Genomic DNA, 72,089 nt, shown 5'->3' with positions numbered 1-72,089 from the left:
GAGGGTCAAGAGTGAGACAGGCTAATTAACAGAGACAGAGACGGTGTAGCGCTCCCACTAGCCATATGACTGAGAGAGGAGTGATGTAAAACATGCCAGATCAAGATCAGTGTCTGGTCTCTGGCTCCCATCAGTCACCACCCGGAACCGCCCTTCATCATTTGGGGCTCCGAGGACCAACACTATACTGGATCTTGGTTTTACAGCAGAAAGGGATGGACCTTCCTGCTAGACACTTACTAACTAGCAGGAAGGTCCATCCCTTTCTGCTGTAAAACCAAGATCTTGACCCTCTGATACCCTTTAATAATTCAGCCCTTCACGATTTGCAGTGCTCCAAGCTAAGTCTACTCTGCATAGTCTAAACTCAAAAATTGCCAGGAGTAGCTTATTAAAATTGTATTTTTCTAACAGGTTTTCTATGTGCGAATAATGTTTTCTGTGGTCAGTGTGGAGGTAAGTATCAGCATTTTGGTTAAATGATTTCCAAGTATTGAAGAGACCTCATCCTCTTCTGCGAAGGATCATATCTGAAGCAGTCTAAAGGCTTTCATCCGCTGCCCTGCCTGAGTGCCATGCATCAAATTTAGAGATGATCGCTGTCCAGCAGTCATCTCTGTAAAGTCAAAGAAACCACTCCCACTGCAGTTCCTTAAATGTGTTGGAGAGGAAATTACATCTAAACTTTAATGACATGAGAAACCCGATTATGACGCATTCTGAGTGAAAAATTAACAAACTGGCACTAACTACATGGTTTAGAAATATGACAAAAACAAAAGAATCTTAGTTACTGCATCATAAAAGCATGCAGAAAATGTGTGCCTAGATGATATTATTTGTGTAAATAATACAGACTGTGATTTAATAATTGAGAAGGAATTATTTTTTCATTAACAGGTACTTGATGTAATTACATAGTGCCTAGGTGTATATAGTTTACAGCAGATTGCACTTTATTTATTTCCTTTTACTTAGTATTATGTAATTGTATTGCTGTTAAGAGTTAATGCACTTTTAGAATCCCTATTACCATATGTAAATATAATAGCTGCTATTTGACACCGTTTTTATCTGCACACCACAGTTTACTTTTTGCCAACTCTGTTATTAATTCCATAGTTGTTAAAAGTAATATGTACCACTGAACTGTACTGTTTTGTATTATGTGTGCGCTTTTATGGTTGTCTGTCTCGACCGAATAAAGCTATCTTTGAATTGAATTGATATTATTTGTGTAAATAATACAGACTGTGATTTAATAATTGAGAAGGAATTATTTATTCATTAACAGGTGCTAGAAATGTGGAAAAAATTAGTTCTCATGTTATGGAATTTACCACTAATCATTCTTTATTATCATTTATGTGTGGAAAACGAATGAGAAATCATCAAATATTATGATTAAATTTGATTATGATGCTAAATATTATTAGAATGTATCTCTTTCATGTGTAAACATGTACACCAAAATTACAAAAGAAAAGTAAGTGTTGCACATTCATAATTTATAATGCTTTCAATGAAACTTTCATTGAATGTATTTCACACATGTAATGATGAAACTCACCTAAACCAAAATCCTAAAAATGTAAATTGCAATATATTTACACATTAGTACATTCGTCAAGGTGAAATACATCATAATGACATGCATAACTTGTTAGCACACTAAATGATTTCAAGTGCATCAGAGTTATACTAGAATCATGACATCTTTATATTTCCTATGGATGTATACTTGATAATTCTATATATTTCACATTATATTAGCACAATTTAATATAGGCCTAACGGCATCTGTGAAGTTTCCTGACTTGCTGAAACCACTGCTTATGAGAGAATTCCTCAGTGTAACTAATAACGTGAAACAGTGTTTTCTTTCCTGAGTTCTCATGTAATGTACAAGATTGCTACATTTCCTGATACAATTCTGAACAGCTGCCAGGGAAACTGTCCTCTTGAACTTTCTTGCATGTTCTTAGTAAAGTAGCATTGTTACAACGTTTCACATGGTGGATTACTTGAGGACTGCGTAATTGTACCACCTATTTCTCCACAATTTGTGCCTTCTTTATGCCACCAGACACTCATCCCATACGAATTGACCAAAGGACTGAGTGGTCTGACCAGGTGAGGTAATTCAAGGAGGTGTCAGCCAGGGAAATTTAAGAATATAATATTGTCGTATCGAATGGGTAGGGGTTCTCTTGTTTGGAGGGCTTTTGGCTGCAGGCAAAAGGCTGACTAGTTATTTAGTGCTCTTGGTGGTTACGGATGAACTACTGGTGAATTCCTTACTCATGGAATTCTTTGCAGAACTTTCTTTGGCAGTCCTGACTTGTCTCGTGCTGACTCACCTGGCTTCCTTTACGAACAGACACACGATGTGTGCCCTGAGTGGTCTCTTCTTGAGAGACTGCTTGAACTGATCCATTTCATGTCCCTATCTCAACCCTTGAGCTTTGGTGTCTTACTTCAATGATTTTTAGAATTTAACCAAATTGTCTTATGACCTGATGCTCATTTAATGATGCACTTGTTGTACCTTAAGATTTGATAAACTATACTACAAATCTGTATTGACTCAGCTATCATGATTTATTTCGATCCAAGTGAATGTGCATTTTTAATTTGGAGTTACTAATGACTAGAGGAGATAATATTAAAATTATCTCAGAGCATCAAATACTACATTTGGAACTAATGCATTCTAATGAATGATCTTTTATTCTATTCTCATTTCTCAACCTTCTTCATGGACCAAATCAGTCTCCCTTTTTTGCAATGCATAGATGCATACTACACCTCACTGTGAAATAGCCTGGGACTGCACGAGCTACACAAAGAAAGTCACAGAGAACACTAACTCACTGACATCACTGATTCAGTATTGTGACGGAAGGACAGACGAGTCTGCAATTGGCTTTTTAATTAATAGGCCAAAGCGAGCACCAATGAGTACGATCAGGTAGTGCCGAGCACCTGCCTAGCTGAAACTGGATCACATAATAATAATATGTGAGTATGTGCAGCATGCTATTCGGAAAATAAATGTTAGCATTGTAGATCACAAACACAACAAATAATAAATACTCACCGAGCTCCAGAATCTCAACGCTGAGCATGTTGAGCAGGTTTTCCTCCCGGTTGAAAATATCCACCCAGCAGTGCATTTGACGTGGAAACACAATGCAAACGGATGCGCCGGGCAACTCCATCTGCTCACAGAACTCCTCATAGCGCTGCAGAGTTCTGTGACCACTTTGCATTTGTTGAAACTCTTCAAAACTCAGCCTTGTTAGAGGCCATAATCCCACTCCTTATGAGCACTTTCAAAGAGCACAAAAGTGTTGAAAGGGATATGTTTTTCTTTTGCTGCAAAAATCTTCATAATATAATTCACTATATCAGAAGATGTGGTGTGCAGTCCGGAAGAGACCTTACTTTGGCCATCATCATGAATTCCTTTATTTAGATGTGGGTATGCGGGAGGGCCTGACTCCACTCAAAGCCAGGGCTTTCAAGTCCCCCGCACACAGGGATATGAAAATAGTATGTCTACCCATGATTACCAGACCCATGTGTGTGTGTTTTATCCCCTTTCAGGGGAAATAATGTGCTGAAACAGGCACTTATGGGGTAGATTAGGTGAGGCGGGAGCATTTGTTAAGACCTCTATACATCTGTCTGCAGTTCTTTCCTAAAGCCTGGTGTCTCCAAGCCCAGAATTAATGGGTCTGTAGTTTGTGTGTGGACCAGGTAATTCTAGGCTCAGATAAACCAGGAATCTTAGAATGACCTGAAGCAGTATTTCCGTCTCCAGGGAAGTGTCTCCACTTGAAATGATAGACTTTGATGGGAATCAACACCTCACTATGTTCCTCAGTGGAGGCAATAATGTGAGCCTAATACGGTTAGACACAATGAAATGTGAACAGCAGTGTAGTTCTTGACGTAGGATATAAAAAGAGCTCATTTCTTTACCGGCATGCGTTATATTGTTGTTTTGGTGTTTAAACATGCTTAAACATGTCCCTATAGTTGAAGACAATATTGTTGCAATCGCAGCACTTTTTATTCCCTCGGGCTAAACATATGTAACATATACAACAGATAGCAGACATAATAGTAGACATCACGTTCATCCCCATTGATGTCTCTTGGGTGCTATTAATAGAAAACGGATGTTAACTTCATTTTCTCTAGGCAGAGACCTTCTATTGTAGAAATGTTCAGGATGATTTGGTAAATTTAGATTGTGCTACCAAATATTAGCCAAACAGATAATCTCCATATAAGAATATCGATGACAGAATATCGAGAGACAGAATATGGAAAGGAAAGTTCATATGGAAGTATAGATTTACTATTCCTAACTTCACATCTGCATGCCGAAAAAGATATGTGTACTTCATAGACTTAATTACTTGTCGATATTTCTTTTCTCAATATTTTGTACTCAATATTCTGTTCCATCGATAACCAGAGGTTGATATTCCGGGGAGAACATTGTGAATTTACATTCTCATAAGCCAATAATGCAAATAAATTAAACAATTTAACGTACCTATGCAATAAAATACCAGCTTTGAAAAGAATCATATATAAATGCTAGGTAACATTTCAATTTCCTGCCTATCCGAGCACTACTAGGGTTCAAACTAGGAGCCAATGGAAGGCCTCCCACATCGATCTCCATGGAAAAATGGTTGCCACCCAGAGGTGTAATGTTAAATGATGGAGCCCTCCTGCAGAATGTGATGAGTGGCTCCTAAGGCTTACGTATCTCACAAATGTTCATATGTCTTGGGCTGAATACAACCACCGCCCTGAAGATCTGCCGTACCCTCCAAAGGGTTGGGGTCCTCCTGCAGAGCATAGGCCATGCGGGCCATGAGTTACGCTTCCCGTTCCAACAAACAGGAACCTTAGTCACGCCCTTTCACCTTTTCCTAATTTACACAACAAAACACCAAAAAATCGCACAAAGGGAATGTGGCAATCTATGGAATTGAACATTTAGTATCTGTTTCTCGGGTCCTTGGAATTATCCATGTACAAACTTGAGAATGTTTTACACAGAAAGTCAGCTGATGATCCTGCACCTTTGATATGGTACATTCCAACCTGCAGTGGGCCCGGGCCTAGGAGTCCAACAAGAGACAGGTTAATATTCAATTGACCCCTGCCCTTGATTTTCCACTGAGTCTTGCACTGACATTAGGCAAAATGGTGAAAACACTTTTGAATCCTGTGAATCAAAAACCACAGGATATTTATAGTCAGGCCGGGACCGTCTGAGGACAAAGAACAACTTGTGCAATTTTCAATGTACAGCTCACAGTTCATAATCCCATCACCATCTAACAACGACTATGATGATGCAAACTGGCCAGATAGCCCAGCAGTGAATTATAGACATGAACATGTGCGTAGATGGGGCGTGAAAAAGAATGCTACGCCCTGCCAAGCTGAAATGATTGGATGTTTGCTTTGCTGTTACTGACACAAGCAGATAGACTTACTGTAAATTATAGACATGCACTGCTTGTGCATTGGATGAGGTGTAAAAAGTAAGTTTGTGCATCTCCACCTGAAGTGACTGGATGTTTGCATTGCTGTTGCAGACACAAGCTTTGCAGCTAGGCCTGCAGTAAACTTTAGACATGCACTGCATGTTTGTTGGATGAGGCACAAAAAAGAATTTCTGCTAAGCTGAGGGGGTTGGAAGTTTGCATTGTTATTGCAGATACAAGATTAGAACAGTCTGAACAGATACAACTGTAGCATAGACCCTGCATACTTCAAAGCACCATGCATCCATCCAACACAGCATAAAAAATAACATTTAGTTGTCTATCACCACACTTACAACAACTCTTACTCCATGGTCTGCAACACACTGACCCCCTTAAAACACACTAGGCATATTTCCAAATGGATACCCAACAAACGCTGTGTATGCCATATAGTTGGCTGTTGGTAGGCAACCGTATTCTCCATCCATGCTACACACACATACACAAACATGCATGCACGCACACACACACCTCTCTACCAGGCAATGAGGTTGCCTGTTTTCCAAGAAGATGAGCAGGCACAGCCCTCTGAGCTTAACCCTTAAACACCAAAATCATACACCCACAGGTAACTGAATAACGCACAGCCACCCAACAGAAATCGATTCCAGTACCCAACACACATAAACACAAACCAAATCAGACTATGGCTTGGGATGGTAACCCCAGAAATAATTGGAAAGTCACTGGACTATGAACCTCTACTAAGGGCAGAATAAGCACTAACCCATTGCCAATAACACAACATATTTACACAACATACCATAACAATGCACCAGTTTCCTTAATGGGCGGCTGAGAAGGCTCATTTGTAATCTGCGAAATGCAGCACATACAGTCAAGAACAGCAACAAATCGTGGAAGAGCAGGTGTGTGGATTCACCAAGGGCTTTGTGGCTCTCAGTTCTATCTGCTTTTACTCATTCGGTACATTGCACCCTGAAAAGCAACAATGTGCAGTACGCATTCCCTCTAATAACACAGCTGACTTCTCAGGTGATAGTTTCTGTTTTGGCTGGACTACTGTTCAGCAAGAAATGTCTTACTGTTCCCTGTGCAGCGTTGCATGCTTGCACTAATATATGCGGGTGGGTTGCTCGTCTTTCAGTAGTCTCTTTTTACTTTTTGCAGATGAAGCTCCAAACATTTCTTTCTAGTGCTAACAGAGTACAGAGAAACCTTTGTTCATTAATTCAATAATTTTGCAGCTGCGATAGCTAAAAAGACTGCATAAAGTCAGCACTGCAGCCTTGGTTCAATGTACCCAGATTTGATTAAACAGCCCTTTTTACACGAGCGCGAAATCACTTAATTTAATTAGTTTTTTCATCATTTGTCAGACTTACTCTGGTGACAAATGCCAGTGAGTCAAGGGCTGGTGGCTGGGATTTTTGTCTAACCTAGGGTTCCCAGCTTGAATCGTTTCTTGGCGGACTCATTCTTTTATCCATCTGAGCTTCATGAAATAAGAACCATCTGGCTTTTACGTCATTACAAAAGGGCAAATCACTCAAAGTAATCTCTACAAAATTAGCTGTAAACAAGGTATGAACAGAAGGTCCATTTGTCCTGTCCAAGAAAATCAAAATATCAGAACATTGTGACACATCCTTTGATAACAAAAGCAGTCAAGTTCTGCAGATGTCAGATTAGCATAAAAATGCCAGTTTTCTGGCTCTGTGAAAGAAAGCTACATGTTATTAATGTCTATAATTTGTTTTTGTAATAGCCAAAAGTATTCAGAATCAAATTGAAGGCAGAATATTTGTTCAATTGTTAATTCTTATAGTAAAAACGCATGTAAGAAAAATGCAAGCTGGTTTCCCTGATCTGCTTTTGTCCTGAAAACACAATTGTCTTTTCTTAAGAAAAGAACTGCAATCACTTTCAATCCACCATCCTCATGGGAGCATGTTGAGCACTCAGTCTTATTGTCACAGAGGATTGTAGGGCCCAGAAACACAACAACAGATCCTGAAAAGTGGACGTCACTTGCTGTATCCACAAATATGGACCGGAAGTTAGACTAGATCATGGATACTCAAACATTTGCCCAGGGGCCACAAAGTATGGTCTGTGGAGTGAGTGACGGCTGCAGAGATGCCAGCAGGGAGGGGGTAGGGGCTCTGGGTGGATCGGAATTGTGAAAGGAGGTCAAATTTGTTTTAAAGAAATGGGTAAGCATTTATTTGCCATTGAAAGTTATTTGGTGCAGGACACCACCGTAGTTACTTCTTAACTTAATCTAACCTGCAAATAGATGCTTGCCCATTAAATTTTTTTTTTTAAATATTAGTGCTCAGCAAGTAAACTGCAGCTCGTGCTGCTGTTCACCAGGGGGGCAGCATGATAAGGTCAAGAGAGTTGTAAGCGGACCCCGGGCCCTACTTTGAGTGTCTCTGGACTAGGTGAAGGGACAGTCTAGGCTAATATGGCACTTTATCGTGGGAGCCAAACTACACCAGAAGTACTAAAGAGCATCTAACTAAATATATGTAAAGAAACTGATAACAAAAGTCAGTATCCTTCATTTACATAACAAGCATGTTATTTTTAAGTCTAATGAAAGAAATAGTGCAAAAGAGAGAGGATACATAAGGGGTAACTCTGTAATATGGGTGTAACAAGGTCGGGGTGGCCAGGACAGAAAACGAGGATATCAAAGACTGGTGGACTTCGACCCCTCTAGCTCCCCCTCTTGTCTTTCCCCAAAAGGATGAGTGGGACTCACCAAAATCACCATTCCAGGACGACTTCTTTAACTGGGGAATCCCTTATGACGGGACTCCGCCTCCTGATGATGTCTTCAACTTCGGACCAATAAGGAGTGAGTGCCAGATGACGCCAGTGTGTGTCAACACCAAGAAGAAGACGGAAGCAGAGAAAGAGGAAGCGGCGTTGCCCGAAGAGAGAAGACCGCTGGAGAAGAGAAGGAGCCTGGGAGGAGAACCTCCGGAAGATCAACAATACCCCGCTTCATCCGCCATGCTCCAGGAGGAGCGTGGCTATCGCAGGTATAGGAATGGTTCGCGGGTTGGAGAGGGAGGAGGGAGAGTCCTGCGAAATAGAAAAGTCTCCTGCCTTACTTTTCCTGCTTGCACCCCATTCCTGGGCACTCGCACTTACTTTCTTAGATGTGCGTCACGTATTGCGGTGCCTCTTCACACTTGTGCCCTAAAGTTCTTAAAAATTCAGCCCCTTTACATAGCATTATTTTCTTTATTCCTCACCGTGTCTCCTGCATCACCTGCTACCGCCTAACACCTGGAGAGGAGGAGGAGCCTACTGAAGTCCATTGGAAGACGAATAACCAGCCGCAAACCGGACTCAACTCCATATGCCCCTGAAATATTGTCCTTGAGGAGTAGACGTGTGTTGGGGAATAAAAAGCCTCTTTATCAAGGCCAGGTCAAAATATTACCCTCAAGAAGTTCTGGTGACATCATAAACCTCAAGGCCTCATGTCGGGTGGTTTGTGCAGGTCACCAGAAATCTGCACCGGCAATATACGACTATGGGCCATATGTAGGTAAATTGCGAATACCGAATCCTTAATACCGAATTTTAACGAATCGGTATTAAGAATTCGGTAAACGTTATGTAGATAAAAAATCGTTAAACTTTACCGATTCGTTACAATTCGGTATTAAATACCGAATCTGAACTAATCGGTAAAAAATCAAAAATACCGAAAGCCTAATACCGAATCGGTGTTACAGAATCCATTACCGAATTCTGAAATACTGAATCGGTAATTCAAAAAATCGTAATTTGGTGAATCTGCCAATCCTGATACACCCAATTACCTCCCAAACAGGAAGTGGCCACACCCAGTCAGTTGCACAGGACCAGGAGCTCACTGTGAGGCAGGCAGGCAGGCAGGCAAGAGAGCTGAGGAGCCAGCAGCAACACAGCCACACAGCCACAAGCAAGGCGGAAAAAAAACAGAACAAGCATTGAAATGGCAAGCCAGGACAGGGAGAAGGAGGGAGGTGACAGAAAGCGAAAACTCAAGTTCAGTGACAAGGAGCTTGAGGTCCTGATCCAGGATGTCAGCCAAGAGCACCACAAGCTTTTTGGAGCCCAGTCCCACCAAGTGCCAGAGTCTCAGAAGAGGCAAATCTGGAGTGGCATTCGGGACAAGATCAATACCACAGGTGTGACCCTGCGCACCATAGAGGACATCAGAAAGAGGTGGTACGACCTCAGGAAGACAGCAAAACTGAGGATGGCAGAGAGACAGAGGCAGGCTGGCAAAATAGGAGGAGGTAAAAACCGAGCCCCAGCACCAACACCACTGGAACAGATGGTGGAGTCCACCATCCAGCCAGAGAGTGTGAGTGGCGTGGGAAACGCAGATAGCTCTGCCAGAGCAGGAAGAAAACAAGGTAAGAAGCATGCCCAGCATGCTGCGCTACCTCCTCCCCAATCCCAATCCCCATAGTGGTAAAAGGGCTCCCACTCCACAACATGTCTTACTGGTTACCTGCAATGCATTATGGGTGATGTAGTCAGTGTGAACTCATGATCAGGACAGTCAGGCCAGCATACACAATAGCATGGTAAATAAATTGGATAGGTCAGGACAACCACTGTGCACTGTAGGCATGTAGTTTAATGTAATGCCATTGCAGACAGAGCATTGAGTATATTTACATTTGTGTCATTACAGGCGAGTCATCTCGCAGTGCAGCAGAGGGCAGCAAAGGCAGGTCAACCAGGCCAGAGGGTAGGCAACAGGATGATGACAGCATCTCTGCAGGGACCACCAGCTCTGTGCCATCACAGGCAGCCAATCCTCCACCACAGTCATCACCACAGCGCCAGGGAGGGCCGCAATCCCCTCTCACTCAGTCACCACTGCGACGTTCACCAACACCACCACCACCACCACAGTCAGGCAGGCAGCCAGCACCTCAGTTGGGCTGGTTGGGCTATGTAGGCTATTTTTGGGCTGGGTGGGCTATCTTTGGGCTGGTTTTGGGCTTGGGTGCTATACAGTCTGCCATTTTAGGGCATTACCCACCATTTTGGTGGTAGTGACCCAGCAGCCGGTTGTGGTGACCCAGGGGTTTTTGGGACGCATTCGTTCTGAATAGGGGCGGTGAGGGATGCAGCAAGACAGAGTTGGGAAGGGAGGAGCTCATGCCTCTGGGGCATTGAGAGTTGGACTGCTACAAGACGTACATCAGGTTGAGGGGGTTAGGAATGGAGGACTAAGCTTGATTGCGTTTTCCGCTGTCTTACATGTGTTTCTTTGCAGGTGCGGTGGCGGGCCGGACGCAGCTGTCCTGTCTATCCTCATTATAGGACACTCATTTGTAAAGCGAGCGGAACGGGCGGAGTAGGACAAGAAGCAAAGTTTAAATCTGGAATCGGATCCGAGGTTGTTTACATGTCATTGGCAAGGAAAAGGGGGTATGAGGCGGCATGAACTGTTGCCAGCTCTGAATAAGGTGGTCAGGAAGGGATTGTGCCCGGACGGAGTATTCATCCACCTGGGGGAGAACGATTTATTCCAGTGCAAGGGCCTAGCTTTGGTGAAGCAGATGAAGAAGGATTTGTTGGAGGTACAGCGCCAGTGGTCAGGCTGCCATATCATATGGTCGGAATTTATACCCAGACGAATTTGGAGGGGAGCGGAGCGGCCATAGATAGGGCACGTAAGAAGATCAACAGGGAGATGAGGAGTTTCTGCAAGAAGGAAGGTCTAGGTAGGATGGAACATCCAGAGCTACGCTATGGGGCAGTATACTTTTTTAGGGAGGGTGGAGTCCACCTCTCTCGGTATGGGATGGAGCTGTACATTGTGCAATTGAAGGAAGCTCTGGACAGGGTTATAGGGGTATGCAGAGATCCGAAGAGACAGGAGACCTACAGGGGGGGGAGGGTCGAAAGCCGTTAGGAAGACTTTCGAGTGGCGTTTTTCCTAAGTAATGGGGGATTTTAGGACCTCTGGTTTACTGTTGTCGTGGATACAAGAAGTTATGAAGTTAGGTAGGTAGGAAAGTTGGAAATTGCATGTTTGTGTTTATAATTGTTGCAGTGAGGAACGATGTTTAGGGGAGGGGGTGGGGGATGTGTTAGGAAGAATATGTTTAGCGAGGTTTAGTTTTGTACAGCACAGGCCGAGGGAATTTATTTGTAAAAGTGCACCTGTTTCCAATAAAGCGGCCGTTTTCACACCAACAAGCTGGTCTCTGGTCTGTGCTGCCCCCCCTCTTGTGGGCCCAATCAAGATATCCACCCCAAAAAACTAAAGTCAATTGGATGCCCATATGGATATTAGCCATTAACAAAAGAGGTTTTAAGAGGTTTCCAGTATCGAAATCATGCGGGAACTTAATCAGAAATATTGAATGATTCCCCAAACTAATTCTAGACACCCATCTCTTTCAAGCTCATGAATTATTCTTGCAGGCTGCCATCATAATATCATCAAGCATCTGTGGTTGAATCAAATGTTGATATACCATCATCAAACAATGAAAAGACTGGACAGTCACACTTTCATGAAACTCCAATGGCTGACTTTGCCAGCTTGCATCATCATCATCAAAATCAGCAGCATAATCTACAAATCCATCATTGGCCCCCAAAATCTAGGACACCTTCAGACAGGAGATGAGAAGTGCAAAAAAGAAAAAGCAAGGTAACAGGCCTTCTTCATCTATGCACCTGGAATCTGGAACAATAGTCTGATATCCATCAGGACTGCCTCATCCATGCTCCGATTTAGGAATGAGCTGAAGACACACCTCTTTAAAAACACAACATAATTAGGAAGTAACAGTCAAATTCCCCTTTGGAAACTAGCTATCCGTCCAATCTTTCCAGTCACAGCTTGTCTGTTTCTTTGCCCTGTTCTTGTAGCCTGCTAACCTGCCACAGATTTATTTAAAGGTCTTTTATAATGTCACTCACCTGATTCCATCCAAAGTTATATGAGCTTAGACAGGGTTAGTTACTTGGTTGATAAGTAATAATGACCTTGTTGCTGTCCCAGGAATACCCCATATGTAAATGAGAAAGCACTTCCCTTATGTAAGCCATATAATGGACTTCATCGGGGCCAACCACCTGCTGTTTCATATCCTGAAAGAAACTTTCAGCAACTGAAATAGAAGAGATTAACTTGAGAAGTCCTTTAATCCAGAACAGGTCAGGTCACAGCAGTTGCAAAGCTCAAAACAGGGTGCAAAGCTCGTTGTGCCCTATTTATTATTGCTTCTGAATGTGAGAACTGTTTAATACTTCAAACAAACATTTTAAAAAATAGGCACATACACGAGAGGATTTCATGAAATCTCATTACAATACTCTCAATTCGTTCAGGTTTTTAATTTTATTTTGTTATTTTTAGTCCTATTTATCCAATTATGTATTTAGGACTACAAGTTCCAGAATCGAAAGAAAAATCTTGACTGTTGTTATTTTTTGTCCTGTTTATCCAATTATAAATTGAGGACTACAAGTTCCAGAATCCAAAGAAAAATCTAGACTGTTGTTATTTTTAGTCTTGTTTATCCAATTATAAATGTAGGACTACAAATTCCAGATTCCCCACAAAAATGAGTTACTCCTGCATGGAATTGGACAGGTCAAAATCCATAATGTGAATTATATTATTATAGCTTCTAACACCAGGCTGCTATTTTGCCCTGGAAGGATCCGCACCATATTATTTCCTGGCTAGTGTCGGGGAGATTCTTATTGCCTAATTCCAATATAATACATGGGACTCTGCAATCCCTGTATTATACCTAGTCTCTAATTTCTTTATAATCGTGGCTTGTGATGCACCAGTTGCTGATTATAAAGAAAAGGCAGTAGAACTCAACTATAATAACTTCTGACAGTTGAGTTCTGACATCACAATCCCTTCTGCCCGAGCCAGCAGCCCTGGGGAAAGGCAGGTCAGGCCACAGAGTATAATTAAAGCAACAGTTTAAAGAAAGAAATGTGGCTTGTCTTTCTTCTGCTCTCTTTTTTTAGATGTACGGTGAAAGGATGATATTTTTGGCAACATGTTTATTCCTTGCACTCCTTAGGTATTGTAGAAAAGTTAGAATCCTTCTGCATGTTTCTGCAAATTCTGAAACATATATTTTTTTATCTGACATATTAAACTGATTCAAATCTATTTTGCAACATTTTTTTTAAACAACCTTTATTTTTCATTTTACAAAAACATGTGGGTGTACATTTACTGGCAGGCAGTCTGATGGGATCTGAGTGTGAGATACAAATAAAGTAAAACAATAGAGTTAGACAATTTCAGGAACCAGAAGCCATATATATAGGGGCCTAGGAATAGTCACATCAATGGCATCTACTCTCCTCATTATCAGTCCCACTGCCAAGCACATCTGATTCATGTTGATCATTTACAGTAACTTGTAGAGTTAAGAAATCCCTGCAGAGCTCCCTCCATGTCCCAAGATCATCTTCTAATTTCTCGTCCCTCCTACTAGACTTTATGTGGACCTACACCGCAAGTGATCATTCACACACATCCCTCAAACAATTATCCACTGAGGGGGAGTTCTTTCCCATCCATCCTATGGCAATCCTTCTTCTTGCTAGAACCAGGAGTAAATTTGTTTGCCATCTTGCATTTTCTAGGTTTCGTGATTTACCCCAGCAGACAGTGCAGTGGGGTTACCTCCACCCAAAGACCTGTTCCAACCACCTGTGTCCAGAATTGGTGCACCTCAGGACACACCCTTGCTAAATGCAGAAAGTCCGCACCTTCCATGCCACATCTAGGGCAAACATCAGATTGGTTCGGGTCAAACCGACACAGTCTTGTCTGGGTCATTTACACACTGCGCAGGTAGTTAAAGTGTATTAACTTAAAGCGTGCATCACAGGATACTGTGTGCGTTAGAGCACACGCTGCTCTCCATGTATTGTCGCCCATGGGTGTCAGCAAATCCCCTTCCAAGTGGCCCGTGCCTTAGGGGAAGGGCCCATTAAGTCAGCCCTCATGGCCCTGTACAAAAATGAAATTAATCGACGCCCGCTCCTACATGTAAGCAATATGTTAAATGTTTGAGTCGTTTGGGAGCGTTAGGATACATGAGCCATGTCGCCCTGGCCAGGACCATGAGGACAGCATGCTGAAGGTATTGCCCATACCAAAATCCTCATAGGCCTGTTCGTACAAGATGAAGGTTTCATTTTGGTACAAGTCTGCCAGCACCTACCAACCTCCCTTCCTCCATGCCTGAAATGAGATGTTTTTCATTATTTTTCGCACTGGGGCGAGAATCCATACATTTAGTTCCCTATGAAACAGAGCGTGCCTAAGTATGCACTCCACAAAGGCTTGTAATAAATTTGAGGTCTGTCTGACCACATATGGCAGGTCTCCAGAGGCACACACCCCACCATCAGCGCTGTTGGAAGTCTATCTGGCTGGACTGCCCCTCTAAGTAGTCCTTTTCCTAATTATCTCCCTCATCCAGCCATGAGTATGCCTGGTAATATTCAGCTGGGAAGCCATTTCCCAGGCACCTTGGTCATGGACAGCTCATGCAGCACCTCAAGTATCTTCTCGGTCGTTAGTTGTGCCTCCAACTCCTTCTTAGCCTCTAGAGGGAAGTGCATCAATGTCAATCCACCCAAGAACGGGACATAATGTTCTGCCCGAACAGACCGGTCCGCAGTGTAAACCTTCTGTAAATGCTGTTGGAATACTTCCAGTATGCTTACCCTGGAGTGCACCATATTGCCCGCTGAATAGCGCAAGCAGGTCGCTAGCAGGGGTTTAATTTTGTACTAGAAATTCTATTGTTATACTTCATGTTCCCAAACATGCGCTCTCTTTCATATGAAATAGCTATGCACCAAGTATTTTAATGGTTTGAGGCAAAGGTGCTTGTGTGACCATGTATTATAAGGAATAAAGCACCCCCGCTGAATGTGATAAGGATACTGAAAATCATTTCAGCCTTGTTCCTCTATATGGTCATGAAATTCCTCTGTGACTTTCTAATATTCTTAGAATGTCTAACAGGAGGTAATTTATCCCATATGTAATGTGTAAGGAGTGGAGGCTTAAATTAAGAACTTTCAACACAAGCCAACCTTTTCAAACATCAGCAGTTTTCAAACCATCTCAAGGCAGTAAGACTTAAATCAATGTTGAACCCAGAACAAACGGCCCTTAACTATCCCCAGACATTTTGGTTGCCAAATTCCAATGTGTTCTAAACAAGCACAGGAGGCTCTGGCTGAACATACAGACTCTACTAAAAGCCACTCACAGTAAATCATTTATCACCTACATTTAAGACCTATGCTTCAACTAGGCAGCTTTTGAAGGAGTATGTAATAGGCATTAAAGCAACATCTCCACTAGAGATGCCGGTCTTCTCCATTCATTCGTTTTGAAATCCCCAACTGCCTCCCATTAACAACATCACTTATCCACCAAACCCAAGATTAAACTTTTCTCCCTCAAGATGTCTCAGGTTTCAGATGATGCCATCACATATGACTCGGGCCAGATAATTCACCAACATAGTAGCTGCAACTGTGAACAACACCTTAATCTCTCCCTAACAACTTGGTCCATCCCAAAATCTGTCAAGAAGGCCTTTCTTTCCAGGATGTAAAAAGAAATATCCCTTTTGCAACAACTTTTAAAAATCACTGACCTATTGTTCATCTTCTCTGGAACTCCAAGGAAGGTTCCAATGCCACAATTACACTAACCTGTTGCCACTTTCACCACTCAAACCAGAACACTTTCCAAAACATATCACAGTGCCGCATTCAAGACAAACTGTGACAACATTCTATTCTCAACTGCCCTTAATTCACTACATTACTGACCATCATTGGCCTGTCTGCATCTTTCAACACAGTGCCTCATGACACACTCAGCGATAGACTGCAGAAGATAACAAATGAAGCTAACCCCACACTCAACTGAGATAAAACAAGGCCAGTCCTCCCCAAGCGCACTCTTTTGACATGAGCGATCTCTCACGACCATCAGTACTGAAGTAGAGAACAGCAGCCATCTTTGTTCAAGCCTCCTAAAGTACCATAACTAAAAGCATAACCAAACTGTTACATTGTACACTTAGACATGCCCCCACCACAAAGAAGAAATAGTATATTACACTGACCTTTTCTAAGCATCACATGGTTCACATGAGTTCCAAAATAGCATTTTCAGACCTCAGTCTCACAGTAAAATGTAAGTGGAGCATTGTGAACCACAGACAACCAACCACACCTACATCCAAGCAAACTGGAAGAGAATACAAACATTTTGTTCAGCAAATGCAGACATTTAACCTGATTGTCTTATATGTTCAGAGTTGCACTAACTATCATATTCCCAAAAAGCCGTCCCACCCTTCCAGAACCCCAGTTTGAGAAACTGTTACTTCACACCAACTCTAGCATGGTTCCCTCCTCAACCATCCACCCACAAGGGGCGCCCATAGCCTTGAAGACTAAACAAGGAGTTGGTATGTTAGATACTTGTAGGTTCTGTTTGTCTTCTCACACAGTTATGCTGCTTCATCAATATTTCTATAACTTGCAGTTCCCCTAGAGGAGCCAATTTGGCACTGTGTCTTACTAAATCCAAGATTTGTAAAGCACTGAAAATCACCCATGAGGGTCTCAAGGCCTAAGAAGGTCCTGAATTTCTCACTCTGCTGCCAGTATCGCCTATGAGTCTTTCATACATGATGGTGCTGGTGGTGCCTTGAAATGATTAATTCAGAAGTATGCTTTCTGAGAATCATAAAATTAAACAAATACGGTATATATCACCATAAATAACCTAAAAATAACTGTATAAATAGCACATAAATAACCTTAAATAACATATGTTATGATTTAGGAGCGTCCTGGTCATATTGGTGCACATAAAGAACATGAAGATCACATTACAAATGCTAGGTTGAGTTTAGTTGAAATATTTGATCGCTTCTCAACATACATTAATGTTCAATACATTAGAGTCTAGTTGGTAAATTCTCCTGAATGTAAACATTTTCCACTATTAATCAATTAGCACAGAGGCTATATTCATTAAGTGCAGGTATACTTTGTTGCACAATTGAGTCACAAAGTCTGGTGTAAAGATTAATGCTCAGAAGTGGCAACCCTGGAGAAGTGACACTAAAGAGCCCAGACACATATCTGAAAAGAGACAATAAGATAATAATTTCCAGTCGCACTTTACATTGTGAAACATTAAGGGAAACAGGGAAACAAATCTCTCTCCCAAAAATATTTTTCACTCTCCAGCGTTTTAAGTTAGAAACTTACCCCTCTCACCCACTACACATGAATTAAGTCATAGGCACTTAGGCCCTGAGTCTCAAAGGCATTTATGAATACAGGGAGTATTGCTCATCAATTACTACTTCATGTTCTCTTAAATGCCTTTGTGAATTGCCTCTAGAACCTCTAATTTGTGATAAAATGGGAATATCCAAAGAATGTTCATATACGATTTTTACAAATAGAAAGAACTGTGCCCTCTTTTCACTTTTAGTAACGGGTGGTTTGATATTTTGGGGCTGAGTTATAAAGGCATTTACGAGTCCGTGAAATAGTAACCCTATAGTGTTACTTTGCGTACTCATAAATGTCTTTGTGAATTGGTCACCAAGGGGCATATCATCAATGGCCAGCGAAAATTATCGCTGGCCGTGTTTAGCGTGCCCAAAATTAACGCCGCCTATCGCCGGATTCTATCGCCCGGTGAGCGCACTATTAGCAACGCGCATCGCTGAGGCGATAGAAATCCAAGCAATAGCGGCGATAAGGGGCAACATCGCAGGAATACCTGCGAGAACAAAACAGCAATAGTGAAAACATTGGCGAAAGGGAGATGTGGACTCAGCATGATGATCCACCTTCATTGTTAAACATGGCTAAGTCAAAGATTTAGCAGGCGTAAAGAACAGGCGGTATAGCCGGTTAGCACAAATTTTTAAGTCGCTAGGCCGGTCAACGTTTCCATTGTTGATAGGGAGATGCTTCAATAGCGTTTATTTTCGTTGTATTTCGCACAGGAACGCCTACCTTGCATCTCATTAGCGAGGCGAGGCGAGGCGAGGCGAAAATAAAATGGGAGCTAAAGCATGGATTCACGCGTAAGCGTGTCCATGCTGATAGGGCGATACAATTATCGCCGCTTTTCCTCCAAAATCGGACACAAAAGTGGCGATAATTGTAGATGGCCCTTGATGATATGGCCATTAATTTTTAATGGGAGCCACATTTGGTGTAATGTTGTCTGTGGCTATTTGGATCCTTCTCTATGTATTACGTTTCACTTGAAATCATAGGGCCAGACTGCAAAGAGTAGATAAATGCTTGAATGTGACTAAGCAGGTTTTGTAGAATGGCTGGTTTTTATTTTATAGTATTTCTAACAGGAGTTTGGGGATTTCTGCTTCCCCTGGAAGGAATCCCACTAAGTCAAAGGGTATGGGATGCCGTATGGTATGCTATGTTGTTAGCAATATTTGTTGTCAGGATACATTTTTTATTGTTATATTACTAGAATTATCACTGTGGCAGCAATTAATTATTATTATCATTAATATTATTATTATTATTATTATTATTATTATTATTATTATTATTATTATTATTATTATTATTATTATCATTATTATTATGTTCTTGTTGTTTTGTTCTTGGTGTCGTCATTGATGCTATTGGGGGGCGTGGCTTGGACGCCGATGTAGTCAGCAACGGGACTCCGGGGCCCCTCCGTAACCGTCCCTCTCAACCATACATCCTGACCCCAGTCGCTGGACCCCGGGCCCACACCTGGCTTCGGAGGGTCTGGGGAGCTTAGAGGACGAACACTGGAGGAGCCAGGTGGCCCCGGGACCCCCGAGATCGACCGTTTCTTCCCCCCCGGGAGGGTTGGCGCGCTGCTGGTGCAAAATGGCGGCTGCTGCCCCAGACCAAACTGCCTGACGCGGGCGGACAAATGAAGGAAGGAGGCTCGCGGGAGTGGCGAACCCGGCGGCATTTGGTGAGGAGCACCCTGCGCGCGATCCGAGGTGAGGAGAGCCGGCTGATGGAGAGGATCAACGGCCCCCTGAACTGAAAGATTTGCGGGCCGCCTGATCCCAAGATGGTGGCGCCCGCGTGAGTGCCCCGGGACCCGGACTTCTGACACACCCCATTAGAGGCCTGAGGTTTTCACTCCCCCCCCTGTGGAGGGGGCTCCCGATCATTGCAGCGGGAGCACCGGCGGTCCCTGGACCGTGTGGGACGCGACGGCGGAGAGCTGCCTGGGACGGAGGGCCTATAGCGAGGCGGCATCGGAGGGCCAGGGGGACACCTTCACGGGAGGTTGTCACGGGCCACCCCCCTGGGTTCTCTGGTGTCCCGGGCCGACATCGCCTACTCCGCTGAGTGCTCCTGCGCGGGAGAAGACCTGGGGGACCTCCTCTTGTTCCCCACTCTTGGCGGGGCCCACTCTGGACTGGTGGTGAGTGGCCTAGACCTCCGGGGGCTGCCCCTTGGGACGACATACACCTGCTGTTACCCATGAACCGGATTCCCCACTTTCTTGCCGTTCGCTGAGGCGGGTGACCCTGGAGCCCCCCCTAAAGAGCCTGGCTGGAAAGTTCTCCCTGCGCTAACTTTGCCCCTGTATTCGGAGGAGTGGAGGTGCTCTTGGCCGCGAGAGGCAAGGGGAGGCGGATCTGGTGCCAGGGGCTCCCCTGGGAAGGCGACCGAGATCTGACGAGCCCAGTGTGCTGAGTGGAGGGACTGGTGGCGCATTCCGGACACTCCCCGCAAAATGGTCCGGGGGCCCGAAAAAAGGGATTCGGGGTGCTGAGGCTCGATGACCCGGGTCACACGACGCCGGAGGATGAGGAGACATCTGGCGCTGGGGGCACGGCCCCACCACGGGACCCCTCACTGAGTGACATTATGCAGGCATTGTGGCGTCGCGGGAGGCCCTGGAGAAGCGAATGGACTCCATTGGCACTGACCTATCCCTTTTGAGGGACGACCACAGGAAACTGAAGGAGCGGGTTGCGTCCACGGAGGCGAATATAAAGGACATTCCAGGTGACGTGGCGACCCTGAAGGCCTCAGTAACGGAGATGGCGCAGAGGGTTTGTGTGCTGGAGCTCAGGGCTGAGGACAGCGAGGGGCGCTCCAGACGCAATAACCTCCGCCTTGTGGGAGTCCCGGAGAAGGAAGAAGGCCGAGACGCAGTGACCTTCTTGGAACGCTGGTTGCGGACGGAGGTGGCACCGGAGGGGCTCTCCCCCTTTTTTGCTCTGGAGCGCGCCCACAGAGTCCCGTCGCGCCCGCCTAGGACCGGGGGTCCCCCTCGCCCGATGGTGGCGCGCCTTCTACACTACCGGGATCGGGATCACATCCTCCAAGCGGCTAGGGCCCTACCAGATCTACGCATTGGTAACAGCAAGGTCATGATTTTCCCGGACTTCACCAGGGACGTTCAGCGACAGCGTTCGTCCTTCCTGGCGGTCAAGCGGAAGCTGAGAGCCCTGCAACTGCCCTATGCAATGCTGTTTCTGGCCCGCCTCAAGGTCATGGCTGACAGGAGCACTCATTTCTTCCTCACGCCGCAGGAGGCTTGGGACTGGATAGAGACCAGGGGGACGGCGGATGGAGACACCCCCGCTGCGAACACGCCTCGATGCGGAACTCCTGTATCGACACCATCGAGACGACCTGGCTCCCCCACTGACTGGCGACGGGAGAGAAACAAGGCGGTGCTGGCGGTGGCGACCATCAGCCAGGGGGAGGTCAGCCCCTCCGGTGATGACTCGGAGCACTCACAGAATGCTGGACTGAGCCCGGGCTCCAGCAGCGCACATGGCCTCTCCGAGACGGAGGACGGCATCTTTGGCTGAAGCGGCTGTGAGGACATGAGACGCGCTATCACACGGTATTGGGTCACGAGGGGAGTACTGCTTGTTATTGGGGGGGTGGTAGGGGCCAGCTGGCTTCTATTGCTCAACACTGTACTGTTGCGGAGGGGGGTAGACTGGGTGGGGTGTTTGAATATTTGAGGGGGGCGGGGGGGAGCTCCGGACCTGACTGTCATTGACGTTCCACATAGCCTAGCCTACACTTGTTGATTGACGCTTGTTTTGCAGGGTTTGGATGGGGTTCCGACGTTGGTTGTCTGTCCTGGGGAGAGGGAGTTGGGTAGAACTATTTGCAATTGGGTCTGAGGGGTGGGGGTGGGTTCTGGACGTGTCAGAGGCTCCCATAGGGGACTGTATGGACCACAATGTGTACTACCATGGGACCCGACTTAGGATACAGTTGTCTCACGTGGAATGTAAGGGGGATGCACACCATGCATAGACGCCACAAGATCCACTCATTCTTAATTCGGCGAGGCATACACATGGCCTTCCTCCAGGAAACGCATCTCTTAGCGAAGGAAGGGAAAGCATTGCAGCGTAGATGGCGGGGACAGGTATACCACACTGATTACTCGGCCTATGCCAGAGGAGTGGCCATATGGATAAGGGCGGGGGTACCCTTTCAATGCGCGCAACAGCTTATTGACCCGGAGGGAGGTATGTAATAGTGAGGGGCAGACTAGATGGGAGGGACATCACGCTGGGATGCATATATGCACCGAACGTGGACCAACCTGCCTTCTTCTCCTTGCTGTCCAGCACATTAACACCGTTCTTGATGGGCCCCCTGCTCCTTGGGGGGACTTTAATTGTGTATCTGATACTGCACTGGACCGGCCACATCCCCCTTTACTAAATGCACCAGCGAGCAGACTGGCGCTTGCGCGTTCAGACTCGCATCGGCGATGGGGGCTAATTGATACTTGGCGGGCCCACCACCCGGCAGACAGGGACTACTCCTTCTTTTCCTCCCTCCACGAACTTCACGTCTGCATAGACGCCTTCCTGTGCTCCCCGGTAGTGCACGGTGAAATGTCCCATAGCGAATACCTTACGCGCACGATTTCCGACCATAACCCGCTGCTGTTGCACCTGCGATGGTCGCGATGCCGCCCGCGTATTCCCACCTGGAAACTTCGCCCAGAGGCGCTAGACGATCAGGTCTTCCGGGCCACGATAGCCACGGATATAGAGTCGTATTTTCGAGAGAACGCGGGGACTGCGGGATCGGCGACAATTGAATGGGATGCCTTTAAATCGGTGGTGCGCGGACGTTGCATTGCGGCGGGGTCGGGGGTGCGGAAGGCCCTGCTCGGCCCAATTGACCAGGAGGACGCGAAGCTACGCCGGCTGGAGAGGGACAGACTTGAGCGCCCAGACGCTCAGGAGGTACTTCTTGAGGCGAGGGAGTCGGTGGTGGCGACGGTAGAGCGCCTCAGATGCTTCGATCACAAAGCCTACCTTAGACGTGCGCATTTGGAACGGGACAAATCCGGGGCGCTCTTGGCATGGCTAGCCAATCCGGCTCGCCGGAGTTCGATCATCCTCGAACTCAGAGATCAAGCGGGAGTGGCGCAATACGACCAACAGGGGATAAATAAGTTGTTCCATGACTATTACACGGAGCTCTATTGCAGTCGGGTGCATCCGCGGGGGGCTGAATTCCAGAGCTTCCTGGAGGGACTGGAGCTACCGAAATTGGAGGAGGAGGCTGCAAAACCTCTAGGGGCGAAGATTGATGAAAGGGAGGTGAAAGTTGCCATCAAGAGTATGGCGCGGAACAAAACACCGGGCGCTGATGGCCTGCCAATGGAGTTCTACCACACCTACGCCGACCTCCTGGCACCACGACTAACACAGCTGTACAATGAGGCCAAACGTTTGGGCAGCCTGCCGAAGACCACTGTCGAGGTGCTCATTGTCCCCCTATTGAAACCGGGCAAACCACCTTGGGACAGATCGGCGTACCGCCCGCTGTCCATGCTTAAACTGGACTACAAGATCTTGAGCAAGATCTTGGCGACGCGCCTACTCCCCCACATGACCACCCTGATCCACGTGGACTAGTCGGGCTTTATCCCGACCCGTAACACTGCACTTAATATACAACGGCTTCTCCACATTCTGGAGGCTGACACCTATGAGGTGGACGAGGCAGCGGTATTTGCAGTTGATATGGAAAAGGCTTTTGACAGCCTGGAATGGCCGTATCTTTTCCATGTTATGAGCGCCATGGGATTGGGGGCGGATTTTGTGGACTGGACAGCACTCTTATACAAGAACGCTACGGCGAGAGTCAGATCGGGAGGCGTAATATCCGAGGCTTGCATGGTGGGGAGAGGCACGCGGCAGGGTTGCCCACTCTCGCCCCTGTTGTTTGCCATAGTGATCCAACCGTTGGTGGCACATGCCCGCATGGGACGCGCATATCAGGAGTTGGACATATATGGGCAGGTGGATCATATCGCACTATATGCTGATGACCTCCTGCTGTTTCTGGCGGACACAGCGTCCTCCCTGCGGGGAGCTAAGGCTCTACTTCAAGCATTGAGCAGAGTGTCCGGCCTCAAAGTGAACTGGACGAAATCGTACCTGTTCCCGACTAGGGCGCGTGAACCCTGTCCACACTCTTCAGAAGGGGTGACTTAGGAGGAGAGGAGCCTTCGATACCTGGGCACTTCAATCTACCATACTACCATAGACATTTTAGAGAGCAATCTGGGATCGGCTATCCGACTCACCAAAACGAACTTTGACTTCTGGGGCACGCTTCCCCTTTCTCTGGCGGGAAGGGTGACACTCCTTAAGATGGTGACGCTGCCTCGGCTGCTCTATTTTCTTTGGACCCTTCCGGTCTGGATCCCGGCGAGCTACTTTCGCCGGCTGCGGTCCATGGTGACCGGCTTTCTGTGGGGTTCAGGTAGGCGCAGAGTGGCGCTGACCACGCTTATGCGGCCTCGAGCTGAGGGGGGTCTAGCGGTGCCGGACTACGAGCTGTACTACCTCGCGGCCCAGCTGCAGTGGTTGAAACAATGGGCGGCAAGAGCCACGAGGGAGGATAGCGGTTCTGCTGAGCCGGTGGGCCCAGTGCAGGTGATCTCCCGGATCGTGCTGGGTCTACCGTTGGGAGACCTCCATCTTACCCAAGAATTTGCGACGGTTCGGAGATGCTGGAATAGATATCTGCGGAGAGGCCACATTACGGTGCCGTATGCACCAGAAATCCCGCTCAAACTATGCAGGGCGCTCCCGCACGGGGGCTCATGGCACCGCCTGGAGGACTGGGAAGACCAGGGACTGCTAACCATTGGGGACCTCTATGACAACGGGGCGCTCATGCCCTTCGACCTCCTGCGGGAACGCTTCGGACTGCCGGGGGGAGACTTCCTCCTTCATGCGGCGTTGACTGCTGCGATCCGTAAACACTGGAAGGTGGGCCTGGCGGAGCCTCCGCTATCCACGGGCTGTCAATACGTCGTAATGGCCGCAGGGACGGTTAAGGCAATAAGGTGCCTCTATAAACGCATGTCTGCGGAAACTCAGACCCCGCTAGCGGTTCTGAAGGCGAAATGGGAGGCGGACTTAACGACGGAGATCCACGGCGTGGTCTGGCATAGTTGAACGGGCCTGGAAAGGGACGCGCAATGCAAGGTTTCAGCTGGTGCATTTTTACATCCTACACAGAGCGTACCTGACCCCTGACAAGCTCCACAGATACTTCCCAACACATTCAGCAACCTGCCCACGTTGCCCGGCGGAGGTAGCTGATTTCCAGCACATGTTCTGGACCTGCCCAGCACTGGACTCCTTTTGGCGAGGGGTGGTGGAAACTCTGCGGGAGGTCACTGAGAGGGATTTGCAACCCACAATGGCACACCGCGTCCTACACTGGTTCCCACACACATCGAAAAACAAAATAACCAGTAAATTCCTAGACCTCGGTCTGCTGTTAGCGAAGCGAACCATAACGTCCCAATGGAAGACAAATAGGGGGCCCACGGTGGAGAGGTGGCGAGCGGAGCTCATTAAATGGGCCACCTGTGAAGGGGAGGTACGTCTGCAACTGGCGCTTAGAGCAGGCACTGATACTGCTATGGAGCGGGCCCGGGCCTGGGAGCGACTGGTGCTGGAGCTCACGCTACCGTCTTCCGACAGCGAGGACTCCCCTGCAGGTAGCCCTGGGCCTTAGACACTGTGACTTGGTTAGGTACTCAGCCCAGACCCCTCCTGAGATCGCCCCGCGCCCCACGTGCTGACTGCACTTTCCTACGACTTAGTCCTAATTGTCGGACTCGTACCTGCTGTGCCCACGAAGTAATCGGGCTTGCTCCTGTGGTCCTCTGACACGCCAGGGAAGAGGGGTGGGGGAGGGGAGTGGGATTGGGGGTTAGGGGGGTAAGGGACAATAGGGCTTAGGGGGGAGTTCGGGCGAGGGGGGGGAAGTTGTTTGTTATTGTTTGACTGCTCTCTGGAACAGCGTCGAGGAGAATAGGCAGATTAGAAACGCAGCCATGTGCGCCATCTGAGAAATAGCTCTCTGTGAGTACCCTGGAAGGCTTTAGCGACTACTGACCTACTGTATACTGCCGCTCGACCTCCGGGGTGTGAGCTGAATGGCCGTGTTAGACTGAATTTTCCTTATCAGAACTGTTATACCATGACTGTACGATACATGCTGCATTGATGACTTGTATATATGCATATTCGTGCTGAAATAAAAATTCTTTAAAAAAAACTAAAAAAATTGATGCTATTGTTATATTTTGGTTATGGAGCATGTGATGAGACCAGTGCACTTTTTACTGAAGCAAAGATTTAATAGAGATTCCAATGAGTTGCTTGGTGGCCATTACAAAGAAAGAAGTCATGTACGTACACTCTTTGAAGGCAGCAATACAAGCGTACATATTGCCACTAAAAATACCCAGCTTCAATGACCCTTTAATGATCCCACTGATGTGTCTTCAATATTGAAACTGGAAGCACCAAGCAAGTATTACTTATAGAAAGCTGGACACAGTGGCACCTGATGAAATCTGAATTGTGAGGAGGCCTCTGAAACACCCCCTATGCCAAGGGAAGCTGGTGGCTTCGGCGACCCATTGGACCTGAATGGCATAATGTAGCAGCAGAGAGGCAGCAAGTGTTGGTTATCTTTTCTGTGGCAAACAGAATGCTTCCCTCAAACTTATCCCATGAGATCTGTCCCACCCAACATTTAGAGTGGGAGCATGTGCAGCAAATGACTGACTTCCAGTTTCGGACCAGGAGGTGTTTTGCTTTGGGTTGGAGAGGCAGGTAGACTTCAGCATGAAGCCTCCAGGGTGGCGAGTGGCACTGGAAGACAGACTTCCATTATGAAAGAAGAGAGGTAGCGGCTGTCTTAATTGAGCGATAGTGAAGAGGCACCCTACAGTGTTGTGGGTAATGTTTGTTTGCACACATAAGATGACCGTAAAACTTCATCCTCACTTGTAGGCACAGCCCCTTACACTATGCACCTGTTCAAAGTCAGGACTCCAACCAGGGACCCATTTGAGCTTTGAAAGCAGAATGTTACAGGAACCACAGCCGGTAAACTGACTACTGGTAAATAGGGACAATTGAAAGCAGACTACAGCCATCCTTTTATCAGCCTTTACGTCTTTTAAGGTTCGGACATCCTATTTAGAATCACCTATTGTAACATGGCTAGTGATAGTTTAGATAAAAGCTCCTAGGGGCTTATTTACAAGCCCCATGCACCTCTTTGCGCCGCCATTGTGTAACTTTTTTCGACACAACGGCTGCGCAAACAATGCACCCTTTTTACGTGACGCATCTAGGGAGATGGGTCACATTACACCTGCGTCAGGTATAATGTATGCAAGGGGGGGGGGGGGGGGGGCGTTCCCATGCAGGAAAGCCTTGTAAAAGTGGCTCAGTGAAATCTACAAGATTTCACTGTGTCACTTTAGGGATGCCACTGCGTCAAAACCTTAAGCCTGCTTGAAGCAGGCGTAAGGAGTGACGCAGTGTAGTGGGAATAGGCCACAAAATGGATTGCTGGAGTTGGGTCGTGCTTGCGACACGACTCCAGCAATGCATGACTTTTGCCCCAACAGATGCGTTAGAATTTCTGACGCATCTGTCAATCCTTCCGCCATGGTGCGCCGTATTTACAATACAGCGCATCCACGGTGGCGCAAACATTTTTAGGGTGGCGCAAGGAAAGTGAGGCATCTCTATAAGATGCCTCACTTTCTTGTAAATCTGCCCCTGGTACATAAGGGGGAAAATAAACCACCAGGGAAAATTGCTCCCACTTTCAGACCCATCTATTTATTCAATCAGATTAATGAAATGTCATTTTTTTCTTTTTTGTCCTCCTTCACCTCTTTAACCTCCAGCTTTCCACCTCCAGCCCCTTAATTCTACCCTGCTCACTGAAGATGGAGTCCACCTTTCCGATCTTAACCCAAACCATCTGGGTTACCAACCTCTAGGTCTAGTATAATCATATGACTATAGAATCAGCCTACCCTCCACTATTTTCCCGAGCCATGCAATTAATATCCCCAAATATTAGACTTTCTCATGGCCTTAAAAGGATTATCTATTTTTAGTGTGGGCATTACTAAGTCTAGCCACTCAGCTACAGTGGGAACCATATTTGATACCCACTTCCTGCAGATCTCTCTCCTTGCCAACAGGATCAAATAAAATAGCAACTTACTACTGTCTTTATTCAGCTTCAACACTTCTTCTGTTTACCCAAAGATTATTAAACCAAGGGTTACTTGATGTCCACTTGAAGAATCTCAGTCATATTCCTACCCACGACTTTCCAGTACTGTTGTATCTTGGGGCAGTCCATAATTAGATGGATATCATCACCTTTCTCTTCATACAGGACACAGAGTCTCTATTCTATTCCCCAATTTCGTATGCTTCTTTAGGGTTCAGAAAGCTCTGTGGTGGGAGAAGAGATGGTCTCTTCTTAAATATGCAGGTTTTCCTGTAGACATTATTATTTGCCATAGGTCCTGAGTCTGCAGCCTCGACAAGTCTCTTCCCCATCATTCCTCCAAAAGTACAAAATCTGTCCATGGTGTCCAGTATTAGCTAATTCCGCAGTGAGATTGCTCTCTTTTGTAACTGATCTTCCAGCTTATTTGAATGATCACCCTTGGCTTTCAGAGGTTGGGCCCAACTTTTTAACCGAAGGTATTTAAAAGTAGAGATTTTGACCTGGGCCACCCTTTGCAAATCATTACACGGGAGAAGCTCACCATCTTGTAATAGCTGACCCCAAGAATGTATCTCCGTCTCCCTGATTGGAGTTGCTAATTTATCTCCTAGGCAATCCGGTGTACCTGGTGACTCCCACACTGGTGCATTCTTGCTATAATACAATGCCTTTGTAACCCTTCTGGTCTATGACCAAAGATAAGCCATTGACTGTGGCACTTTTAATCTTACTTTCTTGTAAAACTTCACATCACCAAATGTATTCAAGAAGTGTGATACACCCCATCTAACATCCTTCAACATGGACTTGAAAAGATTCCCCCAAATGGGTGCTTCTTTATGTAGGCCCCTATAGTTTTTGAACTGCAAAGCCAATGCATAAGTCTGGAAGTCTGGCAGTGAGACCCCTCACTTATCTTGTCTTCTATGCAGCTTTATCCACGAGATTATCTCTCCCTTTGATGCCCAGATAAATATGTTAATATTACCTTGCAACTTCCCTATCCACTCATTTTTAGAATATAAGTTAATTGTATCAAAAAGAAAAGTGAATTTTATCAGGATATTCCTTTTTACCAAATTGGCCCTACCAAATATTGTTAAAGGTAAGTGGGACCAACTGGTCAACAGACTACTTGCATCTTTCACTACCTTTTTTAAACTGGCTTCTGCAAACCTGTCCAAAGCTTGCGTAATTTTTATACCGAGATCTCTCATTCACTTTGGACTGCTTGGCTGATCCCCTGCATATACCAGGCCATTATTTCAGATTTTGAAATGTTTACCGCTTACCCTGACACATTTCCAAAGTCTGATACCGATTTTTTAAGCCCTAAGAGAGCAGATTGTAAGTCCGCTGTGTAAATAATTAAATTGCATAAGTTAAACAGCAATAGGGAAACGCGACATCCCTGCCTCGCTACTTTTGTAATCTTGCACTCTGATGTTAATCTGCTATTTATTAGAATTCTAGTGGAGGGGTTCAACTAAATCAACTGAATTACTCTCTGGAAGTTCTCCCCAAGATTGATGAAAGGTCTTACATTACAACTGAAAGATATATTGTCTAAATTGTTATACATTGAGCAGATGTCTAAAAAAATCTTCTCAGGCGACAATATCCATATACTTTAGAGCTCCTTGCTAGTCTCATGATCAAAGACGGATAATATTATCACAATCTATGTGTGTAAGGCTTTTGATCAGACCTGAGGAGATTGTCTCTTTAATGCATTAAAGAGCAAATGATCTGGACAGTGTATTCTTAACATGGGTCAAGTGCGTTAACAGGTCAATAAATGTGTGATAGAAATGAATGGATATACTGCTTTCATTTATTTTCTGTATACATTGGGGGCATGGTTTTTCCCTTTACCCAGTTTTGGGGAAGTCTGTTGAGCCATTCCTGCTTAAATTCAGGCAGGAAAAGGCTATTCATGCTTTTCCCACAGAAGAAGTTGAAAATATTCTCTTAATAAAAGCAGAAAACATAATACGAGAACATCTGTGACTCAGTCACAGCAATTTGTGAAATGGTTGCAATGAAAATAAACAAGTAGGATACAAGGTAAATGTACCCACATCTGAAAACCTGTCAATTTAGTCCTCACTGCCTGAGTGTTGCAAGATTACCATTTATGTATACAATAATAATAAGGAAATCCACACGTCATAGCCCAGCCCGTATTCTTAAAAATAAAATTCGAATATCAACTTATACCGAAAAAGGGGTGGGGATCGAAAACAATTACACATAAGGAAAATGGGAAAGGAAAAAAAATGAAAGAGGAGGTGCTGACAAGAGCGAACTGCATGAGTGTTGCAAAGTGTGCAAATCACTAGATACATAGGGGCATATTAGCAACAAATAGCGATAATTATTTCTAAATGTGCTTAGCGCATTAATTTTTTATTGCCGGCTATCGCCGGATATTATCGCAGAGATAACGTGCTATTAGCAACGTTTATCTCCAAAGCGATAAAATATCCGGAGATAGCGGCTCAATGCGTGAATATCGCTGGAAATTCAGCGATATTCAGGCATCATCGCTAACGGGGACTTAACCTGAATTTCCAACTCCCATTGGACATACAGATTAAGAAGTGGTCTGAGCAGAAGTTATGTTTTGGCGCTAATCGCGCTTAGCACAAGTTTTTTTATCGCTTCGCCTGCCTTGCTAAAAGGCGATAGCTGTGTTAGCGACTGTTTTCAGTCGCTAACAGGTTGGGTACCCCCACTATGCATGTCATTAGCGATATGCAAAGCGGGCCCCAAACCTGTAGCTATTGCCTACAAGCTTTCGCTAACTGCTGTTAGCGACAGCTTGCTTATAGGGCGATAAAAATATTGCCAATTTCGCTGGAAAAAGTCCAGCTAAAGCGGCGATATCGCCCTTTCTAATATGCCCCATAGTTAATTAACTTGTTCTATTTCTTACTTTTCGATATTTCTAGCTTGGTCCGAATGGTCAGGTTATCCAATTCCGTGTAAAAACAGATGTGACATTCAGCTCTTTTAATTTACAACAAAAACCATACTTCTCAGCAGAAGGTATTTGGTTGATATCTGGGCTGCACAAGACTGGCCAACCAGGCAAGATGTCAATCGACTGGGCTGGGGGGGTGAAGGGGTGTTCAGGGCATCGGGCCAAGACATATGTGAAAAATACAGCATGGGATCAGAATATCATGAACTAAATAGCGTCTGAATGTAATATTGTGTTCTAATCATCATTTACAGACAAATCACCCCATTTCAGTTAGTCGTAGTAACACTGAACCCAATGGGGTGCAAACAATATTTAAGTCAGATGGTTCATTACAAACTCCGTAATGCAGCAAGGATGCCATGGGTCCTTGTGAAAGAAAGGAAAATGTACCCTTTGACTCTGTTAGGGTGGTAAAATACAGCAATTATAAGAATTCAATCTGCGTTCAATGAGCCCCTTAGGGTTCTGAGTTCCAGTACCACTGCACCTGATGCACTAATTGTAGCTATACTCCCCTATGGCAAGAACAGTCCCACAGGGGCCCAGAAGTGGATTGAGTGAGATAGTGGAACAGTCAGTTTACTCAACATTTTCACACAGGGCCAATAGAGTAGCCATTGGCCACTAGGGCCCTGGGTAAGTGGCCCCTGCAGCCCCAAGGCATCTCGATGGGCGTTCTAGTCGCCTTCAGTTATAGGGGTTATAGGGATAAGAAGGTGGACAGAGAGAAACAGGCTTGTCAGTTATGTAGACTGAGGCAATGCAAAGAGTTGGCTGACAACAGTGCACTGTATAGAATGCCATGACATTGGTTCTTAAATTGTAGGGGGGTGCTGAAGCTGGAATGACAGTGGTGCTTTATGTTTCGGCGATGTCTTGACAGTTGTTTTTAAGTTAGAGGTTTTATGGAAATGGACCTGCAGTGCTTAACATTCTTGTGTTGGTAAACTGCAGAAATATAGCACTTTAGAGGCTGGGTGGATGACACTGGCAAGACAGTGGTGATCTGTTTGCTGGAGAGATGGAAACTAGGATGGCAATGGTGCTTGAAATATATGTCAGGTGGAAACAATGATGCTGCACATTCTACAAGTGGGCCTCACAGTAGTGATGTACTTTCTAGTAGGAGAGGTCATGCCAACAGTGCTTTTTGTATTATACAGTTGGGGAAGTGGTATGCCAATGTTCCTTTACACACAGTAGAAACTGGCTCTGCAATATCATTTGGATATTGAGTTACAACAGTAATCTGTCCATTGCAACCCGGGAAGTGTGGAAAATGCCATGATTGTTTCTTGCGTGTCAGGGAAACATTCAAAACTAAAATGGCACCATGCACCGTGCACTATATGTTGTTGGGGGTGACATCTTCTTAGAGATTTTTGAAGTGCGGATCCACCATGGAATGGGATTATAATGTTAGATTCATAGCGCAATATGCAGGGCCGGACTGGCCATAGCGGGCACCGGGCGATTCCCCGCTGGGCCGCTATAGTGGGGGCCGATTTTGGACCCCTGGGGGGTCATTTTTTTGTTACCGGGGGTCGGCAATATCGGCCCCCATTAACAAATACGGCCGAAACCGGCCCTCGCACACTGCTTTGCTGCACTCCCGCTCACCCCTGTGGGGGCTGGCTGAGCAGTGTGCCAGGGCCGGTTTCTGTTCCCAGTCCGGCCCTGGCAATATGGACATTATCATTTTAGCAGTGTCTGTGACCCAATGAACAACTCCACTGTCTGAGGACGTACTTTAAAAATAATTACCCTGAGGGTAATCAGTTGCCTGCACCACCCTGTTAAACAGAATTTGTGCCTTGACTAGGTCCATGGGCGGATTTATTTATTTATGAAGTTTTATATAGCGCAAACATGACCCATACCGGGATCAGAGTACATCGCAAGTATTCTAGGTATAGGTAGAATAGAAAGCCACATCATCAAGGATGGCACAAGTGTAACAAAATCCTTAAAGAAATACCCCCAGGGAACACATTATATAAACCACAGCTCCAAACTTTATATGCAAGACAAAAACATGAGTTAGCAATATGGGATATATCGAGTCTGGGAGTAGAGTTCACTAAAGAGTGTGGTTCATGAGATCCAACACAGAAATGTGTTCAAAACAATGTGTCATTGTTGTCGAAACTGATAGTCTGAACAAAAAGTCAGCCTGCACATTACTTGCACCCAGAATACACTTAATTCTGAAACTGTACTCCAAACATTTGGTGGCCATAGTGGCTATTCTTGCAGTATTTTTATTTTTATTTTAGCACCCCTCAAATTGTCTACCATGGTCTATGGTCAGACTTGATCAAATTTCACCCCTAAACGGAAGGTGAAGAACATCTGGGCACAGTGAATATCCGTTTTTGACATAGTACGAAGCACAGGCATATTTGATCAACACAAAGTCCCCTAGGCTCAGTCCATCTCCTTGAGTGAAAGGTGACAAGAATCAGATTTAAAAAGTAGCCAGACTGCCAGATCAGTGAGAAATGCTAGGATTTTAAAAGCCCTTCCATGCACCCCTTTTTACTGGTAAATATGGCATCTTCAGTGTACACATACCTGCTAATGGAGTTTAATCTGTTGATGGGTGATGAAGTACCCTTCCAGTACAAAATCCATAGTTGGTAGTGTTGGAATGCCATCTAAGTTTTATGCTGGAAAGTAAATACATTATGCTGCTCTGTGTGACTTTGCACCAGTGTAAACTCTTGATAAATATGATGTAAAGTTTTAAGTCAAGTAAAGGACCGCTAGTCTCAATGTTTAGGGAAAGAGGAGGATTTCAAATCTTCCTGATACTTGGAAAACTCTCCTTGAGGTGCAGAGCCATAGTTAGAGACTTTCAGAAGGAAAAGTTTCAGAGTGAAATAATATTTGGCCAAAATGTCTGTACCACTTTGTGTAAAGGCATGGCCTGTGTTGGAGTGTCAACCTTGGTGCCACATCAATGCATGTCAGATCAATCAATCAATCAGGAAATTTATATAGCGCGCTACTCACCCGGAGGGTCTCAAGGCGCTTGGGGAGGGGGGTCTGCTACTGCTCGAACAGCCAGGTCTTGAGTTGCTTCCTGAAGGAGAGGTGGTCTTGGGTCTGACGGAGGTGGATGGGGAGGAAGTTCCATGTCTTGGCTGCCAGGTAGGAGAAGGATCTTCCTCCCATGGTGGCTCTTCGGATGCGTGGAACGGCGGTGAGGGCGTGGCTGGTGGATCGAAGCTGGCGGGTGGGAGTGTAGAAGGTCAGGCGGTTGTTGAGGTACCTGGGGCCCAGGTCGTGGAGAGCCTTGTGTGCGGGGATGAGGAGTCGGAACGTGATTCTCTTGTTGACTGGGAGCCAGTGCAGGTCTCTCAGGTGTCCGGAGATGTGGCTCTGACGGGGGATGTCCAGGATGAGTTGTGCGGAGGTGTTCTAGATGTGTTGGAGTCTCTTCTGAAGTTTGGCGGTGGTTCCGGTGTACAGGGTGTTTCCGTAGTCAAGTCGGCTGGTGACGAGTGCCTGGGTGACCGTCTTCCTGGTTTCGGTGGGGATCCATCGGAAGATCTTACTGAGCATGCGTAGGATGTTGAAGCATGAAGATGAGACGGCGTTGACTTGTCTGGTCATCGAGAGGGAGGATTCCAGGATGAAGCCCATGTTGCGTGCGTGGTACGTTGGTTTGGGTGCGCTGCCCAGGGCAGGGGGCCACCAGGAGTCATCCCAGGCAAAGGAAGATGGTCCCAGGATGAGGACTTCCGTCTTGTCTGAGTTGAGTTTCAGGCGGCTGTTCCTCATCCACTCGGCTACGTCCTTCATCCCTTCGTGTAGGTTGGTTCTGGCGGTGGCTGGGTCGTTGGTGAGGGAGAGGATCAGCTGGGTGTCGTCGGCGTAGGAGATGATGTTGAGGTTGTGTTGGCGTGCGATGGCCGCAAGGGGGCTCATGTAGATGTTAAAGAGGGTGGAGCTGAGTGATGATCCTTGTGGTACGCCGCAGATGACTTCGGTGGCCTCGGATCTGAACGGGGGGAGGCGGACTCTCTGGGTTCTCCCGGCGAGGAACGAGATGATCCATTCCAGAGCCTTCTATGGATTCCGATGTTGCTGAGGCGTTGTACTAGGGTGCGGTGGCAGACAGTGTTGAACGCTGCGGAGAGATCCAGGAGGATGAGGGCCGCTGTTTCCCCGTTGTCGAGCAGGGCTCGGATATCGTCAGTGGCTGCGATGAGGGCGGTCTCGGTGCTGTGGTTGGCTCGGAAGCCGGACTGCGAGGGGTCGAGGGATCCGTTCGTCTCAAGGAAGGCGGCAAGCTGTCGGTTGACGGTCTTCTCGATGACTTTGGCAGGAAAAGGGAGGAGCGAGATGGGGCTGTAGTTCTTGAGGTCGGTGGGGTCTGCTGATGGCTTCTTCAGGAGGGTGCTGAGTTCGGCATGCTTCCAGCTCTCCGGGAATGTGGCAGTGTTGAAGGAGCAGTTGATGACGTCTCGGAGTTGGGGTGCAATGACAGAGGAGGCCTTGTTGAAGATGTGGTGGGGGCATGGGTCGGTTGGTGATCCGGCGTGGATGGTGTTCATTGTGTGGATGGTGTCTTCGGTGCTGACCGGGGTCCAGGCGCGGAGGGTGGTGGTGGGGTGCGTCGGTTCGGTGGTTGGGTGCGTGGGCTGTGTGCCGAAGCTGGCGTGTATGTCGGCGATCTTGCTGTGGAAGAACGAGGCGAGAAAGTCGCAGAGTTCTTGCGAGGGGGTGATGTCGTAGGTTCCGCCGCTGGGGTTGGAGAGCTCTTTGACGATGCTGAAGAGTTCCTTGCTGTTGTGTGAGTTGTTGTCTAGTGGTTCCTTGAATGCTGTCTTCTTGGTGGTGTGGATCAGCTGGTGGTGTTTGCGGGTGGCGTGCTTGAGGGCAGTCATGTTGTCTGTAGTCGGGTCTTTGCGCCAGGCTTTCTCAAGGGTGCGGCAGTTCTTCTTGGAGTTCTTGAGATCGTCGTTGAACCAGGAAGCCTTCTTGCTGCCGGGCCTGCTGGGATGGTTATTCAAGGGTGCGAGGTCGTCAGCGCAGTTGGTGATCCACTGTGTGGGGTTGTTGGCTGCTTGGTTGGGGTCCGTTGCGCTGGCAGGAGTGTTCTGGTTCAGTGATGTGGTCAGCTGGTCGGTGGTGATCTTGTTCCAGCTCCTGCGGGGAGCCTGTCGCGGGTGGTGGTGGGTCGTGGCCTTTCTGAAGCTGAAGTGGACGCAGCTGTGGTCTGTCCAGTGGAGTCCGGTGGAGTGGCTGAAGGAGATGTACTTGCTGGAGGAGAAGACTGGGTCAAGCGTGTGTCCGGCGTAGTGGGTGGGGGTGTTCACCAATTGCTTGAGTCCTAGGTTGGCGAGGTTGTCCAGCAGGGTGGTGGTGTTGCTGTCCTTGTTGTTCTCCAGGTGGAAGTTTAGGTCCCCTAGGAGGATGTAGTTGTGGTATTCGTGCATGTATTGTGCTGTGTGTCTCGTGTGTGTGGCGCGTGAGTGTGTGTGGCGCGTGTATGGCATGCGAGGGTAGAGCGTGTATGGCGTGCGAGTGTGGAGTGCGTGGTAGGCTGTTTGTGGAATGCAGAGTGAGTCAGTTACTAGGAGGGAAGGCGGAGGAGGTCCGGTGTTCATGTTGCTGTATTACTTACAACTATGAAATAAAGAAGAAGACTTAAACAAGCAACTCTGACTACGCGTCCTTGCTTACAATACATGGCGACGAGCGGGATCTACAGCGACAGCAACATTGAGCACGATTTTTTTTCGGACTTTTTAAGTTTTACTTGATTCTTGGAATTCTGCTCAACTAACTTCACAACGTTAACTACCATCGAGTGGCGATTTTCTCGATAAATTGGTATGTTTTAAAAAAAAATTTTTACCTCTTAATACACTATTTTACATAGTGCATCTTTCAAGTTGCCTCCTGGCCAGCATCGGCACGCGCACAAGCTGTTGTTTTCAACGTGTAACTCCGGAGTGTCATCACTACGCTGAGCGTCATCACGCTCGCGCTTCGGCGGTGTTCTTCACGTACAGCGGCCATTGTTGTTGTTCCTTGTATCCTAGCAACGCGCTATCGGAGCAACGCTAACGGAGCAACGCGTCAAGTGCAAAACGTGTTAAGGAAATAACGCGTTTTCAAAAGAATTCAACAATACTAATTGCCGGATGCTGATTCTAACGCCAGTTGCCGTTTTATCTATAAATCGCCAGTTTTAATATTATTTAACCTCGGTGAACTGTTGAGCAACATAAACTTAAGAGGATAAGTATTCTCATCTATTTTGAACTCTGGTGAACTATTTGTGCAAGCATTAGCAACTATTTGAGCAACATAATTATAAGGAAGTTGGGCATTAACATTATTTTGAACTTTGGTGAACTTTTTGCGCAAGTATTTACAAAGGAATTCCTTGAAATATTTTCTTTTTCTTTTCTTTTGTATGGTGTACTTGTACTTTTATTGAAATGTCTTCAATTCATCCACCACCATTTTTTTTAGCAGAATCTGGTGAACCTCCTATTGCATGGGACTTATGGTTAGACATGTTTGAAGCCTACGTGGAAGTTTTAGCTGAAGAAGAGTCTTCACAAGAAAGAAAGGTTTCATTGCTTAAACATAGATTAGGTGCTGTAGGATTAAGGGAATTTAAAAACCTTCCTAAAATTGAGAATGCTGGTGACATAGGGGTTTACCAATGTGCTGTTAAACAAATGCAAGAAAGATTTGGGAGGAAAATTAACGTAGTGATGGAAAGGTTCAAGTTTTATTCAAGGGCTCAAAAAAGTGATGAATCCATTGATCAATATGTATCAGTTTTAAGAGGTTTGGCTGTCACATGTGAATTTGAAAGCATGACGTACGACCAAGTTTTGCGTGATCAGATTCTCATGAAAACCAAATCGAAGAAAATCCAAGAGAAACTATGGTCATCTGGAAGCACTTCCTTAAAAAATGCTATTGAAGTTGCTAGGGGTGTAGAAATTTCTGACCAATGCATTCGCGAGGTCAGGAATGAAAAGAATGATTCTGATCTTAATTCCATTAATGTTGTAAATAAGGGAGACAAATCCAAATTCAAGAGTGATAATAAGATCACAAATTATTCATCCTATTCCAGTAGGAAAGGAAATGAAAAAAGTTTCGAAAGGAATAATGACCCGAAATAATTTGCATGTTTTAGATGTGGGTCTTCTACTCATTTAGCAAATTATAAGTGGTGCCCTGCCCTTGATAAAATCTGTACCAACTGTAAAAAGAAAGGACATTTTACCAGAGCATGTAGGAATTTCAAAGCTAAAGTTAATTATTTGCAAGATGACGAGCAGGATGACATTAATTGTGTCCAAGATGAGAATCAAGATGATGTTTTCCATGTAGTGGGTGACATATGCAGTATTCACGATGAAGTGGCTAAAGGGACAAGTAGGGTTAAAAAGTTACCATCTTGTTTTGTTAATATCGATGGGTTAGAAGTAAAGGTCATGGTAGATTCTTGCGCCTGGTATACTATTATGGGTATGGATTCATTCAAATCTCTGTGGCCCAGCAGCCATTATTAGGTCCTGATATACATCCTGGAAGTTACACCGGACACAGAATACCGTTAGAAGGTTTTATAATAGCCAAAATAAGTTTTGGGTGTAACTCTTGTCAGGGAAAAATTTATGTGGCCAATAAAGGTGCGACTATCTTGGGGTGGCCACACATTTATGATTTAGGCATGAAAATTGATCCTAGACTGGAATGCCCAGTTTATTCTATTCAGGATGAGTGTGTTGAAAAAGATGCTTACTCAAATCTTCCAGAAAAATTTCCTGATGTATTCTCAAGTGGAATTGGCAAAATGATTGGATTCAAGCACAGAATAATATTAAGGGAAGGTGCATGTCCAATTCGGCAGAAACTTAGAAATGTTCCAATTAGTTATAGAGAAAAATTAGGTGAGATACTTAAAAAACTGTGTAGCGATGATATTGTTGAACCAGTTGAAAGCTCCGATTGGGTTTCGCCAGTGGTTATTTCGCTTAAATCCAATGGCGATTTGCGTCTGTGTGTAGACCTAAGATGTTTAAACGAGGCTATTTGGGTTGACACATTCCCTCTTCCTAATTTGCAAGAATTTACATCATCTGTCGGTGGTTCTTCTTGGTTTTCCAAGATAGACCTAACCAGTGCATACCATCAAATTGTGTTAGAGGACGATTCTAAACATTGCACTGCCTTTATCACCACAGAAGGGATGTTTAGGTATAAGCGTATGCCTTTTGGGCTTGCTAGTGCATCTGCAGTGTTCCAAAGGGAAATGTGCAGGGTCTTACAGGGGATCGAAAATGCTAAAGTGTTTCAGGATGACATTTTAATATTTGGGAAGAACAAAGAATGTCATGATAAAGGCTTGTTTGCAGTTCTAGAAGCATTAAGGAAAAGTGGACTAACTATAAAAAATGAGAAATGTGTATTTGGGAAATCTGAGGTGGAATACTTAGGTCATGTTATATCTAAGGATGGTATTCGACCCAAAATTAGCCATGTGGATGCCATTTTAGCTGTTCCAGAACCTATAAGCAAAGAACAATTAATGTCATTTCTGGGACTGACAGAATTTTATTCACGATTTATTGAGAACTATGCTTCAAAAGTTGAACCGCTAAGATCCTTACTAAAGAGGGGTGTTACATTTTCATGGGGTGATCAACAGAGAACTTGTTTTGAGAAAGTGAAGAAGGAAATAGTTACTACGCCTTGTTTGAAACCTTTTTTACCAACTGCGGAATGTGTTTTGTCTGTGGATGCGTCTGGGTATGGCATTGGTGCTGTGTTTTCCCAACGGGTCAAGTCTGAAAAATGGGTAGTAGCGTATGCTTCACGCACCTTGACCAAAGCGGAACGGAACTACTCTGTTATAGAAAAGGAACTGTTAGCCGCTTCATGGGCAGCTGAAAGATTTCGAATGTATATATGGGGAAGGAAGTTTAAAATTTGTACTGACCACAAACCATTGGTGAACATTTTGAGGCCTGAAGGCGGGAAGAACTTAACGCCAAGATTAGCTCGTTTGGCTTCAAAGCTGCAAATGTTTAGTTTTGATATTGAATACATTCCCGGTAAAGACAATGTTGTTGCTGATGGTCTATCTAGATTACCCAACGCAGATTTATCTGATGCAAAGACTAACACTGATTGTGAAGAGGCATTTACCGCTAAGGATGTATTTCTTATAGACGCTGAGAATGTTGCTAGCAGTGTTTCTGAAGCATCTTGGGTGAATGAAATGGAGAAGGATGTAGTTCTGAAAGAAATTAAACGATTCATAGTTGAGGGATGGCCTAAGGAAGGACATTGCTGAGAGAAGCCATTTTGGTCATGGTGGTATGTCTAGTTCAAAGAGAAGAGTTAAGGAGTGGTTTTGGTGGCCAGGTGTGGACTCCATGGTGGACAAATTAGTAAGGGATTGCAAAATTTGTAACAGCAGTGATAAAGTGGCTAAGCCGTTGAGTGTGCCACTGACCATGGTGGAACTTCCTGAATACCCATGGCAGAAAGTAGCTATTGACTTTATGGGACCATTTTCTGCTTTATCTTCCACAGATTGTTATGCCATTGTATTAGTGGATTATTATTCGAAATGGCCCGAGGTAAGAATGGTGAATGGAATGACTACGGATGTTGTCATTGAGTTTTTAGAGGATGTATTTTCGAGAGAGGGTGTACCTGAAATGTTAGTTTCGGATAATGGTCCCCAATTTGTTTCACAAAAAATGGAAGAGTTTCTGTTGGTAATGGGCATTAAGCACATTAAGTCATCACTGTACCATCCCGAGGGAAATGGCCAGGTTGAGCGCTTCAACAGAGTGGTCAAGGAAGTGATTGAGTTAGCATTGAGTGCAGGGTTGCCCTGGAGGAAGGCTTTGCAAGAGAGGTTGACTGCGTATCGTGTAACTCCTCACTCAGCTACTGGGAAGACATCTTTTGAAATTTTAAGAGGCAGGAAGCCTTTTACGGGGTTGGTTCCCTGGTGGTTAAGGAAGAGAAATAATAAAATGCAGTGTAACACTAAGAATGTCGATGAAGAAGTCAGATCTGAAGTTAAAAGGTATCAAGACCGCAATCAGCAGTATCATGGAAATAGATGTAACTGGCCTCTAGTTAAGATAGGTCAGATGGTTAGGGTGAAGAATCCTAGGAAAGTATTGAAAGGTGAAAGTGTATGGTCCAAACCCTTAAAGGTAATTAAGGTTTTTGGTAGTGCGGTTGAATTGGAAGATGGCAAAAGGTGGAATTTCCGTCAATTGAGTTTTTGTAATGAGAGGAAGGGTGTGGTTGGTGTACATTCTGATGGTGGGTCTTGTAGTGGTTACTTGTTAGGTGATGATTTTGGTTTGACTAAGGATTTGAGGCTGACTGGCAATACAGGCACGTGTGAGCCTAGAGATGTTGCTGACGTTGGTCCTTCTGGTGCTAGAGATGTTATAGATGTTGAGGGTGTCGGATCACCTTGCTCTAATGTTGATGTTAGTGGTGAATGTCTTCGCCGTGGCGATAGAGTAAGGAAGATGCCAGCAAGGTTTTTGGATTTTAAGTTAGGGTAATTCTTCCGATAGTTCCTTAGCTTTTTGAGGAGGAGGGTGTGTGGTATTCGTGCATGTATTGTGCTGTGTGTCTCGTGTGTGTGGCGCGTGAGTGTGTGTGGCGCGTGTATGGCATGCGAGGGTAGAGCGTGTATGGCGTGCGAGTGTGGAGTGCGTGGTAGGCTGTTTGTGGAATGCAGAGTGAGTCAGTTACTAGGAGGGAAGGCGGAGGAGGTCCGGTGTTCATGTTGCTGTATTACTTACAACTATGAAATAAAGAAGAAGACTTAAACAAGCAACTCTGACTACGCGTCCTTGCTTACAATAGTAGTCAGCGGAGGAGAGGGCGTGTGGGCTGATGAAGTCTGAGATGTCTTCGCTGAATTGCGTGCGAGGTCCTGGCGGTCTGTAGTGGTCTTGTGGTCGGTGTGTATCTGGAAGTGAAGATGTTCGGCGGCTGTGAGGGTGTCGTCGGAGTTGGTCGTGATGCGGATGGTGTTCTTGTGGACGATGGCGATGCCTCCTCCTGTCTGGTTGACGCGGTCTCTCCGGGTGATCTTGTATCCGTCGGGGATGGCGATGGTGATGTCGGGCGCCAAGGAGGCGTTCATCCATGTTTCCGTGAGGAAGGCGACGTCTGGAGATGTGGTGTCGAGCAGGTTCCAGAGTTCCACAGCGTGACTGTGGACAGAGCGGGTGTTGAGCAGGATGCACTTCAGGTGGTTGATGCTGGTGCTCAACTTGGCGGGTGCGGTGCAGGTCTGGAAGCAGGAGAAGTTGCAGGATTGGCAGCAGAAGGGTCTGCGTCACGGGGTGGCTCGGTAGCATCCGGGGATCCGGCCGGTGTTTGGTGTGTTAAATACTGATCTGGCATGTTATGCCTCATTTGCAAGTTAAAAATTTAAAGTAGGGGTTATTTAGCACAAGTTGAAGAAGACATGCTAACTCGTTAAAAAGATTCTTTGTACAACTAGCCCGGAGTGGTAATGTCGTGGCAGTGACATCTAAATTGTGGCTCGTTCGTAATTGCTACCTTTGCTAAATTCCCTCGATACAGAAAGTCAAAATATCCACATCTCTTACACAAAGTCTCTCCAATTTGTGTCTTTTTTCCTCTCTCTTTTTCCATCTTTCTCTTATATCTGTTCTCTCTTTCTCTATCCTAATAAAGCTCTCTCCTTTTTCCAGATGTTCCAAATCAAACAGCTGCAGAATCACGAGAGTCATGAGCAGAGATTCTGAAAAGAACGAGGATGAATGAGTATACTCTGTGGACCTCATTTACAAAAAATTGGCGTATGGCAGGGCCACAAGTCTTGTAGCTGCTCTACCCTGTGCCATTTTGAAAGGGGAGGGATGCACTGTATTTCCAAGAGACAGTGCATTACTGTCCTTTCTGTCTGTGCAGTGACAAAACGTGGTGCCTAGCACCAACGCAGGCACCCTCGCTCAATGATGCAAGGGTGTCTGCCTTGTTGGCTGGGTTGTTTTTGTGTAGGACGGGGCACCTTCGTTCACAAAAACAGTCTATGGATGTGCTTTTCCTGTTCTATGTGTGCTGTAGAATGCAGAATGAGGCTTTTGAGAGTTACATGCAGTGTCGGACTGCCTTATAGAACAATCAGGCAGTATCTGATGGACTGGTTTGATAAGTCACTGTGTGGGACCGTTGTTTGAAGGTTTGTGTGCCTGCTTTGTGGTCTCCTGGGCTGGTCTTTACTGTTAGTTTCTCTGATATTACCAACTCCATTGCCTTCAACAAGCACAAATGCATGCATTCGCCCAGACCTTGTAAAACACCTATACAATGTGTCTCTTTACAAGTTCAAAACTGCCTTATTTGCAAATGTGCAGGGCCGGACTGGGAACCAAAACCGCCCCGGCAAAGTGCTCGGCCGGCCCCCTGCAGGGGAAATTGTGGGTGCGACCGAGATCTTTCACGGGGCCGTTTTTCGGCCGATTTTGTTGCAGGGACAATTTTGCAGCTATGCTGCATAAACGGCCCTGTAACAAAAACGGCCTACAGGGGCCCAAAACTGGCCCCCACCCTTGCGGCGCACAGGAAGATTGCCCGGTGCCCGCAACGGCAAGTCCGGCCCTGCAAATGTGTGCCACTTTTTTTTAGGTAATATCTGATTCGATAATGGGGGCCACTTTAATTTTGGTGCCTGGGCAGATTTTATTAGCCTGACCCCAGTACCTTGCAGAAGAATAATGAAAGCTTAACAAATGTAATTTTTTTTTCAAAGCAATGGCTGGTCATGGCTTCAGGAGTCATTGCTGCTGTTCCCATCTATTCATTCAAATGCTTTCTGTACATGACTTTGCATTTTAATGCACTTTGGAGAGTAACAGTTGTAATCTTGTGCTGCCAGTGAAGAAAAGCTGGCTTCAGTAACGTTTCCGGGCCTGTTGGCATGTCTTAATCAGACATGTCCACTAGCTATGAATTTATTGCATTTTCGAGGAACTTTTGCACGTGACATTACCATCGCGAACATAATGTCCCCTTGCTGCTTCCCACAAAGTAAGGGGCTGGCCTGTTGACCTATGGTTCTTCAAATTATCCAACCGACCCAAGTGTCAGACGTGAGTTCCGCTTGCAACTGACAAAACCGCGTGACCCTGGTTCATCTTCAACGTCAGTCGCACGCTATTGGGGGTTAACGTTGCAATAGCCTCTTTTTCATTTGGCAGACTGCCCGAGTCTTGCGTCAGCCTGAAGACGTACACTCAAAAAATGCCTTTCATTCGAAAACTAAGTTTACATTCAAATAAGGCCCTGTTTAGCAGAATAGGGTCCCACGCCACGAAGGGATTTATTTGCTCTTCATTTTGAAGATGACATCCTTTTCAGGCTAAATCCGGTTCGTACATTTGTCTGTATTGTTTACATTCTCCAAGTAGAGTTATTTAGTCCCGTGTGATTCACCGGGATTGCTGACATCAGAGAAAAAGAGAATGAAATATATAAAGACACTCATGGACGTAGTTTTTCCCTCCTTGACGTAGGATTAATTTCATAACTGTTTTACTGAGCATTAAACAAACAAGCATTGTAAATAATAGGTCTCACATTTGCTTGAGTTAGAGCTATTGGCATTGTAAATGACCATGTTTTCTACCCATGTGTTATGGAGTGTATGTATGTGGTGTGTAGTGGAATACTGTGGGTTGGATTGGAACTGTGGAATTATGTGCCTTGGAATCAGGGCTCAAGTCCTAAAAAAATAAGTGGGGGGACGCTCAAGTTACCGGAAGTGATGTCACGAAATGTAGTCCCCTCTAAATATCAAAGGTTACAAGGCGATGGGGGCAGGTTGAAAGGGCAAAGCAGAATGTTTACTTTGGAATTCATCACCGAAGGGGAAATTAAAGCTGCGCTTGTTCAGTGCGAACAAATCACTCGACCCCTCACAATCTGGATTCCGAGCCAAACACAGCACTGAGACCGCCCTCATCGCAGCAACAGACGACATTCGAACTCTACTGGACAATGGAGACACAGTCGCCCTCATCCTCCTCGACCTCTCAGCAGCCTTCGACACAGTCTGCCACAGCACCCTTTTACAACGCCTCAGAAACATCGGAATCCAAGGAAAGGCACTGGAATGGATCACCTCGTTCCTCACCGGAAGAACCCAGAGAGTCCGCCTCCCACCATTCAAGTCTGAGGCCTCTGAAATCATCTGCGGCGTACCACAAGGATCCTCACTCAGTCCCACCCTCTTCAACGTATACATGAGCCCCCTTGCGGCCATCGCCCGCCAACACAACCTCAACATCATCTCTTACGCGGATGACACTCAACTGATCCTATCTCTCACCAAGGACCCCAGCACCGCCAAAACTAACCTACACGAAGGAATGAAAGAAGTCGCCGAATGGATGAAACAAAGCCGTCTGAAACTGAACTCAGACAAAACAGAAGTCCTCATCTTAGGTAATTCCCCCTCTGCATGGGACGACTCCTGGTGGCCGGAAGCCCTCGGAAATGCACCCATCCCGACAGACCACGCACGGAACCTTGGCGTCATCCTGGATTCTTCACTCTCAATGAACAGACAAGTCAGCGCCGTATCCTCTTCCTGCTTTAACATTCTTCGCATGCTCAGAAAAACATTTCGCTGGATCCCCACCGAAACAAGGAAAACAGTCACCCACGCTCTAGTCACGAGCCGACTGGACTACGGAAACACCCTCTACGCAGGTACCACCGCTAAACTCCAGAAGAAACTACAACAAATCCAAAACGCCTCAGCCAGGCTCATATTAGACATCCCACGCAACGAACACATCTCTGGTCACCTTAAAGACCTCCACTGGCTACCCGTCAACAAGAGAATTACTTTCCGACTGCTTACCCACGCACACAAATCACTCTACGACATCGGACCAGATTGCCTCAACTCTCGACTGTCCTTCTACACCCCCTCCCGCCAACTTCGCTCTTCCAGCCAAGCCTTCGCCACTGTACCTCGCATCAACAAGACCACCATGGGAGGCAGATCCTTCTCATACCTGGCTGCCAAAACATGGAACTCACTCCCCGCTTACCTTCGCCTCACCCAGAATCACCTAGCGTTCAGAAAGCAGCTTAAAACGTGGATATTTGACAAATAATCCTCCTCCCCTTCCTAAGCGCCTTGAAACCCTCTGGGTATGTAGTGCGCTATATAAATTTTATGACTTGACTTGACTTGACTATTTATTGCCCACAGTAAATTTGCCGGTCTCCGCCAATAATGCTGAATACATACTGACCTTTTCTAATATACGGCTACGAGCGCCAGTATAACGTACTGATTGAACTGCTCCATCAACGTGAAACAACTTGGAGAGCTCTGTTCGTCTTCTCTCGACAATAGGAGGTGAGGTTTGGTGAGTGCTGAGCTTGTGTGCAGGTGCAGACTCGGGTACCGGCTCTATCTTTTGGGCAGGGGGGACGGCGTCCACCCGGTAAAAAGCCAGTAAAATAAGTGGGGGGATGCCTTCCACCTGCATGGTACCCCGACTCGAGCCCTGCTTGGAATTGTGTGTGTGTGGAGTGGATTTGGGTAGTGGAATTATGTGGCATGGACTCCAGTGGAATTGTGTGGATAACAATGATGCGGTATTGAGTGTACTGGAATTATGTGGTGCTGGATTGTGTATTATGGAGTGTAATTATATGGAATGGCATTTTGTGTATTGGAGTGGTATGTAGTAGAGTTTAATAATGTGGTGCGCTTTGAATTTTGTGGCATGCTGTACAAATCTGTGTTGTTGATTGGATGTAAGTGGTGTGTTGTGTGATTTCATTGCTGAGCTGAATTATGTCATTTGGTGTTGAATTATGTAGTGTGGAATGGAAATGTGTGGAGTTAAATTGTGTGGCGTGGAACTGTGTGGCATTTAATGAAATTATGCTGGTTGGAATTACTTGGCATGGTGTGGAGTGTATTTATGTGGATTGCTGCTTTGTGACAGAGTGGTTTCATGTGGGGTGTATTTATGTGGTTTGAGTAGAGGGTAATTATGTGGACTTTAATTATGTTGCGTTGAATGATATTATGTTGAGTGTAATTATGTTGGGTGGCGTTGAATTGTCTCCGGTGAGGGTGTTTTATCTTGCGGAGTCCCGCAGGGCTCCGCGCTCTCTCCACTCCTATTCAATCTGTACCTGCAGCCATTGATAGAGTCCCTGGCAAATATGAACTGTAAAGTTTTTAACTATGCCGACGATACTCAGCTGCTGCTGAGTATCGACAATACATCATCAGCTCAGTCCACAGCCCAAGACATACTGCGATTTACAGTGAACTGGATGTCGTCCAACTTACTGAAAATCAATCCAGACAAAACAGAGGTTCTTGTAGTTTCAACCTTGACCTCTCCCTGGAACGATCTGTTTTGGCCACAAGAACTCGGACCCACTCCAAGACCCTGTCCTAGTGTTAAGAGCCTCGGCATGAAGATCGATCAGGAACTCTCGATGGCTAACCAAGTGTCTGCTGTAGTTGGTTCTTGTACTAACCTAATCAGGAAATTGCGGAAGCTTGTTCCCTTACTCTCATGGAATATGCTACGAACCATTGTCTCGGCTACAATAGTGTCGAGAATTGATTATGGCAATGCGCTATATCTTGGCCTCCCAAAAAACCTATCCAATCGTCTTCAGGTTACTCTGAATGACGCAGCACGCCTGATATTTGGTGTGCCAAGGCGGACTCATGCCTCCCCCTTGCTCTACAGGCTTCATTGGTTGCCTGTGGTGCAAAGAGTTGAGTTTAAGAGCTTGTGCATCTGTCACAAAGCAATCCATGGACAGGCGCCAGCCTATATAAAAGAGAGACTTGAATTATACAAACCCAAGCGTGCCCTACGATCCTCCGGTTCCTTTCTGCTGTCCTGCCCACGCTTTAAGCTGGCAACCAAAGGAGGCAGAGCTTTTTCAGTTCAGGCTCCGATAATCTGGAATAAGCTACCGGAGGTGCTTCGTAGAGAGCCCAACCTTCTCCACTTCAGGAAGTCTTTGAAGACTCTACTCTTCAAAGATGCATTTACTTCCTAGTTTCTGGCATTCTAGAATCTCTCTATACTCATCGTGCTTCTTGTTGCTGCACTTGGTTAGTAGCGCTTTGAGACCTGTCGGTGAGCAGGCGCGATATAAAACCCAGTACAAATACAAATACAAATACAAAATTGTGTGGCAGTGAAATTGTGTGGTGTGGAATTGTGTGTCGCACTAAACATTCAGGTATGCTACAAAGAATGAAAAATTTGAAGGTGCTCTAATATATCATGGAGATGGGTTAGCCATTGAAAGCTTGAAAGCTACTAAAAACTCTATAGCCACTGAAAAGCTGGAGTCAGGATCAGCTAGAGCTTCTTACTTAACGTCAGGCACAAAACAAGCTGAGGTTTTATGTGGCTATTCATGTCCTACCCTCACGGGCAAAGAGCTCAAATCAATACATTAGCATTTGAGATACAATGGAGAGGCACATATACCCATTTAGTGAATGACTTATGCAAACAGAATATCTATTGCAAGTGAGAGCGCATGTGCAGACGCTTGTGAGACCGAAAAATGAGCAAAATCAAATGGCAACTCCGTTAAAGTTTCTTATGTCTTATTTTCCAGTAAAAATTGCTAAACTTGAAACTAATGTCCAACATGATCAGGAAATGAATGGTTGTTTTTGCCAGTTGGTTTTGAAACAACACCTGGAATGTTTATATATACCTAAAAAGTTACAATGTTGTGCCTGCTCTCCAAAATTATATATTCTTTTGCACCTTTGAGAACACCCATTTCGCCAAACTTAATTTCAAATTGTGTCACTGTTCAACATCGTGAGTATGCAATGTGTTGCGTTACATTTTCAAATGCCAGTGTTTACAGAAACTGATTACTAGAATTGGATTATGTAAAGTGCACATAGAGATCACTCATTTTGGGCTGCAAGCTTAAACTTGGTGCAAATAAGATACAAAATGGTTGAATTGAAAGGGCGATTTAAAAAATAAACCTGTCACAGGAGAGTACTCCTTTAATGGAGTTAAATGGAACCTGGCCAGGCTTAGACTGTGCAGAGCATGTCATATTATTCACGTCTTCACAACATGCCACTCTAAACATCATTATGATTTGTGAGGTGCAGAAATGTTTTATAGGGTCCATGTCGTTTCGTAGGGTTGCCCTAGGTGGGACTGGCACTTACAACAAAGAGGCCGTATGAGGGTTGGAACTGAGGAATGGGAGTGGGGTAACCAATGGCAAGTCCTGAAACCCCTGAATCACTCCTCACTTGTGGCTCTTCTTGCGTATTCACAGAGACACAAACTCAGAGCTCCAGATGACTTCTCCACATCTCTAAGTGCCACAAAACCAGTGAAGGGTGCATTAAGGACAGAGGGAAGAGCAGGATGGAGCTGGAGTGACAGAGGGATATTGGATTGAGCAGGAGAAAGGACACTGGGGAATTTAGGGACGTGAGGAAAATGTACACAGAAGGAAAAGGGGGCTAAGAGGAGTGAGAACAGTGTGATGCTGCAGGGAAAGGGTGGCAAGCAGCACGGTAAAGATGAAAACACAGGCAAAGAGAAAGTTCTAGGGGGCCTATAGAGGGCAAAAGAGTGGGAGGAGAAAACCAATGGCGGGTGAGTAAATGCCAGAATGACGGCAGAGACAAGTCTAACAAGCATTTACAATGCAACGGTCTCGCCTTCGCAGAAGTTAGAGCTATTGGCATTGTAAATGTCAAATTTTTTATTTATGTGTTGGTTTTGAAAACAGATAAATAGATGGCATTGTCATTTACAATGCCAATAGTTTAATCTCTTGCAAATGCCACACAAAAACACACAGACCCACACAGACCCACACACAGACCCACACACACCCACACAGAGCCCCACACACACACACGCCAGGCGAAACCTAAAAAGTATAACAAATGAAAATGCAGAAGGATTAGGCAATATACAAAATGTACAACCTCTTTTTAAAAACTACTGTAGCAGAACCACAACAGTGCTAACCTGAACATTACAAAAAAAGTGCAGTCTATTCTACGGACTGAAAAAAATCACTTTAAATGCTTTTGACTGTCTCATGGAAAGAATATAGAAGTGTGTACACAAAATCACAAATTTAACATAAAGGTTTATCCACCCAGTCCTTGACCACCGCTTCCCACAAAAATCCACTGGCCAGCAGTAGTAGAGCCTCCCTTTAATAATCCCTGCGCATAAAAGGGTGAGGCAACTCACAATCATAGCACCTTTACACGTGAATTGGAGGTTATACAGGACGCACCTAACTAGGAAGCACCAGAGGGTTTATGGTTATGAGTAGAGCAAGGCTCAAGAATGAGTGCAAAAAAGTTGGTGGCAAGATGTAAATGTAAATGTACATGTATTTGTATAGCGCAAATCACCGACCCGGTATCTAAGCGCTTGCTTAGGGAACCCGTCCTGGTATTCCCCTGCGAGATAACCCCGGCAGGGTATCCACAAGGTGAAAGCCAGGCATCCCACCGCAAGGGGCCATTGTGGAGATTAAGCAAGCTATTGCCCAGAGTCGCAGAGTGTGAACCCATGAATCGAGTAGGCACCGGAGCGAGAATTGTCGAGTCCGTGGACATTTTCGGACTCAAGACCCGCCGAGCCGGGAATTGAACCCTGGTCCCAGGCTGACCCCTGCTTCCAGGTCTGCCTCCTCTATCCAGTGAGCCACACTTCTCCACCCTCTAACCAGTGAGCCATACTTCTCCACCCTCTAACCAGTGAGCCACACTTCTCCAAGATGGAGGGAGTTCGGTGAGAGGTTGCAGAAAGCCGCAGTGTGAAGAGAAATACATGAGCCTACTCCATGTTTGAGGAAATAAGATTCTTAGTCCGTGTCGGATCAAATCTTTGAGCGGGTACTTGCACATTCAACGGCATGGGATACGTCTGCCTCGACAGGGGACGCGAGTTTCCAACAACGGGTGTAAGTGTCAGACACCGAGTTCGGCATTTAGCCCTCACTAGCACTGCTGCCACCAAACTGGCGTCACGGGCATCTTTAAACATTTTCTATCCAAAGTTTTGCAAAGAAGTGAGCAGTTCTGGAGACATGTGGACTTCATTAAAGTACACTCGCCAAAGCGACAGCAGCATGAAGAAGAAAAGGCCATGGCTGCGTCGCAGATCTAAAAATAAAATCAACCTCTTAAGAAGTTGTGTACATGCACTGAAAGGAGACTACGCCTCCTGCTTTCATCACAGTGCATGTGCATATGGATTAGAAAATGTCAGAGCCATACAGTACTTAATAGCTCATTACCCGCTTGTTCTGTGCAGAGTAAAAGTACGAGCTAGTTTTAGCCGTTTCAAAGTGTGATCTTATTCTAAGTGGTAGTAAAGTAATGAAGTATGAGATCACTCCACGCTGTGATTAGTGATAAAGTATCAACTTCTATTAAATGTGCGCACTCAGGTCCCAAACCATGTCTAATGAGTTCACTACTTTTAAGCTTATTTCTGTATGCGAACACCGACAAACATTTTTAAAACATCTACTACTATCGGCCCGGGGCTAGGATAACCCACACTCTTAGTTGACAACCAAACATCCTCTCTATTATTCTGGGGCTGGCAGCTAATACCCAACTAAATGATCAAGGACAGGTCTGTAAAGGGTCCAAATCAGGACTAAATACGACCTGAGACAAAGACTGTTCCTACAGACCTACAGGGGAACTGCGAGTCCTGTAAAGGGCGGTGCCAAGGTCAGGACTGTAAGGTGCTCTGATCAAGCTCGCAAGGGGCTCTGGTCAGGCCTGTAAAGACTGGTGGCTGTGGACTGTTCTGAAAGGTACACAGGAGAAGCGAGTAAGGTCTGCAGGAAGCTGGAACACAACTGTGAGGGACTTTTATGGGGCCTGCAGTGGGCAGTGATCCGTCTTATAAGCGTCTAGACAGGCCTACTGGGCGAGGGGGTGTGGTGGGGGGTGGGAGGGGGAATCAGGTCTACAGCCCAACACAAGCAGACAGGAGCCCTTGCGATGCCAGCATCTCTCCGCCATACAGAGGCCTGAGGCCTAAAGGGCGGGCAGTCAACGGGCACCGCTGCGCTTTTATGACACCCTGGCTTGGTTCGGCTTCTAAGAGGCTGGGTGAAGTCTGTAGAGGGTATCAGACCGGACTGTACGTGGCTAACACAGATTGCGGGGTGCGGCGGGGGGATGGGCGGATGATTACAAGCTCTGGAAATGACAGTAGGGATCCCTCATGAGGGTGGCAGAAAGCTCCATTCATGGCTGCAGAGGGCTGTGGCCAAGCGTTCAAGGGACATTGGTTATACCTATTGTGGGCATTGATTAAACAGGGGCTGTCAGACCTTTATGAAGTCTGATGTCAGGCCTGTAGTTGGCCTGTGAGGAATAGCATTCTTCATAACTGCGCATGTCAGGCCTGTGGGCCAGCTGAAGTGCGTCAGACTGAAAGTCAGAAGATGAAAAGTTTACTGAGTGATGACGTGGGGTGGACCGCTTCCCTGCATAGTAACATTGCATCTGATACTTGTCAAGTGCTCAAATGGCGAGGCAGCGGAGAGGCGTCAGGACATGTACGTAGTCGTATTGGGAATTCAACACTGCTAATCATGCATAGAATGATACCCGATGCCTTGCGAGTACGAACAGAGAACCCTCTTACTCGACACTTAGGATAAACAGAAGGAATGAATGCAAACACGCAACTTAACTCCCCCACCCCCGATTCATCCTGAAATGACATGCCACCCGTGACCCAGTTCAGCAGACCTCGGTACCTTCAGAAGGCACGAGACGTATGGGGGTGATGCAACGGAGCGGACGGAGGAGAGCTGAGCAGAGGGAGGGGGGGGCGAGAGCGCGACGGAGAAGGGCAGAGGGAAGGGGGGGAGGTGAGCGGAGACAAGCAGCTCCTGAAAGACACAGACAGCGGGAGGGGGGGCGGGAAGAAAGACACGAACAGCGAGAGGGAGGACAGACAGCAGAATACAACAACGCCGGATGGGGACGAAGTTGGAAATGACGGAAAACATCAGTGAAAAAATAAATAAATAAATAAACGCCCACAATCGCCCACTGCCGCATTACGTACTAAAAGAGGCGGAGAGCAAAAAAATCGCCAGAACGCCCACAAGTCTGCTCCGGCAATGACGGACTGATCTATCTTCCAATGGCTAGTCTCCATTTATGGAGCTAGCCAATGGAAGAGCATGCGGGACAAAGCCCTCATACTGTTCTAACATAAGATTTCGCCTGTGTGAACGCTGCTGCGCAGCGGACGCCAGGCGAAACCTAAAAATGGAGGCTTTAGGAAAAGGGAGGTGACAGTGAGGCGGGAAAGGGGCACAGAGGAGAGACAAAAGAAAGAAGAGGCAAAATAAGTCATGGGGTAAAAGCAGCTGAAAGAACTGGGCATTTGTGGATGAGGGAAATAGAGAATGGTTATGAGAGGCAGAAATGGGGCAAAGAAGGGCGGAGGGGGGAAAATGGGCGTTGTGTCGACAAAAAGGGACACGGTGGGCAGCTGGGCAGAGAAGATGACAAATGGGGGCATTAAGAAGGAAGACAGGTCAGAGATGAGGTAACTTAGAGAGTTTAGGAGGAATAGAAGAGGATGCGGAAACTGCCAAAACGTGAGATGGCAAGAAATTGTTTACAGCAAATGTTAAGAAGAGAAGAGTGAGGAAATCATGGACAAGAAAAGCAAAAAGAAGAGCCTCTACGCAAGCCCAGGTGCTTGGGTGTACCAACAGGCACACTGTGTGCACACAAAAAGGCAGGCGGTTCTCACAAGCACACTCTGAGTCATCCCTCTCTCTGTTTATCCAGCATTGTCTATAAAACTAGCACACAATTGTGCAGTTGTCTAACAGCTGTTTACTAGCCGAGACGCTTTACATGCACATGTTCTTTAGATAGTTTACTAACCTTCGTTTGTGCGAGGAGCTTGTATTTCCTCGCACTAACACACAACAGGAAACCCAAACCCTGAGGTGGCCGGTCACAAAGACAGTTCATATCTGCTCCCCTTCCCCACCACCTCAATGCCTAAGTGCAGCAGGAGGAAGAACTGACCGGGACAGGAAGTGACAGCCGTTGTTGCCCTCGGAGCTCTCTGCAGCTGTCAGATCTTTCCACCTGCACAGCAGTATCAGAGCCAAAGCTCTCTGAGCTCAATAAAGGCGCCCGCACCCCTTCTACAGCGTGCGCTGAACAAGAATTAAAGGCAAACTTCCATAAGAAGACTTTCTTCTCTGCAACAAGTGTTCTCATCAAAACTAATGTAGCCCCTAACTCACTAACTCAGGATACACTGGGACTTCTCCTCTGTAGAGAGACTAAGTTGGAGTGCCACCTGTGGAATGCTAGAAAAGTAGTTTTAGGGAACGGGAATTACTGGGGCTACGCCGAATCCCTCTCCCAACCAGAGCCCAACACCAGTGCATTCTTAGGGTCATTTCCAGTAAACCTCTTTTGCACCAGGAAATACACCCTTTGTGCAGAGAAACGGATTATTGATATTAGTGTGGTCAGGCAAACAGCCGGCTATTGAATGGGATTGTCAGAGCAAAGGGAATGGCTTAGTGACCAGAAAGTGCATAAGAAACACACCCGACGTGCAGCATTAGCGTCCCCCGTTCTTCATTTGAGTCCACTTTATGGACCTTAGTAGTTCAACTGAAAGGGAACACTCAACTGCTTTGGCCCCGGGGCGACTAGCATGTGAATGTCTTGATCGGGCATTGGAGTTGATCCCTACTTTGACCCCCGGGAGACTGGTGAGTGTGCAATATGATCGGAGCACTGATCATAAAGGCATGCCAAATTGCAATTGGGAGGGATGAAGGGGGCAATCAAGACCGACTACCATTTTGTGTGTAAAAGGCCGCTTTATTTGAAACAGGTGCACATCACATGTATTAACCCCCTGGCAACCGCCTCACAAAACTAAACCTCTCTAGACATCTAGTTACCTGACCCCTTAGGTTTGTGTCTCCCTCCACCCCTACGATCCCCACATGATACAATCCCCCCACCCTGCATATCCAGATATACAAATTCCATAACATCGTCATGTATCATTTTCTCCCCTACATCTTAACTCCAAACCTTGTAAAACCTGCAGACCTATCTGCCTTATTGCAACTGTAACTAACCCCTCTAATGTAACTCCACAACTGTTTTCCCTTTCCCCGCTCCCGCTCCCCAAATCCCCAAACATCAATATAAAGACCCGAACTCCAGCCAAACTTGGCCAACATCAACCCAAACTCCGCCTGCACCTGCTCCAAGCGACAAAACCATACAGCAAGATTTTTCCCTGTGCACCTGTCCCAAACACATGCCACCTACCCGATATTAACCGCCGTCAAACTCCACCCCCCCCAAAACCCTCACTTAAGGGTGGGCGGGTGGGACAAGCTACAGAACTACACACCCAGCCACCAGGTTACAATACCTAAAATGGTGGCTGGGCGGAAGCGGGGACCCGATAAGAAGCCGTTAATTGGGCTTATTCAGTAGGATTTGGGCTGCCTTTGGGCTCTCCCAGGCAGCCCATCCGGCGGCAAAATGGCCGCGCCCATGAAACCCCTTCCCCCTCCCAAACCTGCCCGGGGGCAGACCTCGAGGCTCGGCTGCCCCCCAAATCCCCCTTGGGAGGGATGAAGGGGGCAATCAAGACCGACTACCATTTTGTGTGTAAAAGGCCGCTTTATTTGAAACAGGTGCACATCACATGTATTAACCCCCTGGCAACCGCCTCACAAAACTAAACCTCTCTAGACATCTAGTTACCTGACCCCTTAGGTTTGTGTCTCCCTCCACCCCTACGATCCCCACATGATACAATCCCCCCCCCCTGCATATCCAGATATACAAATTCCATAACATCGTCATGTATCATTTTCTCCCCTACATCTTAACTCCAAACCTTGTAAAACCTGCAGACCTATCTGCCTTATTGCAACTGTAACTAACCCCTCTAATGTAACTCCACAACTGTTTTCCCTTTCCCCGCTCCCGCTCCCCAAATCCCCAAACATCAATATAAAGACCCGAACTCCAGCCAAACTTGGCCAACATCAACCCAAACTCCGCCACCCAGGGAAAGTGGGGTAGGTGGTTACACCTCATCCCCCCTTTCCCTGCCCCCCCACCCCGCCCCTTCACTTCGCTGTCCGTCACCAACACCTTACTCCCGTCGTACCCCCAACAACTTCGCCAACACCTCCCGAAGCTCCAACAGGTATAGATCCATTCCCATCCGGGACAAATGTACTCCATCACCTCTAAACATCTCCGGCGCATCATATTTAATGTCCCACATGACGACAAAAGCGAACCATCTCCACGTTGACCTTCCGCCTCGCCTTATCCACCGCCTGCGGCTTCACCGCTCCTCGCCACACTCTGCGCGGGACCAACTCGGTCCACACCACCGTACACCCCGACCAACACCTGCGCAGCTCTGCCAGATCCCGCCGCATCGCCCTCATCAGCACCAAACCTGTCTCCCGCACCAAATCGTTCTCCCCCAAATGGAGGACCAACACGTCGGGGCACCGCCCCCCGCACACTAAACCATTCAGGGTGGTAATCAACTCTTTCCATCTCATCCCCCCTCTCCCTGACCAAAACACCTTGAACAAATCAGGATTGAACCCCAAACCATCCCCAAAATAGCTGTCTTGCGCTTGCAGCTTCGCCCTCTTCACAAACGAGTGACCCACAATCCAGATCAACATCTCTCGGGACGAGGGCCCCGCCACCGAACCTGGAATGAGAAACATATGTCAATCAACACTGTCCCCCCAATGCCAAAACGCGCGCACGCGCCGGGTCAGCTCCGCGCACGTAGCGTTGATAACAATCTGACGTCCACCTACCCAAGCGCATGATGGCCCCCCTCCCCTGTCCCTGACGGTGCGCCTCGGATGCCGCCCCAATTCGAAAAGAATGCGTGCCAAATTTTCGCCCATCCACTCCCAATCTCGCCAATGCCTTCCGCAACACTCCCAACAGCTGACGCCCCGTCGCCCCCTTCCCATTCGCGTGCCGAAACACCAGACCATTCGCATCCCCCGCCGCCATCCATCTCCTGCCCCAAAGCACCGGGCACTCACCGCCCTCCCCCCTTTTCTCCATGGTCACCCAGGCCCCCACACTCCTCTGGTCCGTTTTGGACTTTCGTAACCACAATCGCACTTCCGACTGCGACACTCGGACCTCAGCCCAATCCACGCCCCGCTCAGCCTTGGAGCCCAAAAGCTCCGACACCCGGAAGGCCCCCGCAAACATCCACACCATTAGTGTCCCAAACAAGCATGCCTCCCTGTCATCCTTGCACACACGCGGCAGCATCAGCACCACTCTGCCTAACATTTCCACTGACACCGGCCGCCGCACTTCCCCCCCCCCGCCCGCATTCCCGCGCCCAACCTTCCAACATCCTGGACCCCAATTCACCTGCGGACGGGGCGTATCCCCACAGTAGCTTACCCATGAAACCGATCCCTGCCAGCTTACCCGCTATCGTCACTCTCGACAACCCCCTTCCAATCAGTTCCAGCAAATATTGCACCACCTCTTCCTGCCTGTCCCTGCCGGGCGGCCGCCACCGCGCCCCATTCGCTACAAACTCCCCCCAGGCTGCCACATACGCTGTTCTGGTTGACTCTGCCAAGGATCCTAGAACCAGCTGCAACATCCGGTGTTGCCTATGTCCCACATCTGCGCCGGCAGCGGAGTCGGGTCCCGTTCCGCGTCCTTGGCTAACCCACGGAATCTCCCCCACTGCGAACGAGATAGAGCGTCCGCAATGTCATTGTCAACTCCTGGGACATGTACCGCGCGAAAAGCAATATCATGCCGCAAACAGCCCAGCACAAACACCCGCAGCAGCTTCAGCACTTGCTCATCCCTGGCGGACTGGCGATTTACCACCTGCACCACTGCCATATTGTCCACATTGAACGTCACTCGCCGATGCGCCAGCACTTCTCCCCACAGCCAGATCGCCACAATCAAAGGGAAGAGCTCCAGAAACGCAATGCTCCTCCCGCTTCCCGACCACTCCGGGGGCCACCTCTCTGCGCACCACTTCCCGTTCCAGTAGAGCCCGAAACCTTCGCTACCCGCAGCGTCCGAGAAGATCTGCACATCCCACACCAAGTCCACGTCCCGCTGTAAGGGCACTCCGTTGAACTGGTGCAGGAAAAAACGCCACATCCGCAAATCCTCCCGCACCCCCGCCGACACGCGCACGCGATGATGTGGAGGCCTCCTCCCCGCCAAAGCCCGGCCGAGGCGCCTGCAAAACGTCCTACCGACCCGCACCACCCTGCACGCGAAGTTGAGGTGCCCCAGCAGCACTTGGACATCCAACACCGTCACCTTATTCCTGGCCACCATCATCTGCAGCAGCCCCAGCATCTGTTGCTTCTTGTCTGCCGGCAGCCGTGCCTCCATCCTTTGTGAGTCTATCTCAATGCCCAAGAAGGACAGCGCCGTGCCTGGCCCCACTGTCTTCTCCGGTGCCAACGGCACCCCCAGGTCCACCATGATCTCCTGAAACCTGTCCAGAGCTACCTGGCAGTTCGTGGAGTCCGGCGCCCCGACCAAGAAAAAGTCATCCAGGTAGTGCGTGACTCCTTGGTGACCCGTGCATTCCGTAAAGAACCACTGCAGGAACGTGCTGAAACATTCAAAGAGCGCGCAGGACATCGAGCAGCCCATCGGTAACGCCTTGTCCACATACCAGCGGCCGTGAAACTGGATCCCCAGTAGGCCCCAGTCGTCTGGGTGAACAGGCAGTAGCCGGAAAGCCGACTTGATGTCACATTTTGCCATCACTGCGCCTCTACCCTCCTTCACCACCAAAGCCATTGCCGCCTCCACCGAGGAGTACACCACTGTGGCCTCGCTCTCGCTGATAAAATCATTAACAGACCCTCCGTCTGGCCACGACAAATGTTGTATGAGCCGGAACTGTCCTGCCTCTTTCTTGGGCACCACACCTATAGGGGACACTATCAAGTCCGTCATTGGCCAGTCCTCAAAAGGCCCCGCCATGCGCCCCTCTTGGACTTCCTTGTCTAGTTTAGCCTGTATCACTTCCGGGTGCTCCCTCGCTGACCTCAAATTGTCCGCCCACCGACGCACCCGCGGACCCTCGTAACCCAGCCGAAAACCGTCTCGAAACCCGCTCCGTAGACGTTCCGCAGCCCCCGCGTCTGGGTAATTGCGTAGGGCTGCCGTCAACTTATCCACTCTAACCGGCGTATGAGCCCTTCGGCCCAGGCCCTTTTCCACCCCGACCGCCCCCAGACTGCTGCCCGCCCCCAGGCCGTGTTGCTCCCGCCGCCGTATGTGCGCCTCCATACTGCTGCCCGGTCGGGCCCCAGCATCGCGTCGCCGGGTGCCCATACCTCCCGCACGCTGAGCATTCGTGTCGAAAACGGCAGTGCTCCCTGGCACACGCCCCTCTATTAAAATCCCAGCAGGGCCCCGCGGTCCCGGGCTGGCTCTTGGCTCCCGCCCCCACCCCTCCACGGGTGGGGCGCCCTTGAAAGGGCTGATATATGATCGGGAGCCCGCTGGCGGTGAAGATAGTTTTGCCCGATCCCGCCAGACCCATCGTGTGCTGCCACAAATCGGAATCCAGTTCGCCCCACTGTGCCTCCGTGTCCCACGCCATTCTTGCCCTGAACTCCTCATCGTACTGCGCCCACGCATACCCCCCCCCCAGTAATCTGAGCCTTCCTGATAACGTCCATGTACTTAAACAGGGACACCGACCTCTCTGGGAATTTCTCGCAATACACACTCGCGAAAATCAGAAATGCCGCCGTCCAGTTTTCGATTGTAAGCGGCACCCTCGGGCGCTTCTGTAGCTCGTACTCCTCCTCTTTTGACCCTTCCTTCGACCGCACCTCCCTATGTAAGAGCTTTAACATTTCAACATACTCTCCCTTCCATATCTTTTCTTTAGTAACTGCCATCAAATGCGCCCCTAGCGGCTTCGTGACCCCCATATACGGAAGTCGTTTAAACTTTAACTCTTTGCTGTCAGGTTTTTTCGCGCCCTCCCCTGCTGCTGGCGCGCCGCCCGCTGCTGCGCTGTCCGCTGCTGCGCTGTCCGCTGCTGCGCTGTCTGCTTTGCCCCCTACATCTGGTTTCTCCACCTTCCCCTCCGGCAACCCCGAAGTGTCCCCGCCCAAACCCCCCAGCGCAGCCACATCCGTCCCCACACCCCGGTCCGCCACATACCTCCCTTTGCATAATCTACCACCCGCCCCCACTTCCCCTTCTCCCCCCACCCCCACCGACACCATCCGCAGCGCCATCCCGCTTTTACCTGCAAGCAACGTATCCCCTCGTCGCTCCTCGACTCTCCTGTCCACCGATCTACCTCTCGACTGTGTCCGGGCCGCCGCAGCACCCAGGCCCCGTGACACCTGTAACAAAGAACCAACACCATTACCGGGCCCCCGTCCGCCCGGCCCCCCTCTCACTTCACCTTCCTCTGCACTATCCTCTCCTTCCACCAACTCCACACCACCCCATCTATATTTCCGGCGCGCCACCGGCGGCGCCGACCTAAACCTGCCAGAGGCCCTCTCTTCGCCTCTGCCCTCGCACAAAGTAAAATAGTCCTCTTTGGCGTTGCTCCAGGTATGCTGCTGTTCCCCAAGCCGCTTGGGCCCTGTGGGTGCTGGGACCGGCGAGCCCGCCTGGGGCCTTCTTGAGCCAGTCGCGCAGCGATCCCGCGTGGTCTCCAGGCTCGCCGCCGGAGGCTCCGCCTTCCCTTCTCCTTGGCGTCGCTGGGCCGCCCCAAGCCGTGCCAAGTCTGGTTCCCCGCGCCGACAACCTCCCTGTAATAAAAAAGGTATTGCTGGTGTGCTGGTCCCCTGCCACTGCTCCGCCTCGTCTGCCCAGCGCCACTTCCCCCAGCTCTCCCCTGCCCCCCCTCCTCCTCGTCTTCGCTCCAACAGAGCCCCCCTACACCTGCCCCCGCTTCGCCCGCGGCTTCTTCCCCCGCCCGCTCCCCGCTGCCAACCCGCCCATAAACCACCTCTGCCTGCCTTGAAGGCCCTGCCTCCTCCACCACCGTCTCCCTCCTTTCCGCCGCCATGCGGGCCTCCCTGATCCCTTCCTCCCATGACGAAAACACATCTAGCCCCTCCCACTCCCTTTCGCTCTCCTCTGACTCCAAAAGAATCGGGGACCCCCCCCCCTATGCCCTTGGTCACTCCCCAGTCCCCCCACAGCCGTCCCCACCTGGCCCCCCCCTTGCCTGCGGCCCCCGCCCCTCCCCCTTTCCCTCCTCTCTTAGCCTCGCTCCTACCCCTCTCCCCCGCCCCCAGCCGGGCCGGCGAGGGGCTCTCCAAACGCCTCCTCATGGCCTGGTCTTCCCCTAAGCATCGTCCCCGTCCTTGCCTTTCCCCCCTCCCCTCCCGCCCCGCCCCCGCTCCTTCGTCCTTGTCCCCCGCCCCCCCCTCGCGCCTCCCGCTCTCTACTGAGGGCCCACTCCGCCTCACAGCCCCCCCGCCAACACCCGGGCGGCCGCGCGACTCCACGCGCGCCCGCTCGGCATCAATATCCCGCCGCCCGCCCGCTTCCCCGCCCCCTTCCGCCCCTTGGAAACGCGGCGAGGCGCCCCTGGCAACGCGCCTCGCACGCGACCCTCCGTCATCCGGGGCCGCGCTCCTGACATCGGCGCGGCCCCGAAGACTCACCTGCAATTTTTGAGATTTCCTCGGTGGCGAGCAGGCCAGAACGGCCGCTGCCACCCCGAACGACGCCTGCCGCACCGGCCGCGCCTCCCGCGGCCCCACCAAGAGGTCCATCCGCCCTGCTTCACTCAGCAGGCGGATGGCCTCGAGTACACGAATATCCTCAGCTCCCGACATCCTAGCACCAACCTACAATAACCGACAAGCTAACAGCTAAATCACCTCACACGACAAGCTACAGAACTACACACCCAGCCACCAGGTTACAATACCTAAAATGGTGGCTGGGCGGAAGCGGGGACCCGATAAGAAGCCGTTAATTGGGCTTATTCAGTAGGATTTGGGCTGCCTTTGGGCTCTCCCAGGCAGCCCATCCGGCGGCAAAATGGCCGCGCCCATGAAACCCCTTCCCCCTCCCAAACCTGCCCGGGGGGCAGACCTCGAGGCTCGGCTGCCCCCCAAATCCCCCTTCCAAGGTCTTCACGGAGACGAGCACAACACGCAGTGCCCATGGCACTGGGACAGCGCTGGAATTTCAAAGCAAGGGTTTCATGTTTTCTGTAAAACACTGCCAATACCACTGTTAACTGCAAGATCCCAGAACAGTAGCAGCTATGGGCACCGAAGCTGAACACAGGCACACAGTAACACAATCAGGAAACAACAAAAAAAATAGTCCCTCAGGAACAGAATAAACAAGTAAAGCGTACAAATACCGTACTTAATCCCTGCTCTGTGGGTGGAAACCAACACAATCAGGAAACAACTAAAAAAATAGTCCCTCAAGAACAGAATAAACAAGTAAAGCGTAAAAATACCGTACTTAAACCCTGCTCCACCAAAAGGAGGGACAAAGAAGGACTGACCACTAGCAAGCAAGGATTTTTAATGGACACTCAAACAAACCAATAAAAAGAAGAGCAGGCTTTTAAGCCCACAAAGAAGTATATACTACAGTATATACAAGAGGTCTCAAAAGCTTGACCTAATAACAGAGCTTGCTTAGGAACGGTAATCACGTAACTGAAGACATCATTTAACGCAGAAGAGGTGCCTCAAGGGGATGGTAAATCAAAGATTCCCACTCTTTTGCACCAATTAGTCCCAATATGGCTCACAGGGTTAAAGATAATTTAAAGTCAGGCCATTGGAATTATGTATCTTCACAGCCATGGCATTTTCTGCATAGGTATGGATTTGCTGCATTTGCCACACAATATGTCATCTACTTCATAATCTCCAGTGTTTGAGAAAAAAGTTGTTTCTAGCTCAAATGGATCAAAGGTTGCTAACAATGTGGTGACACATGTTGCTGCGCAATGGAAGGCCCTTTGCAAAGGTTGATGCTCACTATTTAGCTCTTTATTGCTGAATTTGGGTGTTTAACTTATACTAATAAGGTGAACTATTTGCCCAGACAGTGTTAATGTGTAATAAATGTGACAAAATAATGAATTAACACTTTTACAAAATGTCCCACACCATGCCACATAACTTGCCTTTTCTTGATGCATAACTTAGATAATCCTGTCCATAATTTTTGCCACCTTGTCACATAATTCAAATGGACATGCTTATATTATACGTCAGTGGGAGGGAAGACGACCTAGAATGCAGCATGGATCCACTTCCCAGTGTGCAGTATTCCTGCTCCAATCAGCTGTGAAGTGGAGGGTGTCTTGTGGGAGGAAGCCTATTAATGTACAATCCTGAGCAGTTATTGACATGTATTCTTAGAATGTCTGTAGCTCAACTCTAGGCCCAGTGGCTGCTGTTTAAGGTTGCAAGACGACGGGAAGACAGGCCTCCAAGCAATGGCCAATTCTTTGCCTAGCATCAAAACCCTGATGTGATTCCATCAGTCACGCACTTACCTCAGAAATATCATAAATTTGCAAGATTTTATGTTATCATCCAACGTAAAATCAGGCCTTAACCCCTTGGGTGCTCATGACGAGTTCAGCTCGTCATAAGCTATGGCGCTCCGGTGCTCATGACGTTCCGTTGAGCGCTCGCATGCTGGGCTGATTCCCCTGCTGTGCTGAACGTTCCATTGGAACGGGTGTGGCCATGACGAGCTCAAGCTCAGCTCGTGATGAGCACCGGAGCGCCGTAGCTCATGACTAGCTGACCTCGTCATGAGCACCGGGGCGCTGTACGCACCCCCCCAGCACAGCGGGGGAAACACCCCCGCACGGAAGGGGTTAAGGCAAATACAAACTGAATTCAAAATGTAATTTTACAGGTAGTGTCTTTCCAATTGGCACATTCTCTTTAATCATCAGGCACAGTGAAAATAAATCCTTGAACATCATTATCTCTGAGTCACTATGGTGAAATGCTTCAACGAAAGCAGGCTTGTGAAGGACAAAATCATGAGCAAACAGAGGCGAAGTGCAGGCACGCAACTTTTCAAAGTGGACTTTTAAAGTTAACAGAAGTTTTACATTCTCTGATACTGAAAAATAATAGTACATGTCCCCCAGTCACCAGGGTATGTAAATCACCAGATTTTGTGATTTGTCAGATTTGTTTATTTATAAGTATACAGTGTAAACAATACCGAAGTTGTGTCAGAGTGTTCTGCATAATGATAGAATCTTGTCATTGCAGTCCAATGCTAAAACAGATAGATAGACACGTTTACATCATGCAGGAATATAAAAACAATCACAGCAGAAAATTATATAAAGGGTAAAGTACTCACTGCTCTACATATGAGGATATTGCAGATCACAGAGGAGTTCTATGACCATATTGAGGAATGCGGCCAAAGGCTGAGTTCCTTTATACGGGGATGGTACTCAGAGGTGACTTGCAATATTCTTTTAATGTATGGCAGAAGGTATTTTAATCCTTATAATAAATGGTCACGTCATCACCCATCCCACAAACCATTTAATTCCTTGGTGTCTTACCTTTTTCACATGAAAGAGATAATACGCCTGCCGACATGAAGAATAAAAGCAGAATCCGTGGGGTACTATTAAACACATCAAAGGCAGTTAGTAATTTATTGCGTAACAATATCAGAATCAGTCAGATTTAAAAAATGCTTCAACTCAAGATTTGTAAAAACATGCAGAAAGATTCTATCTTTTCTACAATTACCCACAGAATGCAAAAAATAAACATGTTACCAGAAATGCCTCCTTTCTTCTGATCACAGACCAATAAAAAAACAGATCAGAAGAATGAAAAGCCAGTTCTCGTTTTGTTGTTTAAACTGCATTTTGATTGTGATTTTACTTTCACCTTGGCTGCTGGTTCTAGTAGCAGGAATTATGATGTCACAGCTCAACAGAAATAACTTATTACAGTTCAGCAACTAAATTATTTTGTCATTACAGGTGGGTAGGAAATGTCACAACCCAACTCTAATATAGAAATTAGAGACAGGCTTTTATACCGGAATACCAGGTTCTCAAGTAAAATATACATATACACATATAAAAACTCTGCAATGCATCTTCCCCATCTAGGATTTCCATAAAAGGTCTAGGCTACCATCTATCTTGTTCTGTCCAAACTCAATTATGCTGATAGCCTTTACCACGGATCACCTTTAACAACTATGAAAAGACTCCAACGGATTCAGAACTCTGCTGCCAGACTACTCTTACATATAAAGTCACAAGCCCACATTTCCCCCGCCTTGAAAACCCTGCATTGCTTCCCGGTTGCCAGAAGATCTACATTCACGCTGCTTTGTATCACCCACAAAGAGATACATGGAAGACCACTCTTCATCAGGAATAAAATCACCAATTACATTCAACAAAAGAATCTTTCCTCAACTCAAAATCCCACCTTGCAAAAACAAAAAACCATAGGTGGCACATCCATCCCTGTTCAAGCAGTCAAACTATAGAACACTTTACCCCCAAACATAAGATCCACGGATAACCACCTTAACTTCAAAAGTCTACTCAAGAATTAGCTCTTCCCCACATAACCACCATATGCAAACAGAACTATATAGCATATCCCTCTGGATATAAGCACTTAATTAGACTATAGATATGTACCTACATATGTGTATTGCTTTGTATAACGTGTATAATGACTATATTTTGAAAATATAGATATTCATTAGTTCTGCTTACATTTTTTTAATATTACTTATAGTTACATTATTCTATGTTTCAACATGTATATAAGTGAGTGCATAAATAAGTAAATCTTTTATCATAACTGTTTATCTACAAGTGCTTCACTACTGAATCACAAAAAAATTAAAATAAGTAAATAAATTTAAAGTACAACAACACTTGAACGCCGGAGTTTATTAAATGCAACTTTAATCTACATATATTACCTTCCTTATGCATATATATACCTTCCATGTACTTATATATCTATATGTTTATTTATTTGCTTCTAATTCAGCAAATCCAATGCACCATATTTCTTGCCCTATACCGTTCTCAGTATACCTTCTACCTCAACTGTTTGACTCAACTCAAACCTCTTTCTAGTACTCTTTCCAATGCCTACCCTATTTCTCACCCTATACCTCTATCAATATATCCTCTACCTCCACTGCCTCAAAAGAACACTTTCTTGAGTCTTCCATCCTCTTCCCCTCCTTGCATCATCTCATACCCCTTTTACTATTCTGATCTCCCAAACAAGCATTTCTAAACCCTTCCCTCTAACTCTTCCCCTCCACCCCCTTTACTTATCCCAAATCCCTCCTACTGCTATGAACTCAAATAAAAGGAAACAAACTAAATTCAAGACCCTTCCCTCTTCTATCCCTCTACTATTCCTTTTCAGTACAAATAATAAACTAACATACACCACTCAAATTAATTTCATATTTCCCTACACTAATTCCCCACTAATCATGTTTGGTTTCAGAGTAGTGTGCTACTCACTGAAAATTGATTCAACATCTCTTCAGGGGTAGCAAGCGCTATATAAATGCAAACCTTTTCCCTCTTCTATCCGTCCACTATCCCTCTTAATCAAAATAACAGACTAACATATCCACCACTCAAATTACTTTCATATTTCACTATATTAATTCACAACTAATCCTTTATGGGTTCCAGAGTAGCGTGCTACTCGCTGAGAAAGTGCTTCAATACCTCATCATTGGTAGCAAACGCCATATAAATTCAAACATTTTCCCTCTTCTATCCGTCTACTATCCTTCTCAATCCAAATAACAGACTAACATATCCACAGCTCAAATTACTTTCATATTTCAATACACTTATTCACCACTAATCCTTTATGGGTTCCAGAGTAGTGTGCTACTTGCCGAAAAAGCTATTCAACACCTCATCAGGGGTAGCAAGCGCTATATAAATACAAACCTTTCCATTTTCTATTGCTCCACTATCCTTCTCAATCGAAATAACAGACTAACATATCGACCACTCAAATTGCTTTCATATTTCCCAACACTAATTTACCACTAATGCTTTATGGGTTCCTCAGTAGCATGCTACTTGTCTAAAAAGGGTTTTGAAGCCTCATCAGGGGTATTAAACTATATATAAATGCAATTACAATTACAATACAATACAATATTACAAATTACATCATGGATTCAGACGCAGGTTTATAAACCAGGAGAAAAGTAACCAGTCACATTTGTATGTGACATTTCAATAAAATGCACTTCACACCTCTTGTTGAGCATTTCAAATAATGAATCTAAGGATAAATAAAAAAAAATATTTTTGAAAATTTGATATTCTAACAGGAGGGTGTCTGAACTATGGATGTAATTTCTCAACTTCACTCAACTACGCTTGCAAGTGAAATGTTTTCAGAACATAAAACAAATTCTCGAATGCAAATTTTTTAACAAAACAATTCTTCCAGAATAATGCTCCTGATAAAGGTATTTTGAAGAATTATCTTTCTGACAGTTTAAGTAAGTTTATTAAGTTTGATAATTATGGCGATTTACATTTTTTTAAATTACTAAATACACACATAATTTCAAATACATTTTCAATCCATAATTAAATACCTGTACACACACACACATATATATATATATATATATATATATATATATATATATATATATATATGACAACATCTGTCACCTAAATAGGGCCCTAACGTGTAAAGACAATCTTTCTTTTTGATACATTGTTGCCCAATTTTAAAATACATTAATATCTCTGCTGCACTTTAATTTCCTAATCTATATCCAGGTACACCTTCCTGGTCCTCCTTATTTTATTTAAAAAAATACTCTAATCAAAAGTGTCAAGTAATGGGGTATTTTAGCAGCTTCAAGACAGCAACCAAACTGTAAAATACGGAGTAAACATGCAAAAGTGATCGTAACCTAAACAGTACCAATCCTATTCTTAAAAGTCACTGATTCAAAGTGCCAAGTGCAGGAGCATTATCTCAACCTCGAGTCTCCAACAGCACTATAAAGTACAAAGTTAAAGTGCAAAAAAGTGATCTGTAACCTGACAATATCACAATTTTAAGGTACATATGTCGACCAACTAAATTCAAAACAGTTGAGTATCTTCTAATCCTCAGTTTACACTTAACTTTCTAATACAATGTCCTTAAATCTTGAACATATCTTCTCAAAATATTTGCCTAGCTTGCAGCATAGCATGATATTTCCACACTTCATAACTGAACTAAACAATGCAGTAAGATACACAATACCAGTATCTCTGAAAACATCTGTAAATTGTGAGCAAATGACTAACAGATGACTAAATGACCATAGGCCATTTTTACAAAGTGGGCAATTTCAAAAATTACTTGCAGTAGAAGGACAGACAGTTTTTGGAGGCTGCCTGTCTATAAACTATAACACCTGTCCCAGCCTCAATTGCAGCATCCACTGTCAAGTACCCCTTTTCTTTCTATCATTAAAAAAAATTGGACTATAAGTCCCAGAATGCAAAAAAAGTCAGAACAACAGCTAGTTACACATGGCGAATCCAAGCTTTGCAGGCATGGACATGGAATTGCTGAAGGAGCCTAGAGGTAGGAATGCTGCAGTATCATTGAGAGAGGATGTGCTGCAAGAGCCTCAAGTGATGTAGGAGTGCCTGGGAACGAAGGATCCAACAAAAGATGTGAAGACAGTTGTAGCACTAAGTAGGGAAGCGAACTACTGGAAAGCTGCAGCCCGTGCAGGTAAGAGCAGTGGTGCTGGGGGGGATTTCAACAGGGGGTGAGGGAAAATAGAATATTTATTTAATTTTACCTTGTGGTCGTCTGACGAATCCCCCCTCCCAGCCCATCCTCGCCGCTTTTACCTGCACGGGCCTCTACTGCTACTGGAATTCAGGTGGTGGAAAGGGAAACTGCATATGCTTGAAAAATGCAAGTTAAGAGTCACTAGTGAGAGAGCACTGGAAAAGCTGGGACTGAGGAGACAGGAAGAATGGCCCATTCCTGTACCTCTCATGATCCTGTATAATCCCAATTTGAATACATTTGAATACCCTTCCTCTCCCTCTACACCAAACGTGCTCCTCAAAATATAATCATGTTCACACGTTAGCTTGAGGTCAACCCTTGAGCAATAAACATTTTCCTCAAGGCTGCTCAGCATTATAACATTTGAGGAATACTGAGATAAAGGCTCATGTACAGCTTAGACCACCAATTGCTGAATGACTGCCTCATACTGCCCAGCAGTGGCTAACCCACGATATTTGGAAGAAAGCTCTGACTCAGTTGGTTTTTTTTCACAGAAATTACTCATTCTGTTGTAAAGTACAGCTTATGCAAAAAAAACGACTGACGGCCTACACACCAAGCCACAATAGCATGGTAGAGCAATTGGCACTTATTTGTTTTTCAGTCACAAACCCTCCAAGCAAGGGTTTCTTCTTTAGAAAATAAAGCTACAATGTACCTTACATACTTATAGATTAATCCCTGAATGTGGATTGGGCATTTTGTTGGTTTCCTGTTCGGTACTATTGTGTTATGCATTAAGAGGATGGACAGGAAAGAAGACCATGAATATGGTGGCGGAAGACCCACCCTACATTGGGTAGGTCTTCCATGGCTATTGAGACCAGCTGTTGAGCAGAGATGAGGGTTTTCTCAATTTTTAGGTCCAGTCTAAGCAGATGTTGCTCTGCTCTGCAAGGCATGCTGTATTCGAGTATGGACTTGAGGCCCCACCCACTCCCCTGCCCATATTTTTCATTGGCTTGTGTCACTGTCCTCTGTAAATGCTGACTTCTGATTCATTAATAGGCTTGTTAGTCTCTCCTTAGTACCGCCTTGTCTTCATTTGTCACCTCCCATGAGGACTGGCCCTTTTACTTCAGTTGTTACACCGTATGTCTTATCTAGTCTGTAAGCCCTAATTTCTTTAATGCGTTTCTCCTACTGCATGCATGACATACTTTCCTGCAACTTTTAGCGTGCCATGCGCGCTTTCACTTTCCAAGCAGCCCAGGACAATGGAGGCCGAGGTCTCGCATTTACAAGAGTTTGAGCTATTGGCATTGTAAATGACAATGCCTTTCATTTATGCGCTAATTTACAAAACAGATAAATATAAGGCATTGTCATTTACAATGTCAATAGCTTAAACTCTTGCAAATGCGAGACCTATTACCTTGCAAATGCTTGTTCTCTTTGGCAGAGCAGGTAACACCAGCCTGTCGTGAGAAATGCAATTCCCTGTCTTCAAAATGATTAGGGAAATGTAAGCGGATGGTGGAAGGGTCAGTTGTCAATTTTTGGCAAACGCCCATTTACAGCTAACCTCTGGATGACCCCTTATCTCTTTATTTAACCTTACAAATGGGGTTGCATAGTATGAAATCCTGGGACCAGTTTCCCGAAATTTAATTCTAAGGCAGATTTTCTCCAACATTTGCACCAACAAACCTGTGCAAAAAACAACATTGCGCCAACGCACTTCACTCCGGCTGGCTGGTGCATTTTTGCACTGGCCTGTTGGTGAATATGTATATGCAATATTATTCGGCACTCCTGAAAATGTTTGCAATCTGCTAATGGTGCACTATTCCACGTAACTCCATCAGAAGTTGGAGTCCAGAGTTACATAAAAAAGGAACCTAGGAATAAATAGAACCTTAGCTAGCTCATTTAATTTTCTCTGAAGATTAATTTTCTAGTGGGCTTGCTTGTATTGGAAAACACGCATTTGTAATGCAATAGGTCTTGCATTTTTTACAGTGTAAGCTATTGGTACTGTAAATGACAATGCCTTTTATTTAACTTTTTTGCTAATTAACACATAAATAAAATGCATTGTCATTTACAATGCCATTAGCTCAAAGTCTCGTAAATACGAGACGTATTCAAAAAAGTGGAAGCCATTGTCTCTGCTGCTCGAAAACTGAAATTGCGCATGCTGCGCTGAATCTGTTGCAGGAAAGTATGCTGTGCCTGCAGTCGCAGAAACTCATTAAAGAAAATAGGGGCAGATTTATGATAACTGGCGCATCCCCAGGGATGCGCCAGTTATTTTGCGCCGCTGCTCCGCCACCCATTGTGCGCCGCATTTACAATGCAGCGCACCATGGGGCAAAAACGGCACAGATGCGTGACGCATCTGTGCCGTAAAGGTGGCGCATTGCTGGAGTTGTGTCGCAAGCTTGACGCAGCTCCAGCAAGGCTCGGGGGTGCCCCATCTTTACAATGCTGCGTCAAGACCTATGCCTGCTTCAAGCAGGCGCAGGGTTTTAACGTAGCAGGGGCCTGAAAGTGACTGAGTGCAATCTTATAGATTTCACTCAGCCACTTTTGTGAGGCGCACCTGCCCCGTGGCGCGGGGCTTTACAACGTGACACATCTGCCTAGATTCGTCACGTTGTAAATGGGTCGTAGGGATGCGCCACATTTACGCCGCAGTTGCGTGACGCAAACGTGGCGCATTCCCAACATAAATCTGCCCCATAGTGCTTTCAAACTAAAAAATACGCACCATGTAACAACCGAAGTAAAAGGACCAGTCCTCATGGGAGGTTACAAATGAAGAAAAGGTGGTACTAAGGAGGGACTAACAAGCCTATTAACGACTCGGAAGCCAGCATTTACAAAGCACAATGACACAA

The sequence above is a fragment of the Lissotriton vulgaris genome, chromosome 6 (assembly GCF_964263255.1).
Source record: "Lissotriton vulgaris chromosome 6, aLisVul1.2, whole genome shotgun sequence".
NCBI lineage: Eukaryota > Metazoa > Chordata > Amphibia > Caudata > Salamandridae > Lissotriton > Lissotriton vulgaris.
The sequence above is the reverse complement of the archived record's forward strand: the minus strand, read 5'-3'. Positions refer to the sequence as shown.